This window comes from Saccostrea echinata, unplaced genomic scaffold (genome assembly GCF_033153115.1).
Source record: "Saccostrea echinata isolate AGI-Se365-2 ecotype Australia unplaced genomic scaffold, CSIRO_AGI_Sech_v1 ptg000058l, whole genome shotgun sequence".
Lineage (NCBI taxonomy): Eukaryota > Metazoa > Mollusca > Bivalvia > Ostreida > Ostreidae > Saccostrea > Saccostrea echinata.
In genome coordinates, this window is record NW_026889807.1 from 1,667,026 (window position 1) to 1,739,114 (window position 72,089).

Below are 72,089 nucleotides of genomic sequence, written 5' to 3' on the forward strand. Positions count from 1 at the left end.
TCATCACCACAAAGTATTCTTTGTGCCATGTCTTCAAAATGACGCTGTGGAATTTTCAAGACGACTTCACAAGGTTTTGGTTCATAATTCTGTGTACAGATTAATTCAATAAATTTCTTTCTACTGCACTGTTTTATTATGATATCTGGAACTTGTTGTCCAAATGATACTAAAACAGTTTCTAAAACCGTTTCATGTGAGAATTCGTATACGTGCTTTGAATTTATGTCTGATAGATACACACCATTTAATTCATCAATTACATCTGATATATCAATCTCAGAGACACTGGATATTTTCACTTTTTCACCAATGCTTTTAACAAATCGTCACTGATAGCATTCTTTATGATATGCCCTTGTAGTAATACGTAGCATAAAACCCAATATGACACTTTTTCGAAGTACTCAGATTTTGATTTCCGCATATGTTCTATTGCATGATACAACTTTTCATTTGGATGCAAAAGGTATGAAAAACCAAGTTGATAAAAATCACGATTAGAAAAGAATTGAAAACATGTCAAGGGGAATCCATAATATGGATCACTACATATTATCTGCATTCTCTCCTCAGGAAGTAATTCCACTGCATCTTTAAGAGCGTACCTTGAATTAAATGCATCAAACATTCTCTGTTTATCTTCTCTCGTCAGATTAGCATCAGACATTCTCTGTTTATCGTCAGATTATGTTCATTGGATAGGTCAATTACAATTTTGTCGTGAAAAACATCTTGCATAAGATACTTTTGGGCTTCGTCTAGAATGCTTCGTATTAACCCAATCAATACTAAAACACGACCATGCAAAATGCATGCAAATATTGCATCTAATTTTGACTTCCATTTTCCAACTGCTATTCAAACTAAATTTGTCGATCCAATAAAGTCATCAAGAAAATCAATATATAGCTGTTTGGGGTTCACAACTTTATTCTACTCGTCCGGTGAATTTATGATGGCAGGTGTACAAGGCGATTCTAAAGACTCATCTGACATTTGACATTTCACACATCACGTGGTAAGCCGTGGTTGTCTTTCCAGTTCCTGTCTTGCCCGTTAGAATCACAATTTGATTTTCTTTGAGATTTTCTATAATTCTGACGACAGTTGTACACATGTGAAATACAATAGCCCTGGTTTTAACCATTCAGAAATATGGCCAAGGTCATTTTTTTTAAACAAAAAATAGATCTTACTCGGCAATGTCATGAGGGCAAAGAATTAATGGGTCCAAATAAAGGCCTTGTCAGTAGGAATATATACGTGAACTGTGAAATCGTAAGTAGCAACCGTTCAAGAGTTATAGGTAAGGTTGTAGTATTTTTCAAATGTAGGTCAAACTACAAGGTCACGGGTCAGGAAGTCAAAAATGAGAGTACCAGATGAAAGGTCTTATCACATGGAATTCACCTGTGATATGTAAAAGTAATAGGACCCACTTTTCAAAAGTTATGGCCAAGGTTAAAGTTTTCAAAGATAAATGACGAAAGGTAAAAAAAAAATTGGTACCTAAGGAAAGGTCTGGACACATGGAATACACAAATGAAATATGAAAGCCCTAGCTCCAACCAAAAGTTATGGCTAAGGTTAAAGTTTGGGTTTTTTTGTAACAATAGGCCAAATTCCAACTTCAAGATATCAAATATGTTGAATTCTAAAGAAAAATCATAACAAGGAATACACATGTGAAATATGAAAGCCCTAGCACCAACCATTCAAAATCGATGGACATAGTTAAAGTTTTTGCGGACAAACAGACAAACATATTAATAGACAGACGGGCGGACAGAACAAAAAATATACTATAAATTCCTTAACATATGCGATGAATTAATTAGAAGCACCACACGCGAAATAAAACTACTGGCTTTTATTTGTATTTTGCTGAAAGCCAAGTAAAATTATTTTGATCAACCGTTCACTTGTTAATTATTGTTCTCGCTATTTACTGTCAAAGAGCCATTTCGCGATATCAAGTGCTTGCGAAAAATAAGAATTCTACCGTATGTCCAGGAATATTTGATTACAGGGGCATAAAAACGACTTACCCAGAATGTTCCTTCTTTCACAATTAGAATAATTTTCTGTTTAAGATTCATATAAAAGTAATTCAGAATAGGTCTTATATAATAAATAACACAATTTTAAAATAAATACTCTAAATCAATCGCGAGAACTTTATTTTCACAAACTTACACGAGAGTGTCTGCTTTCAGAAATTTCATTTTCGCGTATATTTTCATAAGTAAGGTTCTTTGAGATCGATTTTTCCTCGATTTAATTTTTTGGTATTAAAATTAGAGGCGAGTTCTCTCTCTCTCTCTCTCTCTCTCTCTCTCTCTCTCTCTCTCTCTTAAGGTGAAAATTTCAGGCTTTGAATTTGACTAAAAGTCGCAAAAATAAATCATCGCAAAAGATCCAATTATTGTAGTATATAACATAGTCTTACATGTAAATATTTTACCTAACACTGATAGTCTTTCTCTCACCATTCTAATCCACTTTCTGTGTTTGTTGCTCAGCGTTAAGCTCCAGACTTTGTCTCTTGACCTTTAACTACTTCCTCTTCTTGATTCTAAAGCGCAGACTTATATTCTTTATCTAGTCTTTGTTGTCCATAATCAAGTACTGGTTCTTGTATATATGGAGCGCATATTTCACTTCATCTAGTTTTTCTTGTTCATATTAAAGTTCCGTTTCCTTTCTTTGTAACTTGGATCTGAATTCATACCATTATTGTTGTATCCCATACTTCAGATTGTCCTGTTTTGCTTGTTTTCATGTTGTTAGTGAATTTTATCTTGTTCCTTTATTACATCAGTTGTATCTTAAACAACATTCTTCATTCAGTTAATTTGCACAATTCTAATTTTTGATTGAATTTCCATGATCAAAAATAAACCAACTGCAAATCGAAGCTACCATTGCATATGTTTGTGGAATGAATGTCTATACGATATTTTATATTAATATTATAAAAGAAATCTGAAATTTGTTACGGGTGGAAACATCTTGGGAATATAGTACCATTAAAGTCCTTCAAAACATTTTGTTATTTATCAATGATACCGAAGTATTTCCTTTCCAGTTCTGGGTCCATTGTGTCAGTTTTTAATCACCTTATCTGCATCTGTGTACGTTAAAACTCATGTTGGTTGACATCCTTCAAGCTCACGAATGATGTCATACTTTGCCAGATTTTTTGGAAATCCTTATCAGCAAGTGTGAATCTGGATGCATGTCCACAATATGTAGTTCGTATTTCTCTGATGCAGTCTATGTTAGCGGAGATAGACTGGTCTGTTGGATCTGGTTGTTTACCCCATCCGTTCTTGTGGGATTACCCGTGATATTATATATCAAAGACAGATCAAATTCTCCATATTTTTCCAGGAATTGTCCTGTACTGGCCAGGGATAAAGTTAATTTCTTTGGACTTCGCTAATAATTGGCAATGAAGTAGCTCTGTCCTTTTAAAAAACATATGGAAATTGCACTTAAGTGATAAAGCCCCTGAGGAGGTCTCTGAAAGGATCAGTGCATGGGTCCACCAATAATCGGGACAGACGATCGGCATGGGTGGTCTCCTTTGTCGAAATTTATTTATTTCAAACCATGTTCAATCTTGACTTAAAAATAAAGATAGCCAATTGTAGGCCCGGAAGCAAAGTAAGTTCAGTTTTAATGAAATCCTCTGAAATGGTTAATGACGTTTCTTTGTATAAACCAACTGTAAGATTCAATGAAGCCTACTTTATATAACTTTTAACACCTTATAAAGTTTTATAAATCTATTGTTATCTTATTTATCAACACAATTATCAACGCATAACATGTATGTTTTGAATCCTTATCATAATAATTTACATGATAAAAAGGATCATTATGATACAATTATGATCCCTCTATTTAATCCCCCTAAATGAACACAAACAAATCACACATAAAGAGAAATGTATAATCTGTTTGAAAAAAATAATATCACCCCAAAAAAGTCTGATCGACATAACTTTTTCCTTTACCTATGCATCTACCAATATAGATTCTCGCAGAAGTCTTTCAATAATCTTAATGCAGTTTCATGTAAATCAAAATCACCAAGGACAGTAACTGTTATGCTTTCAATATTTAAAATTTTCAAACTGGCGACAATACCATGATAACAATTTTGAACCCCAATTTTATTCAGTAAATACCTGGTCATTTTTTTCATTAAAGGATTATTTTGTGCAAAAATTCAAACTAAAAGAAATGGAATTGGTTGAAAAGCTTTATCGATATGGGATAAAAATAAAGGGGAAATAGCCTTTAAGTTTGACTTCTTAAAACGGCTAAAGATATATTTCAAACTGCAAGAGTTTGATGTGCATATTTCCTTATAATTTTCTTGGGTTCTAAATATCAAAAATGATTGCTGTTCCCATTCAAAGAACAATGGGTTAAATTTAAAAAAAAAATGAATTTTACAACTTCAAAAATTATTTCGGTTAATTTGCTCTAAGATTCAATGTTGCACCGTTATGATTATTCCTAGATGACATTTGCTAGTACTTACGATGAAAAGGTTTTGCAATAAATGATTATATCATATTGTTGACCTCAAAAAACTGTAATTGAAATTTAAAGTGTCTTCAAAATGTAACCACAGTGTTAACTTTCTGATTTTTTAAAAAATATTTGAATATCAATACAAAACAAGATTTGCTTGAGAAAATGATTTTTACCAAATGGTAATTTCCTTGCAAAGATAAAATGTGAATCAACAAATGGTTCTTAATCTTAATTATATTTTGTTTGTTTACTGATAATCCCTCTAAGCAACTTCTGCCATCCCTCGTGTTTCCAGGGATCCTAGTTTTTGTCCTATTCATGATTAATTTCGTTTGCTGTTTTTTCCCCGATCATAACCTGCAGCACGCGGAGGATATGGGATACTCACTCTTCCATGGCACCTGATCCCACCTCTGATGTTTTTAGACGTATGTGTTTGCTATGCTCCAAATTTGTATTGTTTCAAAGAAATCATGAGATTGATTACTGTTCGTTATCTTCATATTTCATTGACGAGATTGGTTTCTGTACGTTATCTTTACTTCTTACACATAACTTTCTTCCAGTTAAATACTCCAGACAACAAATGTAATATTATATCCGTACTGAGTATACACACAAACTGATTATAAACCTCAGTGGTTCGTCTTTATTTCATTTTAAAGCAAAGTTGGCTTCTATTACTTTATTATCTAAAATCTTTAAATTAATCAAAAAAAAAAAAAAAAAAAAAAAAAAAAAAAGGATTATTCTATTGCTTCATTGCCTCCTTTTTTAATTGTATGCTTGGAATAGCTGTTATTATTACTATAATAATTGATTTTAGCAAATTCCTCTTATGATATTTGTTATAAACCTTCGTAATAATAATCCACATTCATATATATATATATATATATATATATATATATATATATATATATATATATATATATATATATATATATATATAACGTTTTAAGATCATTGAATTGAATCCATGGATTGTAGCTTTTTAAAATTCAACTGTTCAGGTATATAAAATACGAACAAAAGTTTGAATACTAATCTTCAGTCTGGAACGATTTTTTTAAAGCATGCCAATCAAGATACAAATTTGGAGTCCTGAAAGATCGATTTACATGCAGGTGTTACATTGTAACTAAAATATAACTGTATGATTCTGACGTCGTTGTGGCAATAACCGTGACATGTTAAAGACTTTACCAGAAGAATATGGTGATAAGTTAAATTTTATAGATTCTAAAGTTTCCAAGAGAATGCCAAAAGGATGGCTCAGTTAAGATCTTCCTTTTTTCATAATGAAATGATTTTTAATAATCATTGAATAAAAAAACTGTCATTCAAAAAATTCCAATTGTCATTATCATTTAAATTTTTACGAATATTTAAGTAAAATTAAATCGATATATAGTTTCTAATCCTTTATTTATCAATTTACATGTTAATATATTGAGTGACAAAGGAAGATTTGCATGAATAGATTGTCCAAAATGGGTGCCTTCATCTCATCTTTAATAATAGTAAATATTTTTTGTGTTGTCCTTGAATGAGAACGTTTGTTTAAAAAAACTGTGGAGAAATTTTAAATTTTAAACTCGTAATTTCAAATTTGATACTTCCAAGAAGCTAAGTTTAAAAATAAGCCCTATCCTGCAGAAAATGTCTCACGCTTTGGAAGGCATCATCGTTTCCAAATTCAACCCCCACTAACGCAATGCATTTCAATTTAATGCCCATTATTTCTTCTCCATTTTCATTCCAAAGCGTTTTCAGTCTATTATGTATACATATATATGAGTACTCCATTTTTCTTGTACAAAATTTCTTTCCATCATCAAGTATATCCACGAGTGAGGGATCGGATTCATCTGGACGTACCCCTGCTTCCCACAGTGTCCTCACTAGCTTAGGTCTACCAAGATACACTGCTACATGTAATGTTGTAGGGAGCTCGCTATTGTTACGAAGGAAAGCAAACTTTTTGTTACATTCAAGAAGAAGATCAAGAATACTGCTATAATTATGAATCACTAGGTAATGTCCGATACCGTTTCTGAATTTGTCAATTTCCATCAGTAGGTCACTTGCAAAGCAGTGTGTTTTGTTTTTCAGCAAAATACGGATAACATTTTCAAATTCATCACTTCCCGGCATTGAGACACAGTATTCCCAAAAGTAACCATCACTGAAAGACGTTGGCACTACATACGACCGTGTCGAAACAACTCTTGATCCGTATCTGAGTCCTAGCAGTACTATTTGCAGTGCAGAGTATCCCTCGGCTGTTCTTTCGGTTATATCCTGCCCCAGATTGATAAACCTCTCTAGCAATGTCCACCGTCCGTTGTAGGCAGCAAAATGAACACATGTCCAGTTGTTTGTTGTCTTTGATGGTTTATGAATGTTTAGAATTATATCTACCATGTCTTCCCATCCATGTGTAACACAACAATGAAGCGGTGTTTCTTTGTAATATCCATTGAGGGGGTCGATACTATTTGGAAAATATTTATCATAGAGACGAACAACGTAAAGGTTACCGAGAAGATCATGTAAATCTGGGTATTTTTTGATGTACTGAAGTAACATCATTGCTAAGGATTTATTTCTGAAATTAGTTACACACCTTGTCAAAAGATCTGCAAGATCGTGTCGTGTAATTATAAACGGTTTATTAAATTTCTGCTGAATAACATAATGTAGCACGTGCACTGGAAAAAAAGGGGAGAATAATTTTGTTTCAGTTAAAACAATCGGAGTGCAAAGCTCGACATCTAGAGAGGATCTTTTTCTTTTATATATTTTGCCAATGGTATATACATATGTTTGCAATGATTCTGAAGTCATAAAATGAGGGCCATAATATTCCAACAGATTCTCTCTTAGAACTTCGTGCATACAATACAATGGGAAGGATTTACACAGCAAGGAAAGAATAGACGCCATTCGCACAGAAATGTTACGATTTAACAACACGTACACAAACTCGGAATCCTGGCATGCAGGGTGTTGTAAAATGACATCAACAATATTTTCTAATTTTTCGTCTTCTACGCCGTCACCATCATCCCCACGAAGCATTCTCTGTGCCAGATCTTCAAAGTGACTCGGTGGTATTTTCAAGACGACTTCGCCTGGTTTAGTTTCATAGTTTTCTGTACGGATTAATTCATCAAAAATCTTTTTTCTGCATCGTTTTATTACGATATTTGGAGCTAGTTGTCCAAATGACAACAAAACAGTCTCTAAAACCGTTTCATGTGAGAATTGGTAAATGCTTTTTGTTTTGATATCTGAAAGATACATTCCATTTAAATCATCAATAGCATCCCAAATATCAATTTCAGAAACACGATTAATTCTAACTTTTTTACATATGCCGTCGAACAAATCGTAACTGATAGCATTCTTCATAATGTTCCCTTGCATAAATACGTAGCATAAAATGCAATATGACAACTTTTCATTGCACTCAGATTTTGACTTTCGCATGCCTTCTATTGCATGGTACAACTTTTCATTTGGATGTAAAAAGAAGGAAGGACCAAGTTGATAAAATTCCATTCTAGAAAAGAATTGAAAACATGTCAAGGGGAATCCATAATACGGATCTGAACATGCGATCTGCTCTCTTTCATAATGAGGGAACTTCATTGAATCTTTAAAAGAGGACTTTGCATTATAAGCTTCGAACATCTTTTTTTTATCTCCTGTAGTGATGTTCTGCTCCATTGACAGATCAAATATAGTAACTTCGTGAAATATTCCATGCATATGATACCTTTCAGCCTCATCCAAAACGTTTCTTCTTATTCCAATCAAGGCAAAGACTTGACCATTCCTAGTGCATGCAAATATTGTATCTAATTTTGATTTCCATTTATCAACGGCTACTCGATCTAAATTTGTCGATCCCATAAAGTCGTCAATGAAAACAATATATCGGTGGTTGTGGTTGACAACTTTATTCCACTCATCCGGTGAATTTATAATGACAGGTATATAAGGCGATTCTAAAGACTCATCTGACAGCTCACACATCACATGGTAAGCTGTGGTTGTTTTTCCAGTTCCCGCTTTCCCTGTCAAAATCACAATTTGATTTTCTTTGAGTTTTTCTATAATTCTGTCTACAGCTGATGTCCTAATGTAGACATCACGGGATTTTATAGATTTGAGAATTGCTGCTGTGTTATCTGAAAAATTAGACACTTATAAGCAATATTGTCTAAAAGAAAAGAATCAATTATTATAACAGAACTTGTAAATTCTGACGGGCATACTTTCATTTGTAATGGCAAAGTTTAGATTAAAATTAAATTTGAAAACAAAATTTAAGAAATCCAAATAATTGGAAAAGCAGAGATTTTATGAATTGAATTCTAATAAGTTAAGATAAAAAAAACAAGATGTCATTGTGAAACACTGCTGCCCCCTTATGAATGCTTAAGGCCAAGGTTTATGTTTCTCAAATGTACAAATGTACTCCAAGGTTAAGAGTTCAAAAGTGTTGATACATGTACCCAAAGAAAAATCTCCTCACAGGGCATACACATGTGAAATACAATAGTCCTTGTGCAATCCATTCAGAAAATATCGCCAAGGTAATTTTTTTTTTACAAAGTAGGTCGTACTCCAAGGGCAATGTGAGGAGGTCAAAAAATTAATGGTTCTAAAAGAAAGACCTTGTGAGTAGAAATTCATATATGAAAAGTGAAAATCTCAACAGCAACCGTTCAAGAGTTACAGGTAAAGTTGAAGTATTTTTCAAATGTATGTCAAACTACAGATCAAGGGGTCTGGCGGTCAAAAACGAGAGTACCAGAAGAAAGGTCAGATCACATGAAATTCACACATGATATACAAAAGTTATAGCACCCACTTTTAAAAATTTATGGCCAAGGTTAAAGTTTTCAAAGATTAATGCCCAAAGGTAAAAAAAATGTTGGTACCCAAGGAAAGGTCTGGACACATGGAAAACACAAATGAAATATAAAAGCCCTAGGTCCAACCAAAGTTATGGCTAAGGCTAAAGTTTGGCTATTTTTTTGTAACGAGAGGTTTGGTAATTTTTTGTAACGGGAGGTTAGATTCCAAGTTCAAGAGGTTAAATATGCTGAAATCTAAAGAAATATCTTACAACAGGGAATACACATATAAAATATGAAAGTCCTAGCCCAACAAAATCTTTTGGCATAGTAAAAGTTTTTTGCCGACAAACAGACAAACATATTAACAGATAGACGGGCGGACAGATCAAAAACTATACTGTAAATTCCTTAATATACGCGAGGAATTAATTATCGCGTAATTTCTCTATTTCTCCTCTCGCTAAAGAAAACTTCTTGCTTTTATTTTCATGATGCTGAAAGCCAAGTAAACATATCTTGAACAACCATCCACTCGTAAATTACTGTTCTTGCGATTTACTGTCAAGGAGTCATTTAATGAATGAATGAGCAAACAAATTGAGTTACGCGAGTTAGCGCGTTATGAAAATTTGTTTGCACACACCATTGCAGTTATGAGACTATATCTTTCAAAAAAATAATGATTCAATGCTTATATTTACATTTTTAAACTCCTTGCATTGACTTCAAATGTGATTTATATTTAAAAATCCCTTTATTATCCTTCAAGTAAGTTACAGTTAATGGAAGAGCCAATTCAACAGCGTCTGTTCAATGTGATCGTGACTTTTGATTCTCGCTTATGACGTTACAATTCCACGGCGTTCGACGTTTGTGACGTCAAAATAAAACGCATGCTTTAACCTTTTGACCCCCTGTCCGTGTTATGGTGTTTTGAATGCCATAGATTTCCACACATTTTATATGCAAAATACACTTGTAATGTAAATATTTTGCGATATCAAGTGCTTGCGGAAAGTAAGGAATGTACAGTATGTCCCGGAATATTCGATTACAGGGGCTTAAAAAACGACTTACCCAGAATATTCCTTCTTTCACAATCTGGATAATTTTCTGTTAAATGAAATTATTCAGATAAAAGTAATTCAGAATAAGTTTTATATAATAAATAATACAATTTCAAAATAAATACTCTAAATCAATCGCGAGAACTTTATTTTCAAGTACTTACACGAGACTTTCTGCTTTCGAAAATTTCATTCTCGCTTACATTTTCATGATTTTAAGTAAGGTTACTTGAGAAGGATCAATGTTCGTTGTCTTCACCTTTTTTCATTTGAACATCAAGCTATACTTTTTGATAATGCTACAATTATTTGTATTTTCTTAAAAAGACACTTGGATCTATAAGTACCGTTTAAAATTCTATCGAACTGGAATACGTTTATACATAGACAATATATTCTGTTTTTCTAAAGAATATTGTATATATGATACTTTCCTCGATTTATTATTTTTTTTTTTTTTTTTTTTTTTTTTTTTTTTTTTTATTTTATTTTATTTTTTTTTTTTTTTTTTTTTTTTTTGGTCTTAAAATTAGAGGTAAGTTCTCCGGTTTTTTTTTTTAAGAAAAAAACTTCAGACTTCGAATTTTGACTGAAAGTCGCAAAAATAAATCATCGTTAAACTTCCCATTATTGTAGTATTTAATTTAGTCTTACATGTAAAATAGTATTGAAGATGCATACTTTACCAAACACTGAGAGACGATTTGTCACCACTTCTAATCCAGTTTTCTGTGTTTGTTGCTCAGCGTTTAGCTCCAGACTTTGTCTCTGTATCTCTAATTTAAGTTCCTTTCCTTGTTTCTGTAGCGCAGATTTAAACTCTCTATCTAGTCTCTGTTGCCCATATTTAAGCTCTGTTTCTTGTTTATGGAGCGCATATTTCAGTTCTTTATCTTGTTTTTCTTGCTCATTTGTAAGTTTCGTTTCCTGTCTTTGTAGATGAGATCTGAATTCATGCCCTTGCTGTTCTAGCCCAGATTTCAGGATGTTCTGTTCTGCGCGAAGATGTTGATGTTCTTGGTGTAGTTTGTTTTGTTCCTTTATTATCCCAGTTGCTGTATCTTAAACAGTAAGATTCACTCAGTTAATTTGCATAATACTAATTTGGACTGAGTTCTTTTTAATAAAAGTAAACCGACTGCAAATTTAATCGAAGCTACAACTCTTACTGCATAATGGTGGAATAGTTTTTTTTTTTTTTTTTTTTTTTTTGTTTTTGTTTTTTTTTTTTTTTTTGTTTTTTTTTTTGTTTTTTTTTGCTTTTTTTTTTTTTTTTTTTTTTATCCTTATACACGTATTGTAAATTAAAATGGTTTCGGGATATTTTTAAAAATCTTTTGAAAAATATTACCTTTAATGTCATCCCAAACTTTATGCTGTTTATCAATGATGTCTAAGTATTTCTTTTCCAGTTCTGGGTCCATCGAAACAGTTTTTAACTGCTTAGCTGCATCTGTATACTTTGTACATCCTGCCGGTAAACTTCCTTCAAGTTCACGGATGATAACCGTCATATCTTGCCAGATTTTCTGAAAATCTTTATCAGCAAGTGCAACTCGGGGTACATGTCCACAATATGTATTTCGTATTTCTCTAATACGGTCAATATTGGCAGAGAGGGAACGGTCTGTTACATCGGGTTGTTTACCCCATCCGTTCTTGTGGGATGTTATCCCTGATATATTTCTCAATAAAATGTATAGCAAAGACAGATCAAATTCTGCATATGTTCCCAGGAATTGTCCTGAATTGGGATAGAGCAAATTCCTATGGTCTTTGTTGAAAATCGGGTTCAAAGTATTCCTGAAATTTTGGAGGGCATATGGAAATTGTACTTCAGTTATAAAGGTTCTGAGGAGGTCCCTGAAGAGATCGGTACATGGATCCAACAATAATCTAGACAAACGGGCAGCGTGGGTCGTTTCCTTTGTCGATGTGTATTTACTGCAAGCCATATTTATTCCTGACTTTAAGAAAACGACAATCACATTTTGTATTAAAGTAAAGGTAATTTCATTTTTATGTGAAAAGGTTGAGAAGTGTATTACTATGGTACTTTTAAAATAGGAACAAAAATATAAAATCCTACCAGTATCATCATATGTATGATAAATACTAACAGTAGAAGAGATGTCGACCTCCCACCCTTATGCATACATTCATATTCACATAATATAACATTTACAATTTGGTATCTAATTAAAACTATGTTCATCTAATTCTCTTGTCCTCCAAAAGGTATTTGTCCAATGTAATGTAACAAGCAATCAATAACTTAAGTCATTCGTTTCTTTTTTTTTTTTGTAGTAAGTTTCATTAAAGGCTGAATATAAAAAGAAACATGAATTCTGAGTTAGCAATGGATATAATAATCGGATCTTATATATTACTGTAAATCACATATTTTCCTGGGGACAAATTTCGTGGTTTGAGGAAAATAATAATGGTTCGTGGGAAATTGTTTTCGTGGATGATGAAGTGCTAAGTTGCTATTTATTTGAAAATTTACATTTCGTGGGTCTCTTCATACCAGAAAACAACGAAAATTAAACCCAAACGAAGATCAGTGTTTGTTTGTTTGTTTAACGTCCCTTTCGAGAATAGGTCACTCATATTTTAAGACGCCACCTTTGCCTATGGAGGGTTGCAAATTTAGAACTGTACTCGGCACTTACGGCCTCTGAGCAGTGAGGGATCTTTTTCGTGCACGCAACTACTGTGACATGGGACCTCGATTTACACGGTCCAATCCGAGAGACTGGTCTCCGCACTCCGCAGTGGGATTCGAACCAGCGACGTAAGAACCAACTCATTACTCCGCGACTCTAATGCAAGAAAATTTCCACACGAAAATGAGTGATTTCACAGGTTTTCTTATTTACACAATAAGTCGCCCGCGTTTAGCAGTGGTTAGAGCGTCTGCTCTAGAGTTGCGGAGGAAGAAGTTGGTCCTTACGTTGCGGGTTCGAATCCCACTGAGGGACGTTGGGACCGGTCCTTTGGATGAGACCGTATAAACGGATGTCCCGTGTCGCAGTAGGTCTTGGCATGAAAAAGATCCCTCACTGCTCAATGGCCCTACAAATTTACAAAATTTACGCAATTTATTTATCACCTGACTATATATGCTCTTCGGTATTTAGAGCATATTGGAATATATCATTCAACCTGCAAAACATTTCTACTGATTTACCAATTGCTTGTTCTCATTATTTTTAGTGCTTCTTTTAAGAAGAAATGTTGAATAACACATATGTACTGTATACTTTAGCCTTCTATTTGTTTATTTTTAATTATTCTATATGAATCATGGAATAGATTTTATTATTTACCTTCGATCACAGTAATTCACAGTCATATATCCTATGTAATCTCTGGCCTTAATTAGAACACTCTAGAGAGCATACTTTTATTATCTTTAAATGTTTTGCATGTTTTGAAGTCGGCAATGGTTTGACAGACGTCTTTTGTTGTACTTACAAGTTCTTTAAAGTTAATTATTCATGTATATGAATATGAACAAAACAGACTCGAATATAATTATACATCGATCTACAACGAATCTTTTAAATTGTGTCAATAAAATAAAGGTAGAGTACTCAAAGATCGAGATACATGTAGGACTATTGGAACTGAACACTTGTTGGAACTTGTACTAAATAAATGTCATGGTCATTTATTTCATGATAGCCCATTCAGAGGTTGTAGGTTAAGATAAAATTTGGCAAATAAATTCTGCAGTACACAGAGCATTTTTAAAACAAATATTTTTGGCGAAAATATATACATTCCTTACTAAAATGGCGTTATAAGTATGCATGTATTTTAGAAAAGACTGTTTTATAAACCACAAATTAAATAAATGAAGCAGTGTAGATTCAATCCATTGAAGTACATCGCTTTCACATCGAATGAGTGTCATCTTTTCTGGCCCAGGGTTTTTGAAAAGATGTTTTAAAAAGATATACACTAAACTTACAAAATTTTTTAAATATTTCTCCTAGAAAGAGGACATGCCCCTTCATGTAACTTAAGGATACATTGTGGCAAGTTTGGTAGAAAGGTCCAGTGTTTCTAAAAAAGAAATTGCATTAAGAAAGACAAATTTTGATAATAAAAGCTCACTTTAGCCTTTGGATCAGGTATGGTAAATTGCCGGGAACACTGAAATGTAATTTTATTTTTTGTTCCAGTCAATACAGCACTATACTTCAGTGAATAAATTAAATGCCCTGAATCTACTGATCTCAAGAGTTTCAGAGTAGTCTCGCTGCAGTCAAGTCAGTTTAATTTAAGGGCATTTAATTCGCTGAACATTGAAAAATAAAGAATCCCGAATGCATCCAATTGACGGTGGCTTTGCTTTGACGTCGTTGTGGTCATACAAGTAGTATATTTCAGACATTAAAATTAATCAACAACATAAAAAGTGTGAAAATATCATTATCATATAATGAAAAAGTATCAATATATGAAGACGTACATGTAATATTAGTATACATACAAAATAAAGAAACGTAGTTATTTAATGTCAATCTCGTATAATGAAGTATCAACATATAAAATCAAGTCCAACATCAATGTAAAAGAACAAGTATCAAAACATAATTAAGAAGCATCACCATATACATATGTAATTTCAAAGTATCAGAAATAAATGAAAAAGTATCATCACAACTGTTGCATGAATGTTGTCCACACAAGGCAGTAAGGGCGTTCCATAACTATGTGTATCAGAAAAAAATGATGAACGATACTATGCATAATGTACATTGTACTTGTCTATTGAACAGTTACGAGGACTTTGTTTGTAGTTTCCATTTTTACAATATTTCTAAACAGTGGTAAATACTCAAATCAATCCTTAAGTACCTGTGATTATTTTTTTCGTTTTATTGTCCTATTTATATTCCTTTGACATATTAAATTTTGATATCTCACCGATACTGGGACATCATGATATTTTAAATTTATATCTCCAAACTTTACTTCTTTAGGCCGATTTTTGTCATTTTATTCAAGCATTCTCTCAAAAAAATGTCCTTAACGAGATTACTTTTTTAATGGTAGATTATCACAATGTTTCCGTCTCCATATTCGGCATATTCGAAGTCAAACATACTGTCAGTGCATTAGCATATTGAGAAAATTGTACAAATGAAAGACGTTGTACTCTGTTATGTCTATAAGCATACATCGACGACAGGAGAGGTAAACGAAATATTGAGACACGATGTATAAGTAACGTTTCTTGTTGAAACCCTGTGAACACAACACCATAGGTCTAAACTTTGGGGGAAAATTGGCAATAATATAGAAACATTGTATACTAGATCAGCATTTTTATTCACCCTAAAATAACTACTTGACTATAAAAATTGATGCTCATATCTTATGCACATTCTTAAACCACGTATAAATTGTTGGATTAGATATAATTTCCTAATACAATTCAAGGCTAACATTGCAGGATCTAGTAGATATTCTACCTAGCTCCTGAGCTTTACTCATAAAAACATTTTCAACTGGGAAGGAGAAACTTTACAACAACTGTGCTGTTGTCTTGTATATTAAAATCGTTTTTGTTTGTTTATTTGCTTGTTTAACTTCCCTCGAGAATTTTTTACTCATATTGTGAGAGGCTACTAAATGCCGGTGGAGGGCTGCAAATTTAGACCTGTACTCTGCACTTACGGCCTTTGGGCACTGAATATCTTTTTCGTGTCAGAACCTACTGCGACACGGGACCTCGGTTTCGAACCAGCGACGTCAAGATCAACTCGTTACTCCGCGACTATAGAACAAATGCTCTAACCACTGCACCACGAGGGCGACTATTCAAAGCATAGTGTAAATCAAATGTGCAATCTTAAAAACTCCAAAGAAGATTTCAAATGGAATCCATCCCCCCCCCCCAAATCAATAATATCAAGGCATGTGACTTTTCAATACTTTATACAAGCATTCATCCGTCACCATGAATTAAAGACCAGGCTTTTGACATTAAAGGCAGCTGCTCTTTCAATAGAAATGGAACTACGAAATTTACATATATATCATGTTATTGGTCATATACAAAATCATTCTGATTTCCTCTGGAAATCCTCTATTAAAAAGATTTTGGAGTTCGATATTGACAATATCTAGTACATTTAGCATTTTGGAGACCAGGTCTTTCTACAATCTATTACGTTCCTTTCATTTATATGCCGACTCGATTTATCCCAATGAAAAAAGAAGAAAGAAAAAAAGACACCACAGTGTTTCATATTTGGATATTTTACTATATATAGACGTAAATAGCAAACTAACACTAACACCATCCAATCTATTTAGAGATATTCCACTATCTACTGCATACGGTGTTTAGTCTCCGAAATAATTCGGTATATAAAAGCTGGTTTTGGCCATGGTACGATCAATTTTTAAACCGAGGTTCGCCAGTGACAAATAAATTGATGTTACAGGGCTTTGTACAATCTCGTTTAAGGTTAGCATTTCGCAACTTCTATGGTCCTTATATGATCTTGTTTGCAAGAACAACTTACTCTTGACTGACAAGTTTCACACAAATTGTTAGCCCATTGTTTTTATACTAATTTGGACTACGGATTTCCTTATCAAAATGGGGCTCGCGGCGAAAATGACCCGTCGACAGGAGATGCTTACTCCTCCTGAGCCCCCAGTGTTTTCAAAGGCCCGTGATTTTTCCAATTTACATTTTGCATTGCTTAGAGAATTTATGAGATTGATAACAGTTAGTTATCAGCTTTTTCATTAAATTAAGCCTAAGTTAGAATATTGTGAAAATGAAGTATTTCTTCAATTGTATCATATTTTCTTTTCCTGGCGTATGATAGAATCTTTTTTTTCTTTATTTGTTGTGTATTTTTTCGTGATTGAAACCCTTAACGCATAATGTCAAATTTTACTTTTCATTGTCTATTCTCATTGAAATGAAATTTTAAATCACAGCTTCCTATGGCTTTAGAGAAGAACCCTGTTGATTTTGAGGTTCAAAATGTTTAAGATAAAGGTCAAAGATTTCATATATTGCAAACTCCCTGTCACTTAAAAAGACCCGATAGAATTTGAGTTCAAATGGTCAAAGTAAGAAACTCGTATCGTGCATAAAATGGTGTTGAGGTGATAACTTAAGTTCTCATTGAGGTTTTGCAATGAAATTAAATAGTCAATATGACTTAGAGAGGACCCCAACGGAGTTCAAAAGGACAAAGGTCAAGGTCAGAAATTTATACTTTGCAATCATGATAACTTTAGTTCTCCTGTAAGCATTTGCAATGAAAGACAAGGTCGAGAACTCCTGTAACTTGAGAAAGACCACCACAAACTGAAAGGCCAATAGCTGAAAGGTCATGGTCAATTTTTCTTTCTCTTTCTTCTTTTCAAGTATTTTGTAGGTCTACCACGTATACCCACTTCTTTTATCCTTTAGCGGGGAAAATGAATTCCTTTGGCTTCATTTTATATCCACGAAGCAAAATTTGCAAAACAATTCATTCATTTATTCCGTAATTTTTGTTTATAACGTACACAATATCCATGACTTTTTGTCACCCATTTTCACTGACAGTTGGGGTTATTAATTTGGGTCTGTCAATTGTACCATTTTCGTTTCCGGATGACATCTCAAAAAGCTTTGAAGCTTTTGCAATGAAGTTTCAAATCACAATATAATTCTGTATGGTTTAAGGAAGCTCTAAACATTAACAAAAAGTGCTTTTTAGACTTTAGAAAAATATATCATATAAAGATGTACATATTGAAACTTCTTAGTTCATTTTCAACATATTGAACCTGCCTAATTTCCACAGGAAAAATGTTCAAAGACAATGGACTATTTGTGAACAGAAATCATTGTCTAATTTGGGAATATTAATGGAAACAATGAATTCAATTACTTATTCTTAGTCTATTATAATGTTAAGAATATTTTAATTTATTACAAATTGTGTAATTAACTGTAACGAACCATTTTTTCCATCTTACATGTACTTTTAAGGGCAGATCACTCTAATTGCAGAAATCTACCCTACAAATAGAACTCTTTAGTGTCTAGTGTTTAAAGCTTCCTTAAAGACAACTTCTATCGACTTTGAATTCAAAAGGTCAAGGTTATATCTTACATAAAATGGTTTCCTGATGATAATTTTAGTTATCTATGACTATAAAAGCAATTTTCTTTTCTTTTTTTTTTTTTTTTTTTGCTTTAATTTAAAATGTGACCTCTTACACAGAAACGAAGGATCTGTTTCCACATATATTACGTACAATGTACTAGGTAAAGTACGTGTAATTTAAGGAAGTCATAATTTTTTAATGCAAATGATTCTCCATGATATTCTTTAATTACTTAACTCTTAAGACAAAAAGGGTAATCAAAATAGGAAGTAAGGTAAGAGAGTTGGTCAAGTTGGTTAATTGTTTTAATAATTTAATTTTACAAAATTGATACGTTTTACCTGCATTCCTCATCTGTCACAATATTCAGGAAGAACGTGAAAAAGGAAACGTGACTGGGATTAAAAAGTCCAGGCTTCAAGGCCATAAACTGAGAATATAAGTGAAGTCAAATTTTTGAATATGAATTATCTTGAGTTTTATTTTACGTATGTGCTTAAAAATGTCCAGGCTTGTATAAAATTTAAGTTCAGATGTTGAAAACTTTGTTTCATTCTCCAAATTGTTTCAAAAGTTATATAGATTAAATTTTGACTTAAGTCTATTATCGGTTTATGTTCTTTGGGCCATGTATCGAATTAAATTGCTCACATGTATCAAGATACATCCAAACATGAAGGGAAAAATATCTTCAAAGTAATGACGAGGAAAAAAGGGCATGGAGTGGGGGTAAGAAATGTTTTCACCACAAGGTCAAAGAAAGATATTTATGACACAGTTGATTTATTATTTTACCTGTAAATCAATCTATATATGTATGACTTATGAGTGAAAAAAAATCAGTCAAAAACTTTCTTTTTCTTCAGTTTCCCTAGTTCCCTCTTGCAAAAAATGATAAGAAATGATAAAGACGTTTTAAAAATCTTTAACATTTATTTCAAACAGAACCAACATTTTCTCTCATTAATATTCATCATACGGCTAGTCAGTCACGTGACATTCTATTTTTTAATGATTTTTCATATTCACTCTTTTTTTGCAGTGAAAATATGAATTTTGTGGGGAAAAAACGATGTTCATGAAAAAAAAAAGTCGTAGCTGAAATGCACCACATACACAAAGTATATCTATAACAGTACACATACATATAATTGTAACATATATTCAATGTTAAACGGTATAACGTGTAATGGAAAATCGCATAGTATTTTCAAGAAAGTGTTGAAGCTTTATAAGGAGTTATCTCTCTTACTCCATTACATAAAAATGCTAATCTTTTTCTTCCAAACAGATAATTTTCTACAAATGTGAAAATTTCAGATTTTTAAAAATAAATTAAATATATTTTAACCGTAAAATGTAAAATACAAGTTATTTAGTACACGAGGTAAAATGAATACTAATATATGGTAAAGGTGAAAACAGACTACAACATTAAAACAAAAGTTGGGCTGGGGATCTTACTTAAAATTGCAAAAACAGAGATTTTGTTCTTAAAATCAAAAGGTCTCCCGATTTTTAATTAAAATTATATTACTAATTAAAACAAAATAGGATGTCACTACACAGTAGCGATGACACTATACAGATTTGTTCCCTACCTACAATTCAGAGTTTTATGACATTATAAATAACATGATCTCTCTGATAATTCATTAATTATATAAAATGAACATAAAATGTTTCTATGGCAACAGACGTCACGTGACGATGGGCGTGACGTCACCTGTTTATATTGAGTAGTACTTCTAACCATGCCGGACATGACGTAATAAACTGCCTGTGATAAGAAGGTCCCCATCCTTTGGCAAAACTTATTCGTATGGACGTAGGATCATACGGCCCGTCCAGACAATTTCTCTCTTTCACAGCACTAAAAACACTGGCCATATCGTAATTAAAAATATTCATGGAATATCCCGGGTTCATTTTAATCACAACGGACGTCCTGGAACTGGGATTATCTAATGTCGGAGAGTTCACAAACACCGGATAATTGGACCGATTGTACAACCAAACTCCGTCTGCTTCCCGGCTCAAAACGAGGCCGAGTCCTATTTTTTCCCGCGTCCGTTTCACACAGTCCACTTCCGTTTTGCCTTGGACAAGTCCCAAGGAGAAACCGTTTCCGTGAGGTAGATCTTGAAATATGTTGAGATAAGGTTCGTGTACGATGTACAACCGTCCCACCCGTTGTCGGAGTTCCCAGTAGGCCACAGAACACCAATGATCCGACATCCCCGACCCACAGTCCTCGCCCACAGAAGGGTCTAAAAATAGACAAAGCCAAGTAAAGTGATGTGTACATCTTTTTACAGTTTCGGCTTAAAAAAAAGTACCTAGAGTCATACGTCTAATTTTCTTATGTATACGAAAATGCTGCAATAAAAATGTTATTAAATTGCCCTATTTCATGTACATATGTATGTGCACAACCTTGGAAGAGAGAGAAGAAAAATCATTTAATATTATATGGTGACACCATGAATTCCTGATAGGGCTGCAATCCAAATCTCTATCAATTTAATTAACTTATTATTTAAATTTCAGTCAAAAATGTAACTTAGCACTTTTAATACCAGGGACTGTGTATATATTCGCATCAAGGGCGACAAAAATTGATCTAACTAATCAACCTCGACTTTAATTCTCTCTCCATCTCTCTCTCTCAATGGATTTTATCATATAATATATTGAACATTATATTAATCAAATATTCAAATTGAAAAAAATAACTATCTATCACACAATATATTGCGTTATCATAACTAATATTTATGAGATTACAATATATGACATGGCAGACATGCATGCATTGCAAATTATTTTTTTTTTTAAATCTTGTTCAAAACTTTTGCATGCTTAATATCTGATTTATTTCATTTCTAATAAAAACACTGGGTTATGCTTACTCAATTTGCTTCACTCTCATTAATTTATTTACTTATTTATTTGAGGGAGTATACGGTTTCATCCTGCAGGCAACAGTCTACTGTCATTGTTTCCGGGGACAATAAATTAACTTCATTCAAAAACCCAGAACAAAGGTATTCAATCAGATATACCTGTCAGAACTATTGCACGGTCTCCGAGAAAAGACAGCGATTATGAATAAGAAAAAATCCCATCCCTATAATTACTGACATTTTTTCTCTAATTGTTTGAGAGACAATACCCCCTTTTGTGGCCTCTCGGCTCGGTTGTAGGTAGTCAGTGGTTAGATTTGCACGCATTCCTTCCAATATATATACTACTCTACTCCAGAATGACTGGCTCCAGCTGGACCAGTCCATTACCGAGGGGAGGGCAGGTCGTTTTACAGGTAAAGTTCTGTAACGAGTTATTGATTGGTCCCAAAAATGTAAATCATTCTCCCCTTTTATTCCTGAGAGCACAGTGTCTCCACCTTTGAGGAAATTGATTGATCTCGCCGCCGACTACACGGCGTATATACACCGACTGCACACATTATGACATAATGCCTCTTGTTATTGTACATTCGCGTTCATTACATACCACATTTAATATCTAGTAGTCTTAAAATCTCTTTTTTTTTTTTTTTTTAGGTCTCACTTACTTTGAATCCAATAATTGCTATGCATTTCTTACTATATTTTTTTCTTTACAACAAAAAGGAGAAAAACATAGGCCTACATCATCTGTACATATTTATATTCACAATTTTTTTGACAGTATAAGTAACTTAGCATCATTGGTTGTTTTAAATTTATCAATTACTGTGTAAATGGAAGGTAGCATATTAAACTTCCAATACGTACATGTTTTAACAAAGATGCTAACAAAGATTCATTATCTTACATAAAAATATGCCCTATTTCTTGATCTTATGATCCATTTTGGCCTTTATATAAGGATTAAGAACTGATTGAAGCACACTTTTCTTCTTCGATAAATAAATAAAGTCCATGCACAATCACTCCCCCCCCCCCCCCCCCCCCAAAAAAAAAGAATCTCGACTTACACCTTTCAAATGAAATTATATTCTTGATGAACGCAATGCACTTTTAACCATAACTCAATACACACGAGTAGAATGACACACTTCGAAAGCTTGGGGAGAGAGAGAGACAGTCAATATAATTATGCATATGTACTATAACCCGATAATTAGCAGGCTTGTTAGGATGTCTGTCGCCCGACATAACTAAGGCTACAGTACAATCCATGTAAAAGCTATCAGGATCATTTCAGTGTCTCTGACAAGTTAAGATTCTATACTTCCTCTTGTGAGCTTCTGAATTTCAAAATATGCTAAGTAGACACCAAAATGACAGAAATTTATTTTTACATATATATGTCCCTGAGAGAAATTGATTTTTTTTTTCTTCCATTTTTCCATTTCAGAAAACACTCCCATATTTAAGAGTCTTGGATTGCAGGAAAACCACTAGATTTTAACAGATATATATCAGATGTGTTGTCCAAATACAAGAGACTAAAAATCTTAACAGAAATTTTGCGCACTGATTGAAGGGCAATTTAGTTAGTTAATCATGTTAATAATAACGAATCTGGAATTTAAAAAATATAGTCATGCTTTACAGACCCGTAAATGTTTCATCTACTGTACTGTTTGAATCGGAGGTCCATGGGCCTTACTGCTCATCTGAGTGACACTGCTATTTTTTTTTTTTAGCCACATTTTGTTCAATGTGGACTCTACCGATACCATAGAAAATAGGCTGGATTAGACAACATTCCAGATTATATGGAAGATTTCAGAATACACAACATCCAGATCTGACAAATTTCACTGTACTAGTTGGTAATTAAAAATAGATCTCCACTTGGTCCAGAGACCAATGCAATTCACGCAAAGGTAATTTCCATACTAATTTTACTACTCGGAGCCTTTTTTTCTTTTTCTTTTTTTTTTAAATAACATTTCTCTATAATACACAACAAAGAATTACCCCATTCCCACTTCCTGACTTGATTCTGTGCAGAATCATGACGAATGCATCATGCCACCATATGAATTTGACTACATGGATTTGTAAGTATGTTTTCTCAAGTAAAAGAAATTCCTATTAGTTTCTCTTTAAAAATTTGGACACCTTTTGTGGCCCCATCCCTGGGAGCCATAATTTGTACAACTTTAAATCTACACCTCATGAAATTGATTAGGGAGAGGGCTAAAATTGGCAATGCCTGCTGCCCAATCCCATTCACTTTTTTGTGAATAAAATTATGCATAAATAAAAAAAAATGATTGCATACAAGTTTGAAAATTTGCAATCTTGAGAAGAAAAAAAATCCTATACTAGTAATCAGATACATTTCAATGTTGCACTTTTAAAAGATACTTTTGAGACCATTATCAAATCATGGGAGTCATGATTTGTGCTAGCATATTACAGGCCTTTCAAAATCTGTCGGTACCCGGTACTTTAATCCGGCTGAAATCATGACCACAACAGCCAAATTAGTATATGAAGAAGAAAACTTTGATAAATTGAATTAAAATTGCTTCCACAAAAGGTACCTTCTATCTTAGTAAAAGTACTGCATGTTCTAATCTTTTTAATAGCCCTGATATTAAAGTTCGACAATCTGCAGTTTGGTATTCCATAAGAAACATATTTTAGAGATGAATCATTTTATAACATTCAGGGTTGACCATAAGAATTGAAATAGAAGGGGGACATTAAAAAAATAAAAGGGGATCTGGGTTCCTCCTCTAACAGGGGGTTAAGGGGGGGGGGAATACCAGAATAACCAGGGGATTGTGTCATTATAGGCGGGAAAATTCCCTGGCCCCAGGTCTTAGGGACAACGCTGAACATTTGACTATTTTTATGGCCCCTGCAAAACTCATAGGCATCGTTTGAACTTGAATTTCATGTAAAGTATGGAAGTTTCCACACCAAATTTTCTCACTTCTGCCTTTGTGGAAACAAAATTTTTAATAAATCCACCCTTTCTATATATTTCTTATTTATCTCCCCTTTGGAAATGGATCTGGACTATATGACTTTACATCATAAAGAATATGCAGTGTACATTATAATAAATTTGCTTGAAATTTGCCCAGCTATTCTAGAAAAGAAGTTGAATTGAGAAATGTTTACATTTTATGAAAAAGCAACAAAACTAGTGATGGGCGATCAGTTTGAAATCATAATCAATAATCGTTTTGTAATCGGAAGTAGAAAACTGATCGATTTTCATTTAAAAATGCATTTTTAACAAAAATCAAAAATGATATTTTTTCCCTTAATATTATTTGTTAATATCTATCTTGATCTCTCTATACTTTCTATGGAATAGATAACAGGGAGGTAAATGTCATTTCACTTTGTATAATAGGCTGAGCATGTTGAAAAGAGTAACATTTTAATACAGTCAAAACTTGTTATCTCAAACACGATGGGACCCAGAAACAACTTCAAGATATCCAAGTATTCAAGATATCAAGGGTTAAATACTTAAGGAATAAGTGGTTGGGACTTCCAATTCACTTCAACATGTCCATTATCAGGATGTATATTCGAAATATCAGTGTTCGAGATACTAAAGTTCAACTGTAATTTTGTTTCATGGAACATGAGAAACTCCATGAAACACTACTATAATCCATTTTTAACAATACTGTATTAACAACTAATAGGAATTAAAATGCTATAGCCTTTAGACTACTTGACTTGGTTCTGTGTTATTAAAACACCCTCACTTAATACAAATATGCAAACAGATCAAAAATGTATTTCCCCACCATGAAATATAACCATATATATAAAGTTAACCTTTTCAACACTTTTCGGGGTTCCAGTTCATGGTTTTTATAGTTTCACTTTATCAGGAAGCATGGTTTTGGGTTAAATGAAATAATTAACCAAAAAATATCAACATGCAATATCACAAAAAAGTGTTTAAATCAGAAATTAATTAAGATATATAAGTATTTTCAAATATATATTTTAAGAAATTTGTAAAGTCCTAATTTTCAGAATTGACATTTTTAATGATGTTAGAAAAGATGTCAATCATGCTGAAAGCTTTTCTTGCTTTTAAGCCAGAAATTTTTCTTTCACAAAAAAATTATAATTTTACAATTTAAAAAGTCTCATGCAGATGTCCATTTCTATTCTCCTTTAACTGCAATTTCTTCATGCAAGTGTATATGTCCACAAATTTACATTAAGCAAATTTTATGACATATATTTTGATAATATTTATAGGCTATATAAATGCAAGTGTTAAATTTTAATAGTACAACATGTGAAAAATGCAGTTACATTTCTGAAGAATCATATTGTTGTTTTAAAATTATTTGCAATGTGGAAGTTTTAAGGCACCTATTTTATCTTTTTTTACAGAGTGCACTAAAATGACATTGAAGTAAACATTCAAGGGACTCGCCCAAAAATTCTCTCTCATCGCCTCATGTACGTACACTGCCAAAAAACTTAACAACTCAAGAGTAGTCATGAATGACAAATCTTTTATATCAGAAAACGTGAAGAAAAAATAAATAAATGGGATCCCCTCTCTCTCTCTACCTGGGCAGGCTAAAAAACCTCAAAAAAGACAGGACATGCTTCACCGCACAGTTTAACAAGACAACAGTACAATTGTAGGCCATCAGAGAAGAGAGAACAAAGATCAAATATTTAAATCGCTCGCGAGGCCAAACGACACAATACCTGGCTCTTGACTGTTTCGTCAAGAAAAATATTTGGATTTCTCGGTGTATTATCAACTTAAAGAGCCACAGGTTTATATTTGGAATAAATCTTGGTTCTTGTCTTTTTAAAATACTTAACAAAAACTTGACTGCATTTAGGAGAGAAAATATTTATGAATGTTGAGTCGATAATTATGATCACTCTCAAAATAGTCATTGGGTATATGAGGACCCTTAAAATTATCAATGATCATTTACTGACACATTGACATCTAAGGTAATTAATAGGTATAACCGAACTACTTCACTTCTGCTTGTTTTTAAGGAGATAAAATTAACTTAATTTCTATTGAACTCTCTGATAAACCTTAATAAAATTTATATTTATGGTAAATAATAAGACAACTTTTTGTGGACAAACTTGTGAGCATGAAAAGATTTGATGAATGCTTTAAAAGGGGCATAATGCATTGATGGATCAAGTTGGGAAGGGGTTGGAAGGGCTGTAATATGCCCCCCCCCCCTTTACAAGATGACACCCAAGCATGAAAAATTCTTGGATCCACCCATATTAAGGATAATCATGAAAACCGCTTGTTTTTGTTACCTGATATGTCACCATCAAAATGTCTTCTGCATGAAGGTGTGAGACCTGTTTCCGTGGAAACTGTTTCCATAGAAATATCACTGGGCCAATCAATTCCTGAAATAAAAAAAAATGACATAATATATTATAAAATCTTTTGCTCTGTCTGCAAACTTTTCAATGAAAATTAAGGACCAAGATATATATGATTTCCCATGGTTTGTGGTTGGATATGATTTTTTATCCAAGAATTGTGTTCTTTTTATCCCTAAGCCTTTGTGAGGGGATAAAACCACACAATGAGTTGGATAAAAAAAATCATATCCAATTACATACCATGGGGAGATTCTTTTTATCACATTATTACATACCTATTTCATGTTTTACACTTTTTAGACATGTACATCAACAATATACGACTTTCATGATCAAATTCATGCAAAACCTGGATTGTGACAACACAACCATGGATATGAAAATGATATCATATGAGCTATATCCACTGTTTAAACGAGTTAATTTGTAATAAATATAATTTATCTGTTTGTACACTTAACCTTCCCACACAAAAGTCTTTTCAATATAATAATAGTATATAACTTTTAAGCTGTACACCATTTCTCATCGCATATATATACCATGTATACCATAATTTGTCACAATGGTGATTGAATTTCTGTATGGAGAAGAGAATGTTTTCCAGTTTTTCATTATAGAACATGGTGTAATTGTGGTATGAGTTTCAGTTGCATGCATTCATGTATAATTGACAGTGTACAGATTCCCCCCCCCCCCCCTCTTTTATAAGTAAATAATTCATATAAATAATTATAACATGTTCAAGCATGTTTGTCAACACAATTTTAATAGATTTTAATAAGTTTTTAATTAGAAATCACAATTTGAACACAAATTTCACTAAACATTTTATTACAATTTCCACATATAGTATTTAGTTATTTAAAAGTCTGAAAAGTACAGTCAAACCATAATATCTCAAACACAGTTCTCCATGCCAAAAAAATTGAGACATTCAACATGTTCAAGTGTTCATATCAAAGTTTACATCCCTGATGAAGGTTAACTCTGCCATATTTCCCAAAGTTGTAGAAAACCGTTGGTCCTATGGGCTAGGCCAGTAAAAATTTGTTTGGACCAAAAACTTTCAAGAAAACGTCGGTTCAAATGACCGTTTGAAAAATTGATTGTGATGCAGATTTTTAAAAGATAAGGATTGGGGTGCGCAGGTGAAGGTCACAAAAACAGCAGAGATGGCTGCAATGGTGACAACGGTCAATCGAAATTGTTAAAGCAGAGACAAAAAAACGTCATTTTATGTCTCTGATTAAAGACTCTCTATGCTAAGGAAAGAAACTTGTGAGATCGAAGGCTGTTGAAAATAATAAAAGGCATTTTGGTGCAGTTATTTATTTTCCTTTATCGACATACAAAATAAAACTTTGTCCTGTCCAACAAAACATTGGACCTTGTCAGACCAAGTGTCTGATCTGACAGTAGGGCTGCGCAATAATATCGAAATTTTGGTATATTGCGATTTGTTAGCAAAAACTATCGTATTGTGATATGTTTTTTCAGTACCGAAATACCGGCAAAATACTTTGGTTTTAGATTTCTAAAGTAAAATGTAAAATTTAATTATTTTGTCAGAAATGTTTTCAATCGTACCAAACAGTAAGGTTGTTGTTGTATGGATGAATTTTGTTGCAAAACTTCAGTGAAATCAACCAGAACTTTCTTGTGACAACGTAGTTATAATAGTTACATGCATTCTACTTATAAATGGAGGTTTAAAAAATTACAAAAAAAAATCTGTAAGGGTATTGAAAATATTGTGATACATATCGCAATACAGATAAAAATATTGCAATATAATAATTTCCAACCCTATCTGACAGTGACTTATAAATTTTGACAACTCTGTTATCCTTTCAAACCTTGATATCAAGAAAATAGGGAACCTCCCCAGGGGCTTTTTTTGGTCTCAGACTTGTCGAAATTTTTAAATCATTGTCAAACATTTGGTCTGACAAAGTCAAATGTTCTGTCGGACCAGTCAAAGTTTTCTCAGACCAGATACCTGTACCTTATTTGGACGCTTTGAAAGTCAGATGAATAACAGCTCCAAAATGCCCTAGATTATTTTCAACAGTCTTCAATCTTACAAGTTTCCTTCCTTATGATAGAAATTCTTTAATAAAAGACATAAATGACATGTTTTATGACTTTGCTATAACAAATTTAATTGGCTATCGTCTACACCCCGCGTACGCAGCCATTTTTTCAGTGTTTGTGACCTTCAGCTGCGCATCCCAATCCCGACCTTTATCAAATTTGCATCACGCTCGATTTTTTCAAACGGTCATCTGGACCGACGTTTTCTTAAAAGTTGTCGGTCCAGACAAATTTTTACCGGCCTTGCCGACAGGACCGACGGATTTCGACAAGTCTGAAGGTCTTAAAATCAAGGTCCTGGGCCTTTCCATTTGGAAAAATTAGCGACATTTAGTTAAAATTGGGAAAAATATTATAATTCACATTTTTCTAGGAAAAATTCAAATAAGCGCCATTTCTTTACTTGCAAGGCATTTATTGACTTATTTACATTCAATAAATCTTATTGAAAATCAGTTTGACTTGTAATTTCTATTCTTTCTATAATATTTAGAATTATTTGACTTTAATGTCATGCTTCAAATCATCTTTTGGGAATTTTCTTTGATGAAATTGGGAAAAACACACACTTTTTACCATTGGGAATGGCGCCTATTACAGGCCCCCTACGACCCCTAAAAAAACCCCTGCTCCCGCCCCCTCCCCAGGGTCAAGATATCTGCATATTCAAGACATTGAAATTGAGTCCTCTTTTAATACCAAGACTGCCAACTGACTTGGCATATTCCTGGTATTTGATGTATAATGATGTTCTGAATATCAAAGTTCAACTGTACTTTTTTGGTGGTTACTACCATTTTTTCTATTCTTTGGACAGTCCAGCCTTCATAATATGGACGACAGTAACCCAGGCTCTTCCCCTTCCAGATAAATTTCAGGGGGAATGGAATTAACATACAAGTATATATATAAAAGTTCTGTTTCAGTATCTGCACACTTCTTAAATCGGGATGATTTGCTCAAAAACAGATTCTAAAGCATCCAGGTAAATGGGGCAAGATCCAGGGCTCAAAATTATTGAGAGCCAGATGGTCTGGGGCCAGTAAATTTTAGTTTTGGACTAGAAACTTTGTAGCATGTGCTCTTATGGAATTATCAAAATTTTAAAGCTGGGCTAGTTTAAAAGCCAGGTTTGCATGTCCAAATTTTAATGAAGTCGTAAAAAAACTTGTTGTTTTATTAGGTTGTGCTATGAAGTAAGTCAATGTAAACACAATATCACTAATATTTCTAAGAATGAGTTGTCTTGGTCCAAATCTGATTCACTGCAATATATTCTTAATGCTGAGGCAACATTGGAAAATATATATATATGCTAACCCTGAAATTCAGTGAATTTCAATATTTTGAACAGAGATATCTTGAATACCTTGGATTTATATATGTCAAAGTGATTTGGAAGCACTTTTTTCTTCAAGTATTTTACCCTTAGTATCAGATATCTTTTTTCTCAGTCCCATCAAGTTCCAGATAAAGAGGTTTGACTGTGCATGTACTTGTCCAGTGGAACAGTGAAAGTTCTCAACTGACCAGTGAAAATTTAATTTGATAACCAAAGTGACCAGTGAAAAAAAATTATTTTGAACCCTGCTATACTGTATATATAGATGCTTACCTGAGGTAAGAGAATTTGCTTTGTCAGCACAATATGAAGATTCTGAAATTATATTAAAAACAGTCATTTAATTCCATTTACATTCAAATGAAGCTATGGTAGTACTGCAGTTCAAAGCAATAAAGTTCCTTTACTTTTTTCACTTGTGAATACTTGCATGTCATATGTCATGCAGAGAAGTAGTTAAATAATTTTTGAAGAAATGAATCCATTATATGCTCTAGCTGTCTTTCACATCTTCAAATTCAGGTCATCTTCTGTTCACCACTCTCTCATCCCCACAGCCCCCACCCCATTTCTAGCTATGTCTCTTTTCTTAGTTCCTTTCTCTCTCTCTCAACCTTTCAGTCCTCTCTCTGTATTCATTTGGATTTCTCTCTATCCTGCCTGTGATGCCTTCCACAAAAACCAAAGTATCTCCACAAATAAGTTTGATTTTCTTCACATTCATGTCTCTCTCTCTCTCTCTCTCATCTTACTACTCATGTCTATGAACTTTGTCATCTTCCTTTTTCTTGAGATTGACTCTTGCCCTCTCCATGTTTAGTCTCTGTCTTTCTCTCTCTCTTTCTCATCCTGGAACTTGTTTTTTTTTCTATCCTCTCCCTTGAGACTGAGTCAACTTCTCTCTCTCTTTTCTTTCTCCCTCCATGTGAACTCTGTCTCTCTCGTCTTTTCTCTTTCTTATCTTTGTCTTTCTTCAATCTCTCATTCTCCAAGTCTCTCCCTGTTTAGTCTCCTCTCTATATATCTGTGTTAACTTTCTACCTGTGGCCCTCTCCTAAACAGTCATTTATCAGCATGCCTTTTAAACCAACACAGAGAATACGCTTTCCCAAACATTAAACAGCAGTTAAGGTCTACCTAATACACCAAGTGAGAGACCTTTAAAACTGTCTTCTGTTTACACAGAACAAGCAAGAATTCCTCTTTCTAGTCCCCTCTACTGAGGGTCCCTACATCCTGTGTCAACAAGCAATATGACTTTATCCCTTCAACACTGAACCAACCGACCTTCACATGGGTGGATCTAGGATTTTTGGTTGGGGGAAGCATAAAATTTTCAAAAACATCAATAGTGCCCAAACATGAGAATGCTATTGTGTGTGTATGTGTGTGTTGGGTAGAGGAGGCAGGGAGGGGGTTTTGATACACCCCCCTTTCCTTTCATCCTTCCTATATCTTTAACTACAAAAGGTAGTTGTGTATATGGGAGGAGGGTGTCTTGGAGGGGGCCCCTCTTACAGCTGGAAAAAATTATTAATAAAATGATAAATGGGTACAGCATTTTGAATGGTTTTACCTGATGCATTCTGGAAGTAATATTCTGTCTACAACTATACGAAAAACTTAATAATGTTAACTAATTCTTGTCTCTCTTGCTGTTTGCTCAATACACATAATCACTTGATGCAAAAGTGGATACTTTATTACATTATCTATTTCTAGGACAGTGCATAAGGGGCTTTGGGCAAGGTTAGGGTGTGACAGGAGCTAGAATACATAGACATTGATATCTCTCTATATGTGACAAAGGATGACTGCACTTAACGCCTGTTTTTGGGTCTTTTTCGGTTACTTCTCTTGCTTTTATATCTAAACCTTATCTCACTTTTGTGTGTTTATGAAAGAATACTGTCAATTTGGAACCACATTTAAATCTTAAAATGATTTTAGACTGTGATACAATAAAATGATTCAATGTTTTTTGTCCTTACTGCTTTCCAAATATAGTGAATTTACACTTACCTGCCCTTGATTGAACATTAGATATGCATGAGAGGTGGAGCTAACATTGTAAGAATGGGTCTAAAATTAGACTTGATAAATAACAATGACATGTTTGAAAAAAAAGAACGTGATCACTCTTTCCAGTCTCCCTCTCCATTCTGTATACACTTCTGACAAAGGTTTCAAAACGAAATTAACAATATGAGCACGTCAATGTAATTAAAGCAGATTTTATATCAATGCCAGATGACTTAACTTGTTCGAACACAGTGTCCTAGTTAACACAAAACATGCTACCTTTACAAGTCACGTGACGGAATTTAGTATTCACAAAGTTACCTGAAGTAAGAAATCACGTGGTGAATTATAATATTCAACATGTCACAATCCTTGGTTACAACACAGAGAGCGAATGTAAGAAGAAGCAGTTTTTTCTCTTTTTAATCATGAGCGCATATTTGTCTATTAATCTCCTTTTAATACATTATTATTTATGCAAATATACAACTACTGTTAAACGTAGAACAATAGACAAACATGCGCTGACTATGTATAAAGTCAGTAAAAAAGTGGGCGTCCTCATTATCAAACGGAGATTCAAGAAATTGTGATGACCCCTGCCTTTGAAAACAGATTTGAACTTCGTAAATACACACTTTTATTAAACGTAATTACATAAAGTTGTAGATTGGATGTTGACCATTCTTGCAATGAAAAGAAAAATGCTTGTTTTGAAAGTTTACTTTGTCGCAAATTCCGCATGTCCTTAAGTGCAGTCATCCTTTGTCAACACTGACTTTAGTTTCTGGGCAATCTGTGTTCATCATTAGGAGTTCTTTGTACATCATAGGGCTTAACTGACCCTTTTTGGTACAGAATCCTGTGCCATTTCTATTCACTGGGAGTTTAGAATTGGAAAGAATTGTCAAAAGCTTGAAATATTGAAGATATATTATGTTTTAAAACCATTTATTTCTAAAGATTGTAGATTTATCAAATCAAATCTTTAAAATCTCAAAATTCAAGATTGCTGAAAAAAGCACTGAAAATACAATTTGCTTGTCATTTGGGAATTTTTACTTTAATTTTTTGGGGGGAAAAAAAGAGTCAGTTTTCAATTGGGACAGGGTCCTTCTACCGGACCTGCATGCAACAGATATTAAGCCCTGCAACAGTAGGCATACTGGTTTAGTTCATATTCAGTTTTCCATAAAATTTGTTGCATCGATACATGTAGTTCACCTTCATCCATGAAGCGCATATACATTAAGCACTAGATATAACTTGTATAATATATAAATTACTGTTGTAAATGGGGTTAACGATAAATATCACTACTGAAACTCATGTTTGCCAACTTTCTTATGCACAGAGTAACCCATATTGGACCACTTGTAAACATGCTACCATCCTCACAATGCTAGAACTGACCAAGATTCATTTATTTGACCCAATTTATGTTTCAAAAAAAATCAACATGCAATGTATATATGTCTACAAATGCAGATGCTCATTAATGACCTAGATATTACCCAAATAGATCCATTGACCAACATTCATGTAACAACACATGTAAATTGGATCAATCTCATGCTACACAGATCAATGCATTCTGCATCCCACATTCAGATGACCTGAAGAATGTTAGGATTTTTACTCACACACTTTCTTACAAGACGTTGACAGCTAGTATCCACACACATACAAAATCTTAAACATACCCTCCAATTCTTGGAGCTATATTCATACTTTCAGGTGCAGGGGCTGACAAATAGATTTTTTAGGCACTTGTCTAAGGGCAAGTGCATGGTCAAAACTCACTTGCCCTACCTGAATATTTGCTTGTCCCACCATAAACTATTATAATATTTATGTATATATTTTGAACAAAATGGAATAAAGATACTGAGAAGATTATGCAAACCCCTGTACAAAGCTTTATATCTATGATTTGCATTTGGATTTTATTTTTTTTTCAAGTCACTTGCCCGTGGGCAAGTGGTTGATAAAATTCCACTTGCCCACCCTTAAAATTCACTAGCCCCGGGCGTCGGGCAATGGGACTTGTCAGCCCCTGAGGTGGACACTATTATTACCTGCTGTTTGCTGTATACTCCAATGATGTGGATTGCAACAAACATACAACGGATCTTTATCCGTTTCACAACACGGCAATTGCCGTAACGTTGTGTCCAGAGTCAGGTCTGGCCAGCGCCAAACCTGACAGCACAAAACATGAGGGTCAGTGGTGTGCTTCCCCATTTTTAACTCCACATTGGGGAGCAACACACATGGGGTTTGTTCTCTGCCCTTTGATTCGATGCTTTGGAGCAAAACTTCCAAGTTTTTCTCCTTGAGTCGTTTCAACATAGAATGAAGGACCGATTTGCTTTCATGTGCCTCTTTTTCATTTTGACTTTCGGAGTCATTTTGTGTTATTCGTAGTTTCCAGAGCTCGCGTACTAATGTCGATCTCTTGGAACGAAACATAAAAGTCTCCGAATACCCCTCTTCCGTAACATTGGATATAGTCTTATATTCACTAATGGTGAAGGTTTGGTTGATACGAACACATGAAGCATAAAATTCCTGCGTGTTTCTGAAAGTAATCACACATTTTCCAAAGAACACTTAATCCGCACTTGTTGGGGGAAACAACATCTAATGGACTGTGCTTGTAGTCAGCGTGTAATGTATAAATTTATCACATGTTGATAGCAAGAGAAATCCTCATGAATCTTTAAATTCCATTGAAAACATAAACACGGGTTCTCTATCTTGTTAGAACTTTGTGCATGTGCGTAAATTATCCACAGCTCTCCCGAATCAAAGCCACTAAAAAACAGAAGGGGCAAAAATTTGGTATTTTAAAAAAAAGAATTCAGTTTAAATTGCAATCAACTTTTCAACAGAAGAGTAAAAACTTAACCTGGGCGAGTCCACTTCAAATAGCTTAGGGGGTTGTTAACATGCGTTCATTAACTTATATATCTTTTAATATTTTACCTGGCTGTTCCAAAATATTCCCGACTCCAGCATTAACAGGCAAACGCAGATGAAGAAATGGCTATGAATTCCAGATGAAAATGGCGTACTTCTTTTAATGTTCACGGGATATCAAGATATGTCATGATTTTAACAAACAAAACACCATGTCTCTGGTTTATCGAAATCCCGTCTCTCCATTGAAACACACAGGTACGTCTATTTACCGACGAGGCGAGTTATTTAGATAAAATGCGATCTGATTGGTTGAAGGCTGCCCACGTGACGAGTCTAGACTTTTTGGCGCGGCTTCGTGTCTGTTTGCGAGTTATAAACTATGTTATCGTGCAGGCGATCACTTCAAAACCAACGATTGCATGAAAAGCGGGAGCGGATTCAGACTGTGTTCCTTTATTTCTTTTATGAAAAACAGAAAAACAAAACAGAAGAAAAATATATTTCAGAAATTTGGGTTGAAATTCTTTTGGGTGGAGTGTATATATGTTATATGATTCGGTGAAAAAAATTCCTGAAATCAATTTTAAACATATTGGGTGTATATATTATTATTTACAGCTCAGTTGAATTTAAATCTACCTTAATAAGGATAGGTCTAAAACGTCACACTGATTACTATTATCGTAAATTAAAACCACTTATTAAAAAAAAATTCTGGTATTGTCAGAAAATTTAAAGTTCTTTGATAAACAAATTCACATTTATGGAATTATTATATTTTTTTCATAAATTGTAACCTGCATTGAAATGAGATCTATGTAAGATATTTTTCTACGTAATGAGAGATTTTTTTTAAAATTCTTTTTATTTATTTATCATTTTTAAATACTTTATTTATCAATGTTGATTTCTTTAAAAAATAATGTGAAGAAGAGCACGATACCTGAGAAAGGGGAGGGGTGGATCGATCTGGAATAAGGGGAGCGGTGGGAGGAGGGGTGTTGACAAATCATAGAAAAACTGGTCACAGTATTCCCCGTCTCCCTAATACTATTTAATGGTATTTGAAATAAATAAACAAATAAATAAATAAATTCTTACTCGTACAGAGTTCGGAACAAACGGCCAATTTAAGCACCCTCTCCCATTTTTTTTTTTTTTTTTTTTTTTTTTTTTTTTTTTTTTATAAATATTTAACCAGTGTATAGCAATTCAATTTGATTTTCTAAATTACATTTTTTTAGCTACATTTTCTTGTACAAAATATATGAACGCAGTGCAGTTTCAAATATTTAAATGACTCACATGGAAATGTATAATGTTGGGTGATCATTTTGTCCTTGTCTCTAAAGATTTTTTTCTTTCTTTTTTGCGAGGGATTGCCCATTTCTGTTTTGTCAACATATAAAGACCTTTTATCAACACAAACAATAAACTTGACTCGATACACACACATTATAGCGCAGACTTCTAACTGCGCGCAGTGACGCGGTTGATCGTCTGCGGCTAGCCCGAGGGCGCCAATAAGCTGTGTACTCTAACAACTGCTAGCGCCACACTTCGAACTCCCGTGTTGAACAGCAGACGATAGGGAAAAACAGAGGAACAGCTATATAGGAAATGAGAAAGTAGGCAGACGACGAGAAAAGAGAAAAAAAATCAATTCCCGATGAGTGAGAGACACACGGGAAACAAATTATGTTGAAATGTCTCATTGTGGCGAAGTAAATAAGCGAGAAAAGGAACTTGTCTAAATATGTAAATATATAGGTACTGTACATATGCTAAATAACAATAGATTTATATAAATTTATACCTTTTATAATCTTCACAGTCTGTAGTTTCAAGTTGTCAATTTACTTTAAAAAATCTAATTGCAATAATTTATCACTGGACTTCCGTCACTTTTTAAAACCTTACACTATTTAATAACCTAACAAAAACTTTAATGACCAATATAATTCTGTTGATCACAGTGAACACAAGGAGACAAGAGTTATTTTTCTTTGTACCTGTAAAGCATGTGCAAACCCACTCTCTACCATCGGCTCATGAACGAACGACAGGTGCAAAACCCTGTCGTCTTGAAATTAAAGGTGTGAATAAATGCGACTTGAGGGTGTTTTCAAACTCATCATTATAACAAAAGCTACAACAAACTGATAAACATGAAAAAAAAACTTTCAAAGTGGTAACTGAAGGAAGACATTGAACGAATCGACAATATAGTAGGCCCTATTTAAATGATGAATAGTGTAACGTGGGGATGTAGCTCAGTGGTAGAGCGCTCGCTTTGCATGTGAGAGGCCCCGGGTTCGATCCCCGGCATCTCCAGAGCTTTTTTTTTTTTTTTAAATTTTATTTTCTTTTCATTTTTTTTTTCAAGATATCTTTTTTTTTTTTGTACTTTCAAACGTAATTTGGTAACAAAAATAGTTTTTTCCCTCATTGATAGGGTCAAGCAGATACCACCTTTAATTAAATTCCTTCACAATTATTTCCTGTCAAATAAGTTAAAATATGACTACAAGAATTTTTACTTGCATGAATGAAGCATCCTGTATAAATAAATTTCATTTCAAATATAACTTGTCAAATTGAGTGATTCACGTGGTAAAATAAGTGTACATGTTGATTAATCAACCTCAAGCACACGCAGAAATGTTGACAGAAATACATGTTGACTGTCTGCCTTGAACTTGTTTTCTATTTATCAATATACAGAAATGTGCATATTTTTTCGAAGTTTTTCTAAATGAGAGCAGATTAAAACAAAAGACACTTTTTCTTTTTTATAGACGTTTACTTATTTTAATTTTCAAGTAAAAATAAGCAAATGGCATATTCTATTCTCCTTAAGTATATATAACATGTACGAAGGGTTATCAAAAAGTTCGTGAACTGGTGCGATAAAATTAATACTATGTAGTCTGTGCTTACAAAATTTATGAAAAACATAAATCAACAAATGTTTAAGAAATGTTGAAAATTTTAACTTGATACGTTGATAATTTGCCAAATTATTCTAAAATAAAAGAGGCATTATATGATCACCCGGCGCTGTCGCCATTTAGTTTCATGACGTCCGACAACGTCATTGTTTCTCAATGTCCACTCCGTCTACCTTATACACTTATCTTGATGTGATTACCTGGAGTTAAGTAAGGACTTAAGTCCGTCTTGTTTATGTGACTTTACAATGTCAGCTTTTAGCTGCTTTCAATGCATATAATATTGTAAATGTATCTATACACAAGGAAAGATCCTCACTTGATTATACCAGAATACTTAGCTTGATGGAGTTCAATTTCTACTACACATGATCAACGTCACTTTTCGACGTGACTGATTTTTGACACCCTCACTACAAATTGACTTTACTGTGCATCTTTCATCTCTCTGAATCTTTTTGGCTATTTAAAACGAGTACTCTGGATGTGTTTTATTTTTCTATAGCCCGTTTAAACATTCCCTAGGTCTATACCAGTTTTCCAGGTGCGAAACTTTAAAGAATGTTGGAAACAGAAACCCCTCCCCCGTTTTGACGTCATTTTTGAACCCTTAATTGTTTGTACACTCCATATAAATTTATGATAAAATTTCATAGAATTTACAGAATGGGGTAAAAGTTGCAAATTTTACGGAACAATTGTGTTCTACCACTTGCCTGAGGCCTGTTCAACAGAGCGAACGTTCGCGAGCGCTCGCTTAAATTCCTTATTTTTCCAACAGAAATGTTCGCGAGCGCTCGCGAAAGTTCGCTCTGTTGAACAGGCCTCTGGATTGGGGTCAAAGGCTGGTGAAGGTCTCGAGGGGTGTAACTGATGTCACTAAGTTACACTATCAAAACTTCGAGTTAATGCCTACTATCTCAAATAGGTTCTGCCAGCAAGTCACATGTCACACCTCCCCGTTGGTGGCCCTGGAAATACTTAGGTAGTTGAGTGACAGTGGCAAGAGGCGAGTCTCCAGCGCCTTTAAATAACTGGAATCTGTGACTAGGGGAAGGAAAACCCCAACAGAAAACCACCGGCCCTCCGGGTCCAGGGGGTTTTGCGCAGGGTTAACAACCCGCCATGTAAAAAGGCAATTGCTACAGAAACGCATACAAGATTTAATCAAGACTTCTCAAATTCTGGAAGAGAAGGTTCTCCAAAAGGAAGACGAAGGACGCCATGTGGTGAAAACCAGAGACAGAAGGAAACTACAAGGCCGAAAACCCTTCTCGGACCCAGAAATATCAATATAGGAACTTGGAACGTAAGAACCATGTACGAAGCAGGGAAAACAGCGCAAATTGCAGCAGAGATGAGAAATTACAATCTGACACTGCTCGGCATAAGTGAGACAAGATGGATTCAATCAGGACAGTGCAGACTTACTACAGGTGAATTACTCCTCTATTCTGGACATGAAGAAGAAAATTCACCGCACTCTCAAGGAGTGGCACTCATGCTATCCAAAACAGCAAGGGAAGCATTAATAGGCTGGGAAGCACATGGACCAAGGATTATAAAGGCATCTTTTAAAACAAAACATAAACGGATTAGCACAAACATTATCCAGTGCTATGCCCCAACAAATGATGCAGAGGAAGAAGCAAAAGATGAGTTCTACAACAGACTTCAAAGTGTTATTGACACTTGTAGAGAAAGAGATGTTACCATCATGAGAGAGACCTTAACGCAAAAATTGGAAATGATAACACCGGATATGACGAGATTATGGGACAACATGGACTGGGACAAATGAATGAAAATGGTGAAAGATTAGCAAACTTTTGTGCATTCAACAAAAACTAGTTATTGGTGGCACTTTATTTCAGCACAAAAGAATACACAAAGCCACCTGGGTATCACCAGACCAATTAACTGAAAACCAGATAGATCATATATGCATCAATAAAACGTTTAGAAGATCTTTGCAGGATACCAGGGTCAAACGAGCAGCAGATGTAGCCTCAGATCACCATCTATTGACAGGCAGCATCAAACTGAAGCTCAGAAAAATGAAAACAGAAGGAAACTCTCAGAGAATCAGATATAACACCAGGTTTCTCCAAGATACCCAAATCTTACAGGAGTATAAGATTGCGGTTAAAAACAAATGCCAAGCCCTTTAGGAAATAGGGGAAGTAACAACAGTTGAAGACCATTGGAAAGGGATAAAAGAGACCATCACAACAAGCTGCCATGAAATACTTGGAGTGAAAAAGTACCATCATAAAGAGTGGATCACAAATGACACACTTAGGAAAGTACAGGAGAGGAAGGCTAAGAAGGCTGAGGTCAATTCAAGCAGAACAAGAGCTGAAAAAGCAAAAGCACAAAAAGAGTATGCAGAGGCCAATAAGAGAACTAAACAAAGTATTAAAGCTGACAAAAAGGTACATGGAGGAACTAGCAACGGAAGCAGAACAAGCTGCAAGAGCAGGAAACATAAAAGACTTGTATGACATCACCAAGAAACTAGCTGGGAAGCGAAGTAAACAAGAAAGGCCAGTGAAAGACAAGGCAGGGAAGCAACTAGAAGGGGAAGGAGAACAAAGAAGGAGATGGAAAGAGCATTTTGAAGAATTGTTGAATAGGCCAGTTCCACCCAACCCTCCTAATATTACACCAGCAGACGAGGACCTAGACATAGACTGGGGACCACCTACTAAGGAGGAAATAAAAATAGCCTTAAAACAGATGAGGAATGGCAAGTCAGCAGGGCCTGATAATATCCCGGCTGAGGCACTTAAAGCTGATTTTGACAACTCAGCCGACATACTTCACCCACTTTTTCAAAAAATATGGGAGGTAGAAACAATCCCAGAAGAATGGAAAGAAGGATACCTCATCAAGCTTCCAAAAAAAGGAGACCTCAGCGATTGTGCCAACTATAGGGGAATAACACTGTTAGATGTTCCAGGGAAGGTATTTAATAGGATCATACTGAACAGAATGAAAGAAGAAGTGGATGATAAGCTGCGTGACCAACAAGCTGGATTTCGTAAAAATAGATCTTGTACGGACCAGATAGCAACGTTGCGCATTATCATCGAACAATGTGATGAATTTAACTCCTCCCTCTATGTCGGCTTCATAGATTACGAGAAAGCCTTTGACAGTGTTGACAGGGAGACAATATGGAAACTTCTGCGACATTATGGAGTTCCTTGTAAACTGGTAAATATCATCCGCAACTCTTATGAACACCTGACATGCACGGTCATACATGGAGGACAATTGACGGAACCAAAAACAGGAGTTCGTCAGGGATGTCTACTGTCACCCTTTCTATTTCTTCTTCTTGCAATAGACTGGATAATGAAATCATCCACGGACAATAGGAGTAATGGAATACAGTGGACACCATGGTCACAGTTAGACGACCTAGACTTTGCGGATGATTTGGCACTCCTATCACATACCCGGGCACAAATGCAGGAGAAAATTACAACTGTGGCAGAAACATCAGCACAGATAGGACTCAACATCAATATTGCAAAAACAAAGATCCTAAGAGCAAACACACCATCACATGCTTCATTAAATATAGAAGGAAAGAAAATAGAGGAAGTAGAACATTTCACCTACCTTGGCAGTATAGTGGACCAACAAGGAGGAACGGAATTGGACATAAAAGCAAGAATAGGAAAAGCCAGAGTAGCATTCCTGCAACTTGGAAACATCTGGAAGACCAAGGGAATTACAACAGGCACCAAAGTTAGGCTTTTTAACAGCAATGTTAAGGCAGTGCTTCTATATGGTTCTGAGACATGGAGGATGACTTTTACCACAACAAACAGGATCCAGACATTTGTCAACTCTTGTCTGAGACGCATCCTCCAGATCAGATGACCCGACAAAATCAGCAACATCAATTTGTGGCAAAGAACAAACCAAGCCCCTATAGAAGAGGAAATAATGCAGAGAAGGTGGAAGTGGATAGGGCATACTCTACGCAAGCCCAACAATAACATCACAAGGCAAGCCCTATCCTGGAACCCCTAAGGAAAACGTAGGAGAGGTAGACCAAAGAACACCTGGCGGAGAGATCTAGAGGCAGACGTTAAAAGAATGGGCAAGAACTGGAAGGAGGTTGAAAGCACTGCTCAGGATAGAGGGGCCTGGAGGAATCTTGTCTGCGGCCTATGCCCCAAAAGGGGTTGCAGGCATAAGTAAGTAAGTAAGTAAGTAACTTGCCTGGATTAACCGGATTTTTTGACGACAAATGTTCATATCAAGAGTTTTTCTCAGTTACACTCAGGTAGAAAAAACGTCATATTTGAGGTTGCGCCGCTTGGACATACCATTGCTTACAAAAACAATAACAATTTATTAAAAAATAAAACTTAAGATTTATGGTTTATTCTATCGATAGAAAAGATGATGCTAACTAAATACATTAAAATTCATTGATGTACCTAAAACGGTTTTAATTTTATGGCGCTAGTCCACGAACTTTTTGATAACCCCTCGTACTTGCATGTAATTCACGTATGCTGTCCTGTCGCAGAGGATACCGTGATCGAGTTCAATTCATTTATTTATTTTTAAAATAAACGGTTTTGGCTTACAAAGGTAGTACTGTAAAGGAAAGTGCATGTTAATTGCTGAACATGTTTGTAAATAATGCAATTTGATGAACTTATGATTTCTTCCAATAGACTTTAAAACACAAATATCAATCAACCTTTGTTTTAAAATTGTTTGTTTTTATAAGTAACTGACTTGTTCACACGAAATATATATTGTCCTTCCTGACATATTTTATTTCTTAAATAAAATCTAAGTCGTCATGTTGCAGATTTTATTTCAGAAATAAAATACATGTATGTCAGAAAGGACAATATAATACTTTTTTTTCCCGTTAATTAAGATTGTTATAGATAGTTTTGAATTTCTTAAATTGCAAAACTTTAATGAAACAATACCATAGGTCCATTTTTTAAATACTATTTCTCGTGAATTCTATCAGAGTTGTCATTTAACATTTTTGATTATACAATTTTCACTACGCAGTTCTTTGAACCAAACTGTAAACATTCTAAATATTCAATTGTAGACTTGCTCAAGTCTCTATGTTTTAGTGCTCTCTTTCATACTTTTTGATAATGTCAAACATAGTTTTTTTTTTTTTATTTTAGCACACTTGTAACAGATTTGTACCTTCTCTACATCACAAGCAGTATGACTACCCCCCCCCCCCCCCCCAACATATTATTTATAACTTTTGATTTTAATGCAACATGGCTTTCCTTCCTTGGCATGCTATTTGCTTTTACCTGTAATTGTACACGTAACTACTACTAAAATTTAATATTACCCAACTGGCAAAACGCAAACTTATTCGGAAGAGGGGTGGGGGGGGATGGGGTGGGGGGGGGGGGGGTTGGACTTGATATTATAGACACTGTTGTAGTAAATAACATTTTCAAAGTATCCACTAAAATCTTTTATACCGTTGTTGTGCATGGAGTAGGTAGGTGGGGTGCATGCACCCAACCTTTGTTTGAGGTGAATCTTTTGCCAATTTATGTGTGGAAATTTGATATACTTAGCCGGGTGGCCCACATTTTTCTTATAGAATGTTGGAACAACCATCAAGTTGCGGTATTTTACTGAAAATATTTTCTGCTGAAAAAACCTGTTTCCCTATTTCTCTCCCCCCCCCCTTTTTTTTTTAGCTCGTCGTCTTTTTTATGGCCTTCTCCCCACTTGGAATTTGAAATAAAACACTGCTGAGGGCCTGCAATATACCTCTATCTTCTAAATAACCGAGACTATACCATGATTTCATAAAAGAAGAAGGAAAAAAGGGGGGGGGGGTAAATAAAAAGAATTGAAATGAGTACAATTTATTATTGTTATTTTCAATGATGTATTTTTTTTTTCTTAATTGATTTTCGCACAGAATTGCATATTGAGGGAAGAGTATGAAACGTTTTTGTTAATCATTTCTATCATTTATCTAAATGTTTAAAATCACATAGTCTCATTGATATGAATTTAGATATAATAATTACCACTGATTTATATCTGAAAATAAAAGTTTGCTTTGACATATGTACATATACGGAGACGGAGAAGATGCTCCTGTGACGTATCTCCGTCATGCATTCTTTATAGGCTATCTGAATTTGCATGTTCTACTGCCTGTTCAATATAACATAAAACAGCAATATATGCATATATTTTGTTACTAATGATCGAATTAAGCAATTGCAACATACATGTATATAAACATGCTTAAAATATATCAATTAGACGACAAGATAAACTCAAAAAGGCTTCAGAGACATATTCTTAATACACAGTATGTTGCTCGATCTTCGAGATTTTTAGATTATTTAATATAATTTTAGATTATTTAATATGAAGTATTCATTATTTAAATTGCAAGTAATCCGCATTTAGAAACTGGAGAGTTAGGACACAATATACATGTAATTAGGGACTCATCAACATGTTTTCTCTTCATACGTTCTACTTATATCAAAAAGGGAAGTAATATTACGTAAGTGAACTTTTTACGTGTTAATTGATCCAAAAAGGCCATACGTAGTCTACGCCATATTTGATCTGTGGGAAAATGTGGCCGTAGCATATATGTTGAATAATGTGAAAAATGCTGTAAATAAAAGAAGATTGTCCGGTATGACTGTCCTATATTACTGCTGGTCTGTTCTGATTCTGTGGAGCTTCTGTGTAACATCGGTATGTTCTCCTTTTTTAGTTTATTTTTATGTTTTTTCAAAACGAAAGTAGGAATTGGAGAAACTCAATACAAATTGCAATTTCACTTCAATAAAAAATTTGCTCACTGGAACAAATAAAGCCAATAAAAATTGTTCATTTCCATTCATTTTTTATCCAAGCTTTGTATGGGTATAATGTTATGCCATAAGGACAGGGATTAACATATGTATATATGTGCATAATCTTGCAATGAACCAAAAATTAAAAAAAAGGATAAAATAAAATTGAATTTAGTTATTTTGTCTTGAATAATTTTCCCCAGTTTGTATTATTAGCCATTTAAACACAATGTCCGCCTTATTATTTCCTTTTTAGACGGTGGCTATTTACAGCCACAGGCTGTTGCTGCTGCTTTTGGGCTATAAATAACAACAGTGTAAAATTACGGGGACCCTAGCGGCGATTTTTGCAGAGTCAAAATAATGAAAATAGGGTTGATTCAATGTTTGAAAATAAAATGCACATAGTTAACAAATACTCTCAAGTTATTTCAAAGACATTTTGTTGATGGGAACAAAGCTTAATTCCTGATATTTGCCGTTATCGATATTTCTCGCTTTATGAATATTCATTAAATTACGCCGACCTACAACTAATTCAGTCCTGTACGAAAATTTACGCCCTGACCTTAGGCGGAAATCAAAAGACGGAATCCGCCTTTATCTATAAAGAACTTAATAAGACTATTAGACGGACTCCGGGTGGAATCAGGGCGGAATAGGGCTCGAAATATTTAAATGAGTTAAGGCGTATTCCGCCTTTCCTAATATGGATTACTTTCAAGGCATATTCCGCCTTACCTGCAAGGTGTATTCCGCATTCATGGCAAGGCGTATTCCGCCTTACTTAGGATAGGCGTATTCCGCCTTACTAGCAAGGCGTATTCCGCCTTACTTAAGATAGGCGTATTCCGCCTTACTAGCAAGGCGTATTCCGCCTTAATGGTTAGAGGGATTTTGCATTAATGGTTACATAATCTGCCAATCACAGTGTATCAGCTATTGTTGTTTCAGACTTTTACAAACTTAACAATTAAAAAAAAATGAAATTATACAAATTATAAATCATTTATTTACAAGTTCTTTAAAATTCAATGACTAAAAAAATTTTACATCTGGAAATGTTATGCCTTGCCTTAAATTCACACGAAATAAAAAGATGAAAAATATTGTACCAAAACTTGATTTTTCTTCATACATCTACATAATAATGTGACTGTCACAGTTGAATTAACAAATAAAAAAAGAAAGACAAAACCATTGTTTAAAAGTCAATTCAACAAAACAATTAGCTGTTAATTTACCACTGGTTGATTATTTTCACAAAATTCTTTCTGTCTGCAAGGAAAGAGTGTGTCATTTTTATTGTTCTTCTTCCTAAAATATCTGGAATAACTTAATTATCTTTTCCATGACTCAAGCTTTCCTTTGCCATTCTTCACACACGGTCACAACATGTTGAAGTCTATAAAGAAAATACAAACTGAGATGAATTTCTCATTTTAAAACAACTCTTGAACATTTTTCAATAAAATGACTCTTTTATGGCATTCTGTTCTGTAATACAGATCAGGATGCAAACAGTCTTGTCTAATTTCTCTCAACACTTAAAACTACAAAATATAAGAATAATTTTTCATATATTTATCAGACATCTGATGTCTTCATGTATTCTTACCTCTCATAACCTCCAATACAGTTGAATGAAGCACATGTGTTAGATTGCATTCCTTTTTCCCATGAATCTTCGGCAAGCTCTCAAATGAGAAGTCTCAGCAGCATTGTCAGTTTACTGCTAAGGGTGGGTGGACAGTGACTTCTGGCCTTCATCCTGACTTGTTGCAGTTGCCGCAGTCCTCATTTCACCTTTATCGGCCAGAATTGCTGAGGACTTAAAAAGCTCGAAGTGCTGAAATGTATAACACTGCACTGCAGAAAATCCTAATATCTACAGTTTTAAAAATTGACTTAAATAGGTTTTTAATCCCTTATTCAATTACTACTCATAATCTTCATATATTTATAAAAGGTAATAACGTAAGACCCCATTCTACAAACACTTTTAATTTACATGTATATTCAATAGCTGCTCATGAAATATGTAGATCTAACTTAAATGAATATACTCATATCCATGTATGTTTTGAAATGTACATTTGCAGCTGCTTATTGAATAATTAGGAAACTATCGTGTAGATACATCAACGTTAGGAGGAATGGTACACTTCAATATGGATGAAAAAATAAATAAAAAAAAACTTGTTCAATTTCACCCCAAAAATGTATTTTAAGAATTTCATCAAGGTAAAAAAAAAAGAATTCCATGTACATGATGTATATATTAATAGTTTAAATGATGACTTACATCTCAGAACCTGACTCCTAATCCCAACTGAGCAGCGAACTACACTTTTAGAAGGGTGCCTGTGTCACCATTCCACTAATATACACACATCATATAAACAAATTTTTCAATCGTGATTTTAAAACTGGAAGTAACTATAGGTCGCTAATTTTAAAAGGAAATCGTATTTCCGGAAAACACATACGCAAAGTGAAAAATAAAATTACAAAAAGTACATGTTGATTAATAATTGACAAATGAATTAGTAATTTTTTTTTTATCCTTTATCTTTGTACTTTTTAATATTTTAATCTAAAAGGATATACTCATAACATTGAAAACAAGGCGGGGGGGGGGGGGGGGAGGGGGGAGGCTACCCTACATTAGGCAAAAAGAAATGGCGCCTGAAATTTTATGCGCAAACTTTTTTATAACATCTGGGTCAGTGTAGAGTATAATGTGAATATAGGGCCTCAATGCTATTCCAGTTGGAATTAATTATCGGAAGTAATGGTGGAGTGTGGTGTGTACATATTTTGGCTGTACGAATTCAAAAAAAGGGAGAAAAGAAAAGAAACTGCTAAAAATTTTAACTTACCATTGTTTTTCAAAGTTACATGTATTCCTGTACAGTGTTTAGAGGTCCTTCTTTTTCCATTGAGCATGTTCACCGCGCATAATTTGCTTCACTTCAAAGCTTAGTAGAATAACACCAAAAGTTGCATTTTATCACTCTTTTTTCCAAAAACACATAACAAATCATCTTCAGAATAATAATTTACAGGCATACATCTTGCCTGAATTCCTTTTTAAACTGAATAAGATATAAAGATTCATCAACCAAATTGACCAACAGTCATCACTTTCAAAATCTGCATTCAAACTGACCAATGCATCCAAAGAGAGGCTCTGCCTGAAAACTTCCGCCCCCTGTAGAGGGTGGTCAAGCAGGAGGGCATTAGAAACGTATATCTGATATACAATATGGCTGCAAAAAAATTACTCCTCTAGGAAACGCAATCTTCAATGTAATAAAAAGCTTAATATTCAAAGTCTAATAACTGGATTAAAAGCCATGTTTGACTATTTTTTTTCGAATATCTCCCCCATTAGTGCCTTTAGAAAACAAGGTCATCTAGAGGAATGAAACATGTGGTCATAATTTAAACTGTTCATGATTTAAAGATTAATGCAGAATCCGTCTAAGAGCTAAGCCGGAAACGTCTAACAAAAATACGCCTCAGATTTAAGGTGGAATCCACCTAAGATATGAGGCGGAAAACGGTTAAAGCTAAGACGTTTTCCATGTCCGCCTTTAGTACGGCTTAGTCCACCTAGCACTTAACCGGAATCCGTCTCAGTCCGCCCGGACTCCAGGCGGAAAACGGTTAAGAGTTTCGTACGGGCACGGTACACAGACTGACTCGTATATTCGTATGCAAACTACAGAAGTCACAAGGCTTTTTTAAACATTGTGTCAATGTAAAATTTAAATTATATTTATTTATAGTCGGAATTTAAGGGAAAAATATTTGAGAATAATGGTTTTACACTTTGAAATCAAATAATTATAATTGCTAAACACACGCACGGTGGTTTCTTAGTTACATGTATGCGACAAACGGTAATTACGAAACGTTCCCAATTTGATACTCCCTAATTATGAGATACTCCATGCTAGGAAAGCGTCCATCTCCAAATTTCTCCAATTCCAAAAAGTACAATATGATTCGAGGACTGCACATTCCTTGTTCCGGAATTGCGTGTTTTATAAATGTTTTATATGAGACGTTTTGTGGATTTTTTATACAATAAAACTTTTAAAGTTAACTGTAATTTTAATTACGATGTCTTTTGATTGTTTGAATTTGTAATATCTGTTGACGATAATATATTAGAAATATATATATATATATATATATATATATATATATATATATATATATATATATATATATATATATATATATATATATATATATATATTTTTTTTTTTTTTTTTCGGAAAGAAAAATTAAAAGATCACGACATCTTATCGATAATCAGTTAATAAAAGAGTTGTTGGAGGCAGATACGATGCCATAAAATTTGCAATGTTTATTACGATTCTATCTATAAAAAATAATAATAAGCCTTTGCCTAATTATCTCGGACACAAAAACTACTGAACGAATACTAATTTATCAAAGTTTAAATTAAAAAGACTGTGACGGACAAAAGTTAACAATATATTTCATTCGTATTTGAAAATTCTATATATATCGTGCCTCGAATAAAATTTACCTTTAAAAAAGTGTAAGAAAAAAGGTACTAAAATACACGTGCCTGAAATATTAGGATTTTCTTGCGAATTCAGTGGGCTTAATTTAGGTCAGTCTTCTCCTGCGTGTGTTCACAAATTAAATTTCGTGTTGCGCAATGACTAGCAGCAATAAGCAGGGTCAGTGCATATTAAGATTACGTATGAGAAATAGCATCGTCACAAACCACGGCCAAAATAATGATGTTCTTCCATTCTGAAGAGAGCTATATGCGGACTCCGAACCGTGGCTTGAGACAATGGAGAAATAGAGGCTGACAAATATTTTGTTTTTCTATTCTTCTTTTTTTTTCTTTTCTAACAGTTTATATATCAAACAAAGAAGTAAGACTTCTGTACAATTCCCGAAGTCTTTCAAGCTTTTAGAAATAAGTTAATTACAGCCAGGGAATTTGGCAAAGATGGGAATCCAAGGATAATGTCTATTTCATTATCTTTCAGCATATGATTTATGTCGCACAACCTACAGTACATGGCCAAAAGTGATTCATCATTTCCCTTTTTACCATATACTTTATGAAAAGTAAGTTTTTGTTAAAAAATATTGTGGGTTCAATTCTACTCAAAATTTCAAAAACTTCCAATAAGTTGCGAAAAATTGTTCATTTTTTTTATTTCAGGGGGGTTGGGAGGTGCAAAATTTGAGTATTGATCTATGCTGTCTGGAACAGCTAGCTAAACCTCACACCTCACACCTCATACTTGATCATTGAAGAACACATGGTAACTGGTTCCATATTTATTAACAAGCGAATTCATATTCCAATCAGTGAATGAGCGAATGAGCCTAGGTGAGTGAGACAAAGTGAGCCTATGTGAGTGAGCCTAAGTGAGCGAGTGAGTCTACACGAGCGAGTAAGCGAATGAGGTAAATAACTGAAATAAACAAAATCAAATACTATAATACTGATATACCAAAAAGACAATAACGGTGTTCCATAGAAATAGCTCACTTATAAACCTTATCATAATAACAAATTACTATAAAGCATATTAGATAAATTGAATAACAATAACTAATTCTCGTGACTTCAGTGACTTTAAACTTTACAAAAAATACCGGTCTGAATAAGTTTTCAATACACAAAAACTCTATAAATAATCACCAAAAAACTTTACAAATAATAGGTATGAAGTTACAAAAGTTTCCTATAAAAACTTACATGGTAATAGGCCACAAATCGTAAGAAGGTAGAATGTTACATGTACATCCTCATGGATGGAACTCTAATGGCAGACTGAATGAAAACTTGCACGAGAAAATGAGGGAGATAACTCCTGACACAAAAGATTTCCACTCAAGGAAGATAATTCAAAAATTTACAAAGAAGGATAACTCTTTCTGATATCTGAATAATACACATATTTCACTCCATATAATTACACAAAAAAGCAAACAAAAATAAATAAAAAATAAGAACTGTGACAGCACACTCCCCGTCTGATGTTTCTAACATCACATATACAATTACAAGCTATACATCAATGTCATTGGATAGTAGCAGCACCATCTCTGTAACTGGACGAATGAATGTTGACGACTGGCAACCGCGTTTCGCGACACGAATTTCAGCTTTACGAACTTTCCCGTCATCACTGGGAAACACTTTCACAATGACACCCATAGGCCAAAGGTTACGATGAACATCTTTATCGCGAAGTAACACAATATCACCTTGTGTAATGTTTCTTTCACTACGCGTCCACTTGCGACGAATCTGTAAAGTATAAAGATACTCTTTTCTCCAGCGTGTCCAGAATAAATCTGCCATATGCTGTACGCGTTTCCACTGAGCTTGATACATGTTCATCTTGTCAACAGGAAGGTCGACGATCACAGGAGTTTTCTGGGTAAGTATCATGGAAGGGCTCAGAGGGTACGGTTCATCTGCATCTTCCGATAAGGGGACTAATGGTCTGGCATTTACGATTGCTGAAACTTCTGCCATAAATGTCGTCAGTGTTTCATGAGTTAGTGATCTAGCTGGTATCTCCAACATAACTGCATCAATCACACGTCTTACTACTCCAATGAGGCGTTCCCATGCGCCACCCATATGCGAAGAGTTGGGTGGATTAAACTTCCAAGTAGTTCCACACTCATAAAGGAAGTTTTTGATTTTACCGTCTTCCAAGTTGAGTCCAGTTGAATCAATTTTCAGGTCATTTATAGCACCCACGAAATTGGTTCCTTGATCTGAACGAATTTGGGTAACTTTTCCTCGAATGGCTTCAAACCGCTTAAAGGCATTGATAAATGATGAAGAGCTTAACTCCTCCACAACTTCAATGTGAATTCCTCTCGTTGTAAGGCAGGTAAATAAGATTGCCCATCTTTTCGAGTTTGCAGATCCTCCACGCGTCCGACGAGTAACTATCTCCCATGGTCCAAACGTATCCAGGCCAATGTAAGTAAATGGTGGACTAGGCTCCAAACGATCGGTAGGAAGGTCCGACATTTTTTGACACAATAGCTTTCCACGTAATTTTCTGCATTTGACACAGTTGTGAAGTATGGATGAAACTAATTTTCTGGCTCCTATTATCCAGAATCCAGCACTACGAATCGCTCCTGCTGTTAAGTGGCGACCTTGATGTTTACAGAGTTCATGATAGTCACGAACAATCAACAACGCTATATGATGGTTTCTGGGTATTATCACTGGATTTTTCTCATTGATTGGTAAAGAACTTTTGTTGAGACGTCCTCCGACTCTCAGTATTCCATCTTTATCCAAGAATGGCGAAAGAGGTAAAATGTTACTATCTCTAGGTAGAGGTTTTTCTTTCAATATGCACTGAATTTCTTCTAAATACACTTCATTCTGCACAATTTTGATGATAAGTTTCTCAGCTTTGTTGAAATTTTCCACAGTTCTTGAATCTTCACACACATGCCACCCAGAGCATTTACTGTCTCCTTGTTGAAAGGAATGTGCTATATGCTGAAGTCTGGCAATAGTTTCAACAAGTTTCCTCCATTGCGAAAAACATGAGAATCTTTCTGATTTCAGTCCAAGTCTAGAGATGTCAACCTTTAGACAAGTGATTTCTTGTCTGACTTCCTTGTCTGAATCTGGGTCCACCATCTCATAAGATACGCATGGGTGCTGAATCTGTTGTAAGTGTGCAGGTGATGGTCCTAAGAGCCAAGTACTGTTTTGTAGAGCTTTAACTGGTATCTGTCTTGTTGCTTGATCAGCTGGATTTTTGTCTGTTGATATGTATGACCACTGATCTGGTTTGGTCACTTTACGAATTTGCATCACTCTGTTTGCCACATACTGATAGAATCTCCTTGAATTGTTGAAAATATATCCCAACACTACTTTACTATCACAGTAAAACTTAAAATGTTCAATCGGTAATTCTAGCTGTTCTGATACACACTTAGCAATTTCCACAGCTAGCACAGCGCCACAAAGTTCTAAACGTGGTATCGAATGTCCTTTTAAGGGCGCAAGTTTTGATTTGCCGAGGATAAATCCAAAGTTTCCTTGTGATTCTACATAGGCCACTGCTGATATTGCTGATTCTGAAGCATCACAAAAAATGTGAATTGTTTTGTTCATTGTCTCACTCCACGACTGAGTCAGTTCTATGTAAACTCTTGGGATGTGTAGATTTTGGAGATGTTGTAAGGAATTTTTCCATTTTTCCCACTGAGTAGACTGATTTTCTGGTAAAGGTTCATCCCAGTTGACCGTTTCTTGAAGTAGATTCCTCATAAGTGACTTGCCTTGGATGATAATTGGGGCGAGAAATCCTAGGGGGTCAAATATACTATTTATTGTTGATAACACACCTCTTCTTGTGAATGGTTTGACATCATTTGAAATTTTAAAGAAAAACGAATCTGACTGTAAGTCCCAATTAAGTCCTAGACTGCGCTGTGTTGGTAGATTGTCTTTTGATAAATCCAAGTCTTTCATTTCACTTGACAGATCACTAGGTGGAAAAGCGTTCATAACTTCCTGGTTGTTTGAAGCTATTTTGTGTAGACGTAATTTCCCATAACTCAATGTTTTCTGTGTTCTTTTCATTAGGTCCACAGCTTTTTCTACAGTAGGTTGTGATGTTAATCCATCATCCACATAAAAATCACGTTCTACATACTGAATTACATCTGTCCCAAACATATCTTCTACTTCCTTCACAGTCTTGCGTAATCCGTAGGTTGCGATGGCTGGCGAGGGACTGTTTCCGAAGACGTGAACAGTCATACGGTATTCGATCAGTCTCTTTTCAGGATTGTTGTCTTCATGCCATAGAAATCGCAAGAAATTTCGATGAGGTTCACAGACTTTAAAACAATAAAACATCTGTTCAATATCTCCAATTAATGCGACTTTCTCTCTGCGGAACCGTAGTAAAACACCCAGAAGACTGTTTGTCAAGTCTGGTCCGGTAAGTAGTACGTCGTTAAGCGACTTTCCTTCGAATTTTGCTGAAGAATCAAACACAACTCGAATTTTGTTTGGTTTCTTTGGGTTGTAAACTCCAAACAATGGTAAGTACCAACACTCTTCTCCATTCTGTAGAGGCGGTGCTATTTCTGCATGATGATTCTTGAACAATGCATCCATAAATTCCACAAAATGTTCTTTCTTTGTAGGATCCTTCTGCAAAGTGTAATCTAACTGTTTTGCTCTCTTCCTAGCTTGATCATAGTTGTTTACTAGTCTTTGACGGTCCTTACGAAAAGGAAGTGGAGCTTGCCAATGTCCATCAAGATCTTTTGTAAATTCTAAATTCATGATGTCTAAGAACTCATGATCATCCATAGAAAGTCCTAACTTTTCATCATTCTCTGTCCTCTGAAAAACACTTTCACCAATTTCAGTTTTTGTACACATGATGTTTGTTGAGGTTTCATTGAGGATTTTTTCTTTGACCTGTAAGTTACTGTTGCAAGGTAGCATCAGAGTTGGACGGCCATCAGGTAGAACACAAGTTTTCATAACATTAATGACATCTGGTTTATGGGTTTTTCCCAAACAAGTCTCACCAATGATAGTCCAACCAAGGGACAGTTTTTGGGCATAGGGTTGATTTCCCAATCCAATGCGTTGGTCTAAAACGTGATGTGCTTTGGTTATGTCCCTTCCTATCAGTAACAGGATTTCTGCATTAGGATCAACTGGTGGTATGTGATCAGCAATGTCATGCAAATGTTCATAATGTAGGGCTACATCTGGTGTAGGAATTTCCTCTCTGACTTCAGGAATTTCATCACACTCAATGATGGTAGGTATATCTATACAGTTTTGTCCATCTAATGACTCAACAACTAATCCATGAACTTTACGTCCTGACCTTTGAACTTTTCCTGAACAAGATGTTAACAGGTAATTTGTCATAGTTCCATGAGTGTCCGTAAGATCAAAGAGTTCTGGTTTAGCAAGTGTTCTGTTTGACTGGTCATCAATCACTGCATAAATTTTCACAGATTTTTGCGGAGAGTGTTTTGGGTACACATGCACCAGAATGGTTTTAGCACAAGATTTTCCACCAAATGTTTGTCCACAGATTTGTGTACACTTAGAATTCACAGCTGGGTTGTTCACATTTTCAGAATCTAAAACTTGTCTCTCAGTGAAATTCTCCCCGCCATAGTTTCTCCAAGGGTATGAAGTCTGAACTTTTGTCCTGTTCACATGTAATGGTGATGTGTGAAATTTGCTTCCACATTCTCCACACTGCACATCAGAATGACACTCTGCTTGTTTATGATCTCTTGAACAACATCTATAACACAAATTGTTATCTTTCAAGATCTTCCTCCGTTCGTCAAATGGCTTTGTTCTGAAAGCTCTGCACTGTTCCAAGGAATGGTTTGTCTTATGAAGGGGACACTGGTTTTCTTTTCCTGAGTTACGAAGAATCTGTGGTTGCCGAGACACAGCTGTTTTCCTGCTTGAAATCTTCAGAGTTTTGTCACTGTGTTTCTGCATATGCAAGTTTCTATCTGTATAAGCAAAACTGGGATTGTTCTTGATACGGCTTTGCTCACGAATAAAGTTTGCAAATACATGAAATGGGGGAAACACAACATGATGTTCACTTATGTATTTCACTGCTGTATTCGTCCATTTTTCTTGAAGTTGGTACGGAAGCTTCATGACGATAGGTGTCACTCCTGTTGACGCATCAAAATATGCAAGTAATGACTGGTAACGGATATCTTCTTTTGCTGCTAGGATTTCATCCAAAATATCAGACAAGTCATATAGACGACGATAATCTTTCGATGTAATAGGAGCAAATGAGTTCAGTTTTGTTTTTAAAGCAGATTCTATCATTTCAGGACAACCAAATCTCTCCTCTAATCTTTGCCAAATTCTCTGAAGTCCATGCACTGGATTGCTGGCACTTGCTGCTTTAATGCTGATAATCTGTTGTTGTGCTGATAGACTAGTGAATTTGATAAGAAAGTCAATTTCCTCTTCTGGTGTCACTTGTAAGTCTCTCATAACAGATTTAAAGGTTGCTTTCCATGACGGGTAGAATTCAGGTTTGTCATTAAATTTGATGAGACGTGAAAGCATCAAGTCTTTTTTCAAGAGATAACGAGTGAAATCTGAAGTCACTGCTTGTCCTCCTACACTCCAGGACGGCTGTGGTGGAAAGTATGGAAGAGCCTGAGGATTCAGTATAGATGTACAAGGTTCTGGAATGCAACTCTGACTATGTTGATTAACATTTTCTTTCACAATAGTTTCAGGTTCTACACAAATGTTTTTATTTTGAGTTCTGATTTGAGCATGTTGCTCTACATATGATTTTGTACGTTCTTTACTGTCAACACTCTCTAAATGTTTAATACATGTATCACTATGACCACACTGACTTCCTTCCTCTTCACTGAGAATTTCCGCTTCAGCAACTGCGACTTCCTTTTTAACAGATAGTAATTGTAGATCTGCTTCTAAATCGTCTGTCATTTTCTGAGACTTAGCTCTTTCTAATGCTAGAAGAGATTGTTCCTTCTTAATTTTCATTTCAAGTTCGGTATATTTTAATTTGGCACGGGCAATTTCTGCTTTCTTTCTCTTTTCAGACAATGAGCTTTGTTTACTGCTGATTGAAGAAGTTTGTGAGGCATTTTCTTGTGATCTCTTAGTTGACCTATTTGAATGAACATCTTCTTCCTGAGGTGGTTTCTGTTCATGAAGCTGTGGTGACTGTTGGTACAATGCATTCAGTTTTCTGAAAGCAGTATCAAATAAGATAGAATATCCTTTCTTTGAAAACTTGAGTTTTTGAAGTTCATGTACACATTTTTCAGTTCGATGTCTTTCCAGAAAACCACAGAATTCACTGAAGAGTACGTCGAATGCATCTATTCTTGTTTCTAATTGTGATTTCAAATGTATGATGAGTTCTGGATTTTTAGAAGATGTGTGGTCTACTTCCTCGATGATAGTGTCTACATTTTTCCATAACTTTTGTAAACGAGCTGAGTAAGTGTTAATCTGTTTGTCTAGGAGTTCTTGACCTTTCTCAGTTAGATCCCTGTGACGTTTCGGCCTGGCAGAGGCCTGGTTTTTGTCATCTTCTTCTTGATCAACCATCTGGTGTTCGTCATCTTCTTCTTCTTGATGATGATCACTCATCCTCAAATTCTGGGTTTGGTTCTGGCCAATTGACATTTATTTACTATGCTGTCTGGAACAGCTAGCTAAACCTCACACCTCACACCTCATACTTGATCATTGAAGAACACATGGTAACTGGTTCCATATTTATTAACAAGCGAATTCATATTCCAATCAGTGAATGAGCGAATGAGCCTAGGTGAGTGAGACAAAGTGAGCCTATGTGAGTGAGCCTAAGTGAGCGAGTGAGTCTACACGAGCGAGTAAGCGAATGAGGTAAATAACTGAAATAAACAAAATCAAATACTATAATACTGATATACCAAAAAGACAATAACGGTGTTCCATAGAAATAGCTCACTTATAAACCTTATCATAATAACAAATTACTATAAAGCATATTAGATAAATTGAATAACAATAACTAATTCTCGTGACTTCAGTGACTTTAAACTTTACAAAAAATACCGGTCTGAATAAGTTTTCAATACACAAAAACTCTATAAATAATCACCAAAAAACTTTACAAATAATAGGTATGAAGTTACAAAAGTTTCCTATAAAAACTTACATGGTAATAGGCCACAAATCGTAAGAAGGTAGAATGTTACATGTACATCCTCATGGATGGAACTCTAATGGCAGACTGAATGAAAACTTGCACGAGAAAATGAGGGAGATAACTCCTGACACAAAAGATTTCCACTCAAGGAAGATAATTCAAAAATTTACAAAGAAGGATAACTCTTTCTGATATCTGAATAATACACATATTTCACTCCATATAATTACACAAAAAAGCAAACAAAAATAAATAAAAAATAAGAACTGTGACAGCACATGATCACTTAGTAAAGATTTGAAATTATAAAGTCAAAATTTCTAACTTCAAAACACCACGATTTTGTAAAACATGCATCTTAGAATAAAAATGTTCGGTCACTACAAGAGTATATTAGGAATCTTGATTCCCTTATGATTTAACATTTTGGGTAAATTGGTTTTGACACCTTTCAAGCATTAATTTGTGGGGGAAAACACTAAAACATACCAAAATCCATTAATTATAATTTCAATCTGTCCATCATCCTTAAATATGTTTCACTTTAAATTTGCAATTATGACTGTACACCACGAGAGTACATATAGAAAAAAACCCTGAAATGATCGAAGTTTCGTTTCTGGCATTTCAGGATAGTTTTTTTTTTATCAATTCCCTATTTTATAATAAACCTAATGTAGAAAATTTCATGCAATATATTAACAACTCCAATTAATACATGTCCTCATTATACTACGGAAATATAAATGTACTTATTAAAAAAAACATGTATCGTGAAAAATTGCAATGAATTTTCATAATTTCCATCATATCAATTTACAGATTCTTAAAATATTTTATCCCATTCAATGACAGTCGCCGTGTAGCGCAGTGGTTAGCGTCTGCTCTAGAGTCACGAACATGAAGGAGTCGATCCTTACGTAGCGGGTTCGAATCCCATTGCGGGACGTGGAGACAGTTAAACCGAGGTCCCGTGTCGCAGTAAGTGCTGGTCAGAAAAAGATCCCTCACTACTCAATGGCCTGGAGTGCTGAATATAGATCTAAATTTGCAGCCCACCAACGGCAATAGTGATGTCTCAATATGAGTGAAAAATTCTCGAGAGGGACGTTAAACAAACAAAATCATTCATGCCACCGTCTATCAGTACTTACAGTACTTTGATTCTTTAATTTGCGTCCCTATGTTCTTCGATGTTGGCTGATTTTATGTAATCAACTGTAAAAGCTTAACTTATGCACGCATATGTACATTGTAAGGTGGCACTGTATATATCATAGGTGCTCCCAATGTAAGTTTGTAGATCACGAAATGATAGTCTACATATGTCTACCTCTCTATACTATATCAAAGTACTGTAAGTCTCAAATAAAAAAAAATCATAAAACACGAAATTCCGGAACAAGGAATGTGCAAACGAATATACGAGTCAGTCTGTGTACGAATTAGTTGTAGGTCGGCGTAATTTAATGAATATTCATAAAGCGAGAAATATCGATAATCAGATAATGGCAAATATCAGGAATTAAGCTTTGTGCCCATCAACAAAATGTCTTTGAAATAACTTGAGAGTATTTGTTAACTATGTGCATTTTATTTTCAAACATTGAATCAACCCTATTTTCATTATTTTGACTCTGCAGAGATCGCAGCTAGGGTCCCCGTGATTTTACACTGTTGTTATTTATAGCCTCAGGGCAGCAGCAATAGCCTGTGGTAGACTGGTATTGCCTGTCTCTCTCGTTCGAAAGAGACAGGTGACTACCGCCATCTAAGCCAGGAATTCCTGGCTTGATTGATGCGCCATCTACCGCCGCTGCTCTACGCCCTGGCATGGGAAATAATCACAATAAACTGATAAGCCGGGGATATCTGCTGAGTCAGGGAGTCATCCTAAACCGATGAATGTTTAAAATGTGTCAGTTTCAATCAACAAATGTTGCAGTTTTATTTTATTCAAGTAATGTATGGTATGTAATGTGATAGGAGCTTGGCAAGCTAATTAAAATACCTTCAGGCGAAGTGAGTGAAATCAGGGACCTATAGGTCTATACTAAGTATATAGTATATAGGTCCCTGGTGAAATGTTAACACTTGTGTTAAACAAAATATTTGTATTGTATGTGGAAAGTATTGTGACCGTGTTAGATTGATTGCATCAAAAGCAAATTATAACTAGTGTCAATACTTTTATGATTTGTTTCAAATCATCCCTCACGGTTTATTGTTTTTCCAATGCAGCTTTTGTACGCATGGACAATACAACGGCCGGTATCTCTGCACTATGTGATCTGTTTTGGTTTCCCCGACACATTTAAATTTCTACGTAGGCGAGAGTTTTTATCAGCCAATGAGCGCGGCCAGCAGAGGGCTCTTTACATTACTGGTCACCTGTCTGTATATCGCGCATATCAGACAGGCAAGCCAGTCAATAGCCTGTGGCTATAAATAGCCACCGTCTAAAAATCAGCAAAGCCTGCAACTACCCACCATGTTGGCTTTCGCCTGGGACCTATTACCGACTTACTTTAAGGGTTTCTTGTGTCAGTGAGGCTGTTCATCAGCATCAAGTACTGTAATTTATTGAAATAAAGAAATTGCAAGCGACAATCCAGCAGCATTCCGCCGTATTATCGTGTTTATTGACATTTCTCTGACATGAGACATCCAGCTGATCTCGGCCGGAAGTAGTCAATTATCGACAACTCGTTCTAAGTTTACTCTGAATATCACGTTGATACTTACGCGGTAAATTCAAAAACATTCAGCCTGCATCTTGTTTATGAAAATGGCACATCAGTTGTATGTTTGCAATCTGATAAAATTAGAACTAAAGTGATCGTGCATTACTCTGACGTGGCTATTAAGTCCAAATGTTGAATTCATCTATTTAATTATATCACTAAGTATATGACAGGGGACGAAGGGGTCGAGTGGCAATTTTATTTTTAGAGTTACATTATTATTTTCAAGCCAGTGAAAGACAAATTTTTATTTCTAACATGATCAGGGACAGATTATTTATTTTCTTCTACACCGAAAATAAAGATTGACGAAATAAATAAATAAAAGAATAATAAGGTAAAAAAAAATGAGGGAAAACTGCCAAATTTTCAACATTTTCAAGGACACATGATTTATTGCCAAAATCTTCCAGCACCCCCCACCCCCACCCCCCAATTAATACCGGTTCAACTTATTCTTGTAAATTTCTACAAAACGTTTGCAACTTTTTAAAACTTGTTCCACACGTACACACATGGTGAATATATTAGGGGTACTGCACCATTTTTTTTAAAATAAAATCCATCATTTTCAAAAGCTCGTACTATGTAATTCACTATAAAATACACTAATGGCCTTAAATTAGCCTATCAAATGCATTTGAAGAAATGATTAAAATGTCTGAATTATTTCATTAAGATGAACATTATCTGGATGGCTTGATCGAAATAATCAAAATTAATGTGTAGGAAACCTATATCGGTATTCGGTATGTACCATGATAAACTGGATGTCAGCAATAGCCTTTTCTTTGGGGCTCTTGTTAGGGTTATATGATATCTCATGTTTAAAATTTATATATTCATATCTGATGTAGTTCATAAACATAGAATATTCTTCAAGACCAGAAACAGACAATGCAGTTAGGGAAAGAGAGGGGGGGGGGGGGTTATAGAAGTTTTTTTTCAAATGATGGTTATGTTCTTACTACTGTAACTGAAAAAAATATATATAAACAAAGAAATGTATAAATAGTTAATAAACAAGAATTCTTTTAAACCTTCTAATCTATAGTTTTAAAAATGTATCTCTGGGGTTGGAATACAAATTCAGTCGGGGGGATACAAATAATACAGTATCAGGGTTTATAGTATTAAAACAGTCAATTTGTCATTAAGACAACTTCTTATTCTGTATCAGGTTAGCCAAAATGGCCCAAGATAATAATCAATATTACGGAATCGATTGTCGATGTAAGTATATTTATAAAAGCTGACAATCACCAAAAGTAATCTTAGAAGGAGTTGTCGAAAATTGACTACTTCCGGTCGAGATCAGCTGGATGTCAGATAAATGTCAATAAACACGATAATACGGCGGAATGCTGCTGGATTGTCGCTTGCAATTATTTTATTTCAATAAATTACAGTACTTGATGCTGATGAACAGCCCCACTGACACAAGAAACCCTTAAAGTAAGTCGGTATAATAGGTCCCAGGCGAAAGCCAACATGGTGGGTAGTAGTTAGAATAATCTAACTGTGTCTCGGGACAAGCCCTCACCACAGTTAGAATACGTCCCATATACTTGCAATGTAGGAAATCGGAGTGGATCCACTCCGAATTAAATGATTTTGAAGAATACTAAAGGAGTTACACTGAAAAAAACTACCAAATTAATCATAACAAACCTTTTTGAGATATTATATATCTTTTAACCTTAAAAAATAATCCATATAAATACGAAAATTCAACTCATTTTCTCAACGTTTTTTCCTCGATTCAAATTTAACGCCATGTTGACATTCGGAACTCTCTGGTTTTATCATAGAAAATGCACAGAGTACGAGTTATCGCCCGTGTTTATCTTGCAACATTGCCAATGCACGGAATTCTATCGTTAAACCGGGTCCGTAGGGTTAGGACAATGTCATTTTAACGATAGAGCGTTCTATCTAGGTGGGTAGTTGCAGGCCTTGTTGATTGGTAGACCTAGGTACATGAGGAGCGCCTATGGTATATATATATATATATATATATATATATATATATATATATATATATATATATATATATATATATATATATATATATATATATATATATATATATATATCATATTAACAGTAAGGACTTACATTCTTCCCGGTGTGTCAAACATACGTACATTTCAGATGCTATCATTTGTTTTAAATTTTAAACAAAATTATGATTTTTCTAGCAGAACTAAGAATAGATTACCCATGAGTTTGGAAGGCAAATGAGAGATTGTCATTAGTCTGTATTTCTTGTGTGTTTCTTAATGGTTGTCAGAGAATAGAAAAATATATTTGTACACAAATTAACTTGCTAAATATTTCTTGGGTCAGAGAAAAATTAACTTTTGATGTTTGTGTTTCAGGAAATAAAGGTATGTAGTTCTGTGAAAAAAAAAAAAAAAACAATAAAACGACAAACTGAACACTTTACGTAAGTCACTTACAGATCCTATTGTTGGGATCATTACAAAATTAATGTAAACAGATTCTGACCACTCTTCCATAAGGTTGGATACCGGTACTCGGTACCAATACCGTACCGAATAGTTACTTCAAAAATACCGGTAAAATCCGTTTCATTTAATACCGGTACTAATAACCGTACTATTTCTTGACCTTAGAAACATTTTAATACATTCAAAATGATTTAAAACTTGCTAAAATAGAATTCTCCGCACATTGAAAGGGTAGGCTAATTAACAAAATGGATGCTTAGTATGACTTTTCACTTGCTTTCGACTGCCGATATTCGAGGTAAATCAGTACGTATTTCTCTTTTATAAAAAAAAAATGAATACATTAAAATAATCGTGTTTTAACTTAATTAATAAAAACTGAGAATAAATGTAAATTAAAAAGGCAAAATGTCGCAAAAATGTGATGTGCATTTCTATCCATCTCCTAATGTTTCGTTGTTTAGTGCGACCAAACAAAATGGGTCCTAGCAACCACGGAAGTTGTGTATACTTGTGATTATGTATCTATTCAAGTTAATTTTGAGATTCAATTTATTTGTTTTGTTAGTAATTTATTAAAAGGTTGAAATATAAACATAGTTTATAAGCTCGCTTTCGGTTATATAACATTGAAATGTTGATGATTGGTGAAAGCATATTTGTTATGAAATGAACCCTTATTCTCATTCATCAAGTCAAGGTATAGTACCGTATCGTTAAAAATACCGTATCGTTTCAAAAATACCGGTATGGTATCGTACCGTTTCATCCTTAACGGTATCCAACCCTACTCTTCCAGTGGTTATATATATATCAAGCACCCTCATTTGTGCCTTGTATCCTTGAGAAATTGTGTCTACAATTTACTGAATGCGAAATTTTTATGCCCCTGGATCGAAAGATCCAGGGGATTTATTGTTTTTGTCCTGTCTGTCTGTTGTCAACTTTAACCTAGCCCATAACTATTGCGCTGTCAAGGATAAGGCTTTAATATTTGGCATGAGTGTTCATTATGACAAGACCTTTCCATTGGTACAGAAATTTTTGATTATGTGACCTCAACTGTGACCTTTGACCTACATTTGAAAAACTTTGGCCATAACTATTGCACTGTAGTCTACGTCCCACTCCAGAATTGTTTACCATGCATCGGGTGCATAGTGTTTCACAAACACATCTTGTTATTTCTGTTTATAATGTTTTAGAATGTAATATGTAATCAGCTACAAGAAAACAAATAAAGACAATGGAATTCTACAACTTAATGACATCATCCTACTAATATTGTAGATCCAAAAAGACTCTTTAAAAATTTAGAATTTTAGCACATTTTCCACAATTTTTTTGATAAAATGTACCTCCATAAAACTCTTTTTTCCTGATGATTATTAAGTACATTATGTACCGTTAATTTTTTTTAAATTAATTAATTAATTAATTTTATTTGAGTGAATAGTTGAACTGAACTTATACTGACAGGATGAGGCAAATACGCTTCAAGTTATAGAAGTCGACATTTGCCCGAAAGACCAATCATCATGGGAGAAGGCATCACATGACTTCAACTGTACTACTCCAAACAGATACCAGTGTACTCCGAATGAAAATCTAACAGCGCTACTTGAATACTGTTATGATCAACCACCCACTTTGGTCGAGGAAGGTATTTCAACAAACCTTTTACAAAAGGGACACTTAATCTTATTTTACAATAGGTTTCATCATTTTACTTTTTCTAAATAAACACATTTGATAAACATGGCTTCAGAGATCGTGTCTGATTTGTCATGTAGAATCTGTTAATGATGTTGCGCTTTTAAATTAGGCCAAATAAATGTAATAGTATGCATTTACAGACTTTTCAGGTTGTTCATATGGTATGTTATTAAACGTAATAAATCTCAATAATTGTTTACATGTATGAAACATATAATTTATTACACATGTTAATTCTAGATACCCCGGGATTGATAAACAACGATGATCGCAGAGAGGTTTTTCCAATGTCTGGTTCACATTGTAATACACATGTATATTTATTCCTTTCCGTATCGGTTCTTTTAACACGTGATAAATGAACAAGATTGTTATGTTTAATCCGAAAAAAGTACATTGATTACAGATAGACAAGCACATTGGCTTTACAACGCAAAATAATTAAAATCTAACCTAAAAAAAGCAGTCATTTTGGTCATAAGTATAGGTATATTGAAAGGTTTGACACATGTAATAAGTTATTTTTGCCGCGAAAATTTTCCGCATAAAAGTTTGTTATAATTTCATAAATTTTAATAATAAAAACTTACACTCTAAATACCTAATTCACAGATTGAATATGTTTTTTATATATCTGAAGCTATATATAATGTCATGTTCGTCCATCTCTTTAAAAAGTAGAGGTTCAAGCATAACAAGCTTATATATTTGTAGGTTATTGTTGGATCTTATTAAATTCCCATTTCACTGACACATACAGCTGTGCTGGATTCACAGATGGATGTCCAAATAAAACCTACAGAAGCAACGAACTTTATAAATGTTTGTATAATTGTTTTGGTGGTATCTTAGATGCTATTATTTCTATAATTGCTCTAAGAAATGCTGGGAATTGTAAAATGTTCACTGTATTTTTATTTTGGATTTTTAGAAGCTTGTTTAAGGTCATGTTACATATAGGTCACTTTGACATTCATGTTTTTTTTTTTTACTTTGCACTTAGAAAAACATGTTTATCAATTACAAGCTTTTTGATACTGTGGTTTCATCAATATTCGTTGAGCACCAATTTTCGAGGATTTCGTTGTTGGGCAGATCCACGAACTTAAATGTTCATTGATTTTCGAAATATATTATTCATTTATATAGGCAATGCTTTTGTCCACGAAATTACGTATCCTCGAAAACATCTGTTTTACAAAATACACGAAAATTGATGCCAACGAAAATTGATGAAACCACAGTAAGCTTTGAGCTTAAGATAACATTTTCTAGCGACTTTAATCTTGGGTCAAGTTTACATGTATAGCATTTTTATCATATCAGTATTTCAACACTGAATAAAATGTAGCTCAGATAAGAAAGGTTTCAAAAGCATTCCTACTCATATTTTGTGATTGCTAGGATTGAAACTTTGCATGTTTTACTCTAAATAGTTCCAGATGATGTCATACAAAACATACACGTGGATGAATATAATTTACGAAGGAAATTAAAAATCAAAAATATTCTACTTTAACAATCGTTATTTGGCTTTCAATTTCTTTTTTTGTTCATGTATTGCAGATCAGGAATGTCTTCTTCTTAACAAATCGGAAGGATGTTACTTGGCTGATGCAAAATGCACAAGCCGGGGGTATAAACAATAATTTAATCAAATTAGGTTTTCTTATTTCATAAAAATCTTCAGATTAATGTACTGGACCAAGTGCATGTTTATGTTTTCAGTTCTTTTCATTTTTTAGGAAAGTGAAAACAACACCATCTACAATAAAACCATTACCAGATGATAGTTCTTCTTTAGAAATGTTAATTGGAGTAATAATTTCTTGTGTTCTTATCATTATCATCGTCCTTATTGCATCAATATTTATAGCAAGGAAATTTAGAGGTATGAAATATTAAATAAAAATTTACTAGATGGATAGATAGGATGGATGGATGAATGAATGGATTGGTGAATGGAGGTATAGATAGGTGAATGGATTGATGGATAGATAGATGGACGGGGAGATTGATTGATGAGTGGATGTCATTTCTCTGGGTGACTTGTAACGAAAATCAAATATTTCAATCATGCACAAAATGTTATTTGATTACTTCAATATCATTTAATATTTTTTCCTTTGAATTACAGTTTGTAAAAGTCACGAGAGCGGTCATGGTGAAGAACACTGTTTGCTTTCGGGTGATAAAACATACTTTCATACATTGTTCTTTTTTGAAACTATAACTTGTTAATTCACTTATTTTGATAGAAATATCACTTTATCACATTTTTTAGCTCACCTGAGCTGAAAGCTTAAGTGAGTTTTTCTGATCACATTTTGTCTGTAGTCCATCTGTCTGTCCATCTAGCTGTCCGTCTGTAAACTTGTAACATTTTCGACTTCTTCTCCAGAACCACTGGGCCAATATCAATCAAACTTGCCACAAAGCATCCTTGGGTTAAGAGGGTTCAAGTTTGTTCAAATGAAGGGCCACGCCTTCTTCCAAGGGGAAATAATTAAGGATTGGTAAAAATTTGATGTTGTCTTTTAAAAATCTTCTTTTCAAGAACCTTTGGGCCAAAAAAGTTGAAACTTATCTGAAACCTTCAGTACATAATGTAGATTCAAGTTTCTTCAAATCATGACCCATGAGTGTAGGGTGGGGCCACAATGGGGGATCAAAGTTTTAAATAGGAATATGTAGAAAAAAATCTTTAAAAATCTTCTTCTCAAAAACAACAAAGTCACAATTAGTCATATTGATATGGAATCATCCTCAGGTAGTGTAGATTCAAGTTTGTTTAAATCTTTACCCCGGGTGGTAGGTTGGGCCATAATGGGGGATCAAAGTTATACATAGTAATGCATAGGAAAAATCTTCAAAAATCTTTTCAAGAACAGGAAAGCCATGATCAATCATATTGATATGGAAGCATCCCCAAGCATTGTAGATTCAAGTTTGTTCAAGGAATCCTCCAGTAGTAGGGTGGGGCCACAATGGGGGATCAAAGTTTTACAAAAGAGCATAATTATTATATAGGAAATATCTTTAAAACCTTCTTCTTAAGAACAAAAAAGCCTTCATTAGTCAAATTGATATGGAAGCATCCTTAGGTAGTGTAGATTCAAATTTGTTCAAAGCACGAATCCCCACCCCCAAAGTAGGATGGCAGACATCTTCAAAATTCCGTTTTCAAGAACAGCAAAGCCATGATTAATTATATGAACATAGAAGCATCCTCAGAAAGTTAAGGTTCACTTTCATTCAAAACATGGCACCTGGGGGTAGGGTGTGCCTAGAACAGGCGATCAAAGCTTTACATATGAATATATAGGAGAAGAAATCTGCTGACGAAGAACAACAGGGCCATATTGACTCAGGTGAGCGTTGTGGCCCATGGGCCTCTTGTTTGCTAACTGTGTTTAACCTATTGAAAACCATTACTTCTACATGTTACTGTTTTTTTTATTCAAATGCATTTCTTTTGATTTTAATTTATAATTTCGCTAATACGTTCACGATGGTATCAAAACATACTTATTTTTTTTAACAAATATACACGTTAATCATGATGGAAACACAAAGACATTTTTTTATTTGCTCAGAATCTGGAACTCATTAACCTGCTTTGCTTAACATGTACGTATTTATTGAAAATAAAAAAGTAGCTATGTTTTCAAATCAATAATAATCATTTTGGTTTTTATGTTAATTGCTTTTCATTCAGAACATAAGGTAGAAGCAGTTGGGGAAAATGTTGTGTTGCGATGTCTACTTCCTGTGAATCACAGGATCATTCAAACACGGAATATTATATGGTCAAAAGATGGAAAGAAAATCAACTTTAAAAACGCAACGGAAAAATACAGTTTTGCCGAGGATAAGCAAGCCCTTGTCGTTAAAAATGCAGGTCGTCTTGATTCTGGGGAATACGTTTGTTGTATTAAATACGCATGCAAATGTAATGGGATGGATGAGAAGAATACATTTATTCTAGGTATTTCTATTTTATGTTTGAAGTACACAATATCTTGAAATAAGTAACTCCTATATCAAAATAGATGTTCATGATCCTCTGTGCTTGTACTAAATCTTGGAAACAGCAGCGTATGCTAAAAGAGTGCCACTCTAAATTATCGTCTTATTCACACAGGCACACACCCTCCCACACACCCACACGCACGCGCCCTTTTAAGATCCAATCATTTTATGATATTTATTAACTTAAATTAGAAGGTTTATTTATGTTCTTACGAGTTCTGTGAAAGATTTAAGTTTGATAAAAGCAGATACGAAACCATTTTTCATGTCAGCAAACATTTAATTTGGGGAAAAAAAACTTTACCAATGTGTTGTACATGCATGTATCGTTGTCATTATTCCTAATAAAAATCTTTATGTAATTGAAATTTAAATCATTACATTTTTAAATGTGTGAAATTTGTGGTAAAGATGTTTTCTAAATTTGTGGTAAAGATGTTTTCTAAATTTGTGGTACAGACGTTTTCTAAATTTGTGGTAAAGATGTTTTCTAAATTTGTGGTAAAGATGTTTTCTAAATTTGTGGTAAATATGTTTTCTAAATTTGCTTCCAACAGACGAAGGATTCCATAACTCGATGGATATAATTTTATAATTTGAAATTGTGCTATGGATACTACATGTTAAATTTTGTCTACAAAGTGATTAAAAATTCTTACTTTTATAATTTTTCCATTTGATGACGGATTTTCTTATTGTTTTGTGGTGAAATACCACGTTTGGCAATTGAGGTAAATGATAGAATAAAATCGTATCTACAAATTTTAACAGCATTTGATATATTTCTGTAAATGCATTACCTATATTTTGACACTTACAATGAAAGAAAGGCAAATAATAATACTATTTTTGACTATAACCTTGACATAGAATCTTAATTTTTGAACAGATATCTGGCGTAGGCTTCCCAATTGAAAATCGTTCATCTGTTTGTTTGTTGTTGTTGTTTTTTTTTTTGTTCGTTCGTTTGTTTGTTTGTTTTTTTGTTTGTTTTTTTTTTTTTGATAGTGTAAAGTGAAAATAAATGATTCTGCCTATTATAGGCTTGTAAGGTTTAACAGGTTAAAGCGTACTACACTTCAAAATTCCCCATTTCGGCAGAGGAAAATTATAGTTTAGCATTTGAAACAACTAATTTGGATAGGTAATATTCTCCTTTCATTATTTTATAAAAATTACACACATTCATGATCTCTTAGATGTTATAATCTTAAGAAAGAAAGTGTATTAAAGAAAAAAAAAATCTTGTATATAACAGACCTGGGCTATCTGGCGAAAAACAATTCACTACAATGTATAAATTTATTACTTCTGAACATTATGATCAATTCAATTATTTATTTATTTATTTATTTATTTATTTATTTATTTTTTTTTATGCATGAAAAAATTCAATATTGTGAACACGAGCATCATTTATAAAAGACATTCATAAAATGATATTGTTATCATAGTTTTATATGTTACATTATTTCTAACATCACGATTTTTGCAAGATATAATGACGACATTTATCATATTACTTTTTCCTAAATAAGTTCTTCACGAAACAATAAGGTTTAATAAGGTTTATTTACACCCTCAATTTCCAAAAATCTTCATGAAATGTGAAGGTAACGAACAGTGGTTATTCTCAAAAACTCATTTAAGCAATGCAAATTATGAGCATGACCAACTCAGACCCTTAAAAGCAGAGGTAGGATCAGGTGCCATAGAGTAATAAGCATCCTTTGTCGACCAGTCATACCCGACGTGGAGTCCTTTTGATATTTTGATTAATTATATTGACAACTTTCATATCTTGATTTGCTATAGGAAAAATAATTTACTCATTTACTCACTATAGAATAAACTTTAATATTAATTTTTTTTAAAGACTTTGGATTTGTTCTTCACCATATATAGTTAATTATAGTACACAGTTGTTTTGTTTACTAAACTAAGTTCAATTAAGTATAATGTAGTTTAGAAAACTATCAACATATTCACTTCGAGTAAATACATGTGGAATGGAATTTGATTTAGTATAGAAAAAAGTTTCAATTTTTAGGTCACCTGAGTCACTCAGGTGGCCTATTGCTATCTGTTTTCGTCTGTCGTCGTTCGTCTTAAACTTTTGAACATTTTTAGCTTCTTCTCTGGAACCACTGAACCAAATTCAACCAATTTTGGCATATAGCATCTATGGGTGAAGGGGAGTAAAAATTGTGAAATCCACGGCCCCTGAACCCCTGGGGCATGAGGGTAGGGGCTAAAACCATCAAAATTAATGCAATCTTTAAAAATCTTCTCCTTTACTTCTGTACATCAATCAGTCAAACTGTTGGCATGATTGTAATAAGCATTGAGCTCTCTACCAAAATTCTGAAATTCATGGCCCCAGGGCCAGGGGTTCTGGTGCTAGGGCACATATAAAAATTATATAGTGAAAATGCATTAATTCTTTAAAAATGTTCTCCTCTGCTCCTGGGTATTAAGCCGATGAATTAAGTACATAGTTATAATGAGCAAGAGTGCCTCTTCCAAAATTGTGAATTTCATGGCCCCAGGGTCAGGGGTTCTGGTGTTAGGGCAGAGCTCTAATGATTATATAGTGAAAATGCATTAATTCTTTGAAAATCTTCTCTTCTGGTCCTGGGTATTAAGTCAATGAATTAAGTACATAGTTATGATGAGCAAGAGTGTCTCTTTCGAAATTGTGAATTTCATGGTCCCTCTTGGTGAGGGGTTCCATGTGTGTGTGTGTGGGGGGGGGGGCTGCTTATTTTCTACATACGGAAAATAAATGAATGCTTTGAAAATCCTCTCTGCTCCTGGGTATTTAGCTGATGAACTAAGTACATAGTTATGATGAGCAAGAGTGCCTCTTCCAAAATTGTGAATTTCATGGCCCCTGGGTCAGGGGTTCCATGTTTTGGGGGGGGGGGGGGGGCTTATTTATTATATACTGAAAATAAATTAATGCTTTGAAAGTCTTCTCCTCTGCCCTTTGGTAATTAATTAAACAAACTAAATACATAGTTATGATGAGAAAGGATGCTTCTTCCATAATTTTGAATTTCATGGCCCCTGGGTCAGGGGTTCTTGAGCTTGGGTGGGGTTCTAATGATTAATTAGCAAAATGCATTAATGCTTTGAAAAACATCTCCTCTGCCCCTGAGTACTAAGCAAACAAGCTAAATGCAATAATATCAATGTAAA

General features: G+C 34.3%; 2 protein-coding genes, 1 long non-coding RNA gene and 1 other non-coding gene across 4 annotated transcripts in view; 2 read left to right on the forward strand and 2 right to left on the reverse strand.

Annotated features, from left to right (window-relative positions):
* Nucleotides 1–19,550: 19,550 nt before the first annotated feature.
* On the reverse strand, nt 19,551–35,639 carry LOC133174460 (mothers against decapentaplegic homolog 6-like). Its single transcript, XM_061309580.1, has 5 exons — nt 35,417–35,639; nt 34,507–35,245; nt 30,680–30,721; nt 26,893–26,988; nt 19,551–20,907 (listed from the first exon to the last, which is right to left on the reverse strand). The coding sequence occupies exons 2-5, from the start codon at nt 34,898–34,900 to the stop codon at nt 20,360–20,362; spliced, it is 1,080 nt and encodes a 359-aa protein (XP_061165564.1). The 5' UTR covers nt 34,901–35,245; nt 35,417–35,639; the 3' UTR covers nt 19,551–20,359.
* Nucleotides 35,640–37,615: 1,976 nt separating this feature from the next.
* On the forward strand, nt 37,616–37,687 carry Trnaa-ugc (transfer RNA alanine (anticodon UGC)). The gene has a single exon. It is a non-coding gene; the product is annotated as a tRNA-Ala (tRNA).
* An 8,589-nt stretch (nt 37,688–46,276) lies between these two features.
* On the reverse strand, nt 46,277–47,519 carry LOC133174700 (uncharacterized). The gene is made up of 3 exons (XR_009719178.1): nt 47,464–47,519; nt 46,777–47,007; nt 46,277–46,563 (listed from the first exon to the last, which is right to left on the reverse strand). It is a non-coding gene; the product is annotated as an uncharacterized LOC133174700 (long non-coding RNA).
* A 17,115-nt stretch (nt 47,520–64,634) lies between these two features.
* Nucleotides 64,635–72,089, forward strand: part of LOC133174524 (uncharacterized) — a 41,515-nt gene continuing 34,060 nt past the window's right edge. The window contains exons 1-6 of the mRNA XM_061309637.1: nt 64,635–64,803; nt 65,571–65,678; nt 66,423–66,492; nt 66,602–66,747; nt 66,994–67,044; nt 68,575–68,844. Of these exons, the coding sequence (XP_061165621.1) occupies nt 66,663–66,747; nt 66,994–67,044; nt 68,575–68,844 (406 nt within the window). The 5' untranslated portion in view covers nt 64,635–64,803; nt 65,571–65,678; nt 66,423–66,492; nt 66,602–66,662. The remainder of the gene's footprint in view (nt 64,804–65,570; nt 65,679–66,422; nt 66,493–66,601; nt 66,748–66,993; nt 67,045–68,574; nt 68,845–72,089) is intronic.

Excerpts from the sequence above, each read along its gene's own strand:
- LOC133174460 (XM_061309580.1), bottom strand. The coding sequence starts at position 34,900 with ATGTTTCGTTCCAAGAGATCGACATTAGTACGCGAGCTCTGGAAACTA. Across the intron at positions 30,722-34,506 it reads GAGTATACAGCAAACAGCAG|AATCTTCATATTGTGCTGAC; the intron begins GTAATAATAGTG and ends ATATAATTTCAG. Across the intron at positions 20,908-26,892 it reads TTTTGATGGTGACATATCAG|ACCCTTCTGTGGGCGAGGAC; the intron begins GTAACAAAAACA and ends GTCTATTTTTAG.